We start from the raw sequence: 72089 nt of genomic DNA, 5'->3' as shown, positions 1-72089 counted from the left end.
ATATGGGTAATGTAAGGGAGGGATGGAAGGAAGAGGTCACATGTACAGCCCTAAGGGTTGGCCTTGATAGGCAAGGGGGGAGGGGTGGAAGGGGGGCGGGGAGGAGGGGGGGAGGGGGGGGGTAAATTAAATTATATCATAGCACAAGTATCACGTTATACTCATTTAGCACAAGGGAAGGAATTGCATTTGAATACACACTCAAATGCTTCTTTCTTTTTTCTCTCTTCCTGGGTAGTTTTAAAAATGGTATATAATTTTTTTTCTTTTTCTTACCTTTTGATGTTAAGGGCCGGCTTTAGATTGATATCTTTGGTTGGGTATGAGACCTAAAATGATAAATATAGGCTCCTGGAATGTCCGGGGGTGGGGGACCCAGTGAAAAAAGCTGCAGTTTTCACTACCCTGAAGTGGTATGGGGTAGAGGTGATCTGTATTCAAGAGACCCATTTGACTAAAGAAACAAAGTCAAGATTGGTTAACAAAAGAAAATATCAAAGCCAGTACCACTCTGTCTACACCTCCTACTCTAGAGGAGTGAGCATAGTGATAAAAACTGGCGTACCATTTGTATGCATGGAGGCAAAAATAGATGAATTGGGCCGCTATATTTTTTTGCACTGTTTGATAGAAAACGTACCATATGTACTGGCCAATATTTATATACCTCCTCCCTTTAAGATGGAGGTTTTATATAAATTGATGGAATTTGTGGTAAATAAAGTAAATATTCCGGTATTCGTGGTTGGAGACTTAAATAATGTGCTAAATAGAACGATGGATAGATTTCCACCAGGGGCACGGAGCCGAGGGGAAGGGGAGGGGCATCTAAATCAATTTCTGAAAGAGGTTGGGTGGTGGGACATTTGGAGGGTGAAACATCCAGATCTGCGGCAGTATTCCTGTTTTTCAAGTACATATTCCACATTATCAAGAATAGATATGGCCCTGGGAAATGGTGCATGTTTACAAGCAGTTAGTAAAATATCATACTACCCAAGAGGGGTTTCTGATCACTCCCCTCTGGTGCTGTCACTAAATACAGGGAAGAAATGTCCCCTAAGTAATTGGAAAATAAGTCCCTTCTGGTTAGAAGTGATGGGGAAGCCAGAAGAAATTAGTATTAGATTGAGGGAATTTCTGGACTTTAACATGGGGACAGCGCCAGAGGGAGTGGTGTGGGACGCCCTAAAGGCATTCCTCAGGGGTATATTGATCCAGCAGGTAGCTAAGATTAAGAGAAACTCAAGGGAATGGGAGGAGAAAATCAGGGAAGAGGTCCTAGAGGCTGAAAAGCAATATGTGGAAAATCCAACATTGTCTAAACAGCAACTATGGCTGGAGAAGCAACAGGAATATAAGTTAGTGGTTAATAAGAAAGTTGAAAACAAGCGTCTATTTCAGGAGCAGAGTGCTTTTTCGGAGGGGGAAAGTGTGGGCCATACTTTGGCCCTCCTAGCAAAAACTAATATGGCACCCTCTAATGTTCCAGCAGTTAGGATGGTAGGAGGTGGGATATCATCTGAAACATCTGTAATAGTGGATACGTTTGCAGCTTACTATAAAGATTTATATAGTTCAAAAAAGGGGGAAGCTAAAGGGCAGATGGAAGAATTTTTTAAAGGAATAGAAATCCCATCTCTTTCAGAGGAGGACAGAAATGTCATGGAATCCCCAATTACATTAATGGAACTACAACAGGCAGTCAAAGGACTCTCTAATCAAAAGTCCCCAGGGCCAGACGGCCTGCCAGCGGAGATTTATAAGCAATATGGTGAGGTGCTGCTCCCTGAACTATTAAAAACGCTGAATTGGGCGAAAGAAGGAGGAAGGCTACCCCCCTCAATGATGGAAGCAATTATTATAGTGCTCCAGAAGGAAGGGAAGGATCAATTAGATACATCATCCTATAGACCCATATCTTTGCTTTGTTCAGATGTAAAAATATTGTCTAAAGTATTGGCAACGAGAATAAACAAATATATACAGAAATTAATACATCCAGACCAATCTGGATTTATTCCAAATCGGTCTACGAGTATAAATATAAGAAGGCTGTACCTAAACCTACAGACTCCAGCGGAGAATATGGGAGATAGGTCTATTCTATCATTGGATGCCACCAAAGCCTTTGATAGTCTGGAGTGGGAATATCTCTGGCATGCTCTGGAGAAGTTTGGGTTTGGTCCATCCCTTATTAAATGGATAAAGCTACTGTATAATTCCCCAAGGGCCAAAATAAAAATAAATAATGAAGTTTCACAGTCGTTTGAACTGGAAAGGGGAACGCGACAGGGATGTCCATTGTCCCCCCTCCTCTTTGCCCTGGCAATTGAGCCTTTGGCGATTGCTATTAGAGCAACACAGGAAATACAGGGGTTTCAGAGAGGAGTAGAGGAGGAAAAAGTCGCACTGTATGCGGACGATATCCTTCTCTTTCTAGGCAACTCTACAACCTCCCTTAAAACTGCAGTTCAAACAGTAGAAGCGTTCGGACGATTCTCGGGTTTAGTGATAAACTGGGAAAAGTCAACACTCTTGTTAGTGGACCCGGCAAATAATATGGATGGAATAGGAATCCCTCAATTAAAAACTGGGGAGAAGATGGAGTACCTAGGCATAGTGGTAACACGTAACCCAGAACAGTTTGTGAATGATAACCTAGTGCCACTTCTGGGTAAATTCAAACGTAAAGCGGAGATATGGGGACATTTGCCACTGTCGGTTGCCGGCCGCAGTAATTTAATCAAAATGATATGGATGCCACAATTGCTCTATGTGCTCCACAACTCCCCAGTATGGATTGATAACCAATGGTTTAAAAAGATAGAGACCCTCTTTAGGACCCTAATCTGGAAATAGGGTAAAGCAAGGATCAGTCTCCGAACGTTGCAATTACCAACAAACAGAGGAGGGCTGGCGGTCCCACATCCTTATAGTTATTATTTGGCGGCACAGTTGCAGCATTTGGGGGGGTGTAGTATAGAGGGCGGAGGAAACGCGAGTGGGAAAATGATACTAAGTGGGTCTCCTCATAGATCTGTAATAGAGACCTTAGAAGCCAATTCCTTCTCGGTGAAGAATCCAACAGTAAAGATGGTGATGAGGATATGGCAAGCAGCAAAATTAGCTCTGGGCTATAAAGGATTAACAGAATATTCCCCACTATGGGATAACAATAATTTAAAAGAAATTTTGGCCATGGGGAAACTAAAAGAATGGGAGAAACGGGGGATAACCAGAGTGGCACAACTGTATACAGGTTGTACATTAAAACTATTCTCAGAGTTAAGCAGTGAATTTAGCATTCCAAACTCCATGTTTTTTACTTATTTACAGGTTAGACACGCACTACAAGCCCAATTTAAATCACAGCCGGTAAGCTGGCAAAAGCTCACGCATCTCCAAAGACTAATTAAGACGGGGGTTCTGAAAGGTCTTATCTCAGAATTATATGAACAGATTAGTGATCAGTTGATAGGAAAAGAGAAGTTGAGCAAGAATAAACAGAGGTGGGAGGAGGATATTGGACCTTTAACGAATGACCAATGGGATAGGATACTGGAACTGGGGATAAGGGTCTCATTAGCCCCATCACAACGGGTCTCCCATTTATTTCTCCTACACAGGGTCTACTATACTCCAAAGAAATTATATGGATTTGGATGGATGTTGGATGACAAATGTCCCAGATGCCAAGATACAGGGGACCTCATCCACATGATGTGGAAATGCCCAAAGTTGCATAGGTACTGGGTTGGAATCCTGGACACTATAAATGCAACTTTCGGCACCACTCTGGAACTTGAAGCTAGGGTCTGCCTATTAGGATGTATTGAGGAAGGAATGGGGCAGAGGGATACATTAGAAGCAGTTATAAGATGCCTGTTTCAGGCAAGGAAACTAATAGCACTAAAATGGCAAGCACAAAATCCACCCACAATAGAGGAATGGTTTAATGTAATTAATAGCACAATTGGGAAGGAAAGGGCAACTTGGATTAGAAGGGGCAACCTCAAAAAATTTAAAGCAATATGGGAACAGTGGTTAGGTAAAATAGGTCGCTCACTTTAAATTAAGGAAAAATGGGTAATAATCTAAGGGAAAGAATAGAACTAAAAACGTGTATGCACTTTAAAGTAAGATAGGAGGGAGGGAGGGGAGGGAGGGGGGAATGGAACGAATGGATGCTTTTAATGTTTGTAACTATCCGCTTGTATGCACATAAAATGCACTAAGAATGGAAAAAAAACGGATTTGTAAATTTTTCTTTGTATTTGTATGGAAACAATAAAAAAAAGTATTGAAGTTAAAAAAAAAAAAGCGGAAGTAAACCCATCGATTTAACAGTTTCAAAAAGCAGTTACATTTCCAGCATGCCGGGATTGCTAACTGTCACATTGGTTGTGCTCTCTACCAAACTGTCAAACCATCCAATGGCTGGTGTCATAACTGATCACATGTACAGCATCATGGCAGTTGAAGATTAAACATAGGCCAAGATGGCAACTTCCTTGCCTGAAAATGATAGGTGGGTTTACTTACACTTTAAACAGCAAAGCCCATGTGGAATGTGAACTGAATGTTCTGTAGGGATATATACAGAATTTCTAACAAGAAGACACAGGCAGAGCAGACAAAACCAGAGCACATACAGAGAATGCACAGACAAAGCACACGCAGTCAGAGCACAAAAGGAAACACAAAGTCAAAGCACAAACAGAACACGTAAGGTAAAAAAAAAACTTAATGCCGTGTACACACGACCATTTTTAATGGTCTAGAAAAAACAAAGTTTTTTTCAACCCAATTATTGTTAAGCCGGCCTTGCCTACACACGATCATGAAAAAAAATGCTCTAGCAAAGCGCGGTGACGTACAACACGTACAACTACACTATAAAGGGGAAGTACCATTCGGATGGCGCCACCCTTGGGGCTGCTTTTGCTGATTTCTTGTTGGTAAAACTTTGGTGAGAGACGATTCGCTCTTTTCAGTCTGTTACAGCGCGATGAATGTGCTATCTCCATTACGATCGGTAGTTTTACCAGAACAAGCGCTCCCGTCTCATAACTTGCTTCTGAGCATGCATTTTTTTTTTCACGTCGTTAAAGCCCACACACGACCATTTTTTACAACGTTAAAAACGACAACGTTAAAAACAACGTGAAAATTTAGAGCACATATGGATGGGTCACAGAGATAGGGTTGTTTGTGCAATCACAAATGCTTTAACCTAAGGCTAGTAAAAGCTTGCCGAACATCACAGGATTTTTCCCACATACAGTATATTTGGAAGTCTGTACTGTTCGTTAGTAAAAGCAGTATTCCATTTTTGTATCACAGAAAAGAGAACGATTCAGTTAAAATTTGGAGCAAGTTGGTGAGAAAGGAGTAATGGGCGCTGATGTTTGTAGGCGTGAACATCTGTGCAATAATTTGAGAATTGACTTTTAGATTTAAATAAAAAAACAGCAAAAAGTTGTTAATATAAACCTGTATCCAGTAAATTTAGCTGAGGTATATAAAATAACTATTCGTGAATTTGAAATATATTTTTCATTGATAAAAATTATTAAAATGAAATATCTGATGCTAACTGAAGGCAAAACTTTTCTAACATTTCTATTGCTGGCTCTCTGCCTGTTATGCCGCGTTCATTTTTTAGCATGAAAGAACACGTCGTTTTTTTAGCATGTCTAAAAAACAACGTTTTCCCAACTTCATTATTAAAAACGATGTTGCCCAAACACCATCGTTTTTAAAAATGATCTAGCAAAGCGCAGCGACGTACAACACGTACAATGGCACTATAAAGGGGGAAGTTCCATTCGCCTTTGGGCTGCTGTAGCTGATTCATTGTTAGTAAAAGACGATTCGCGCTTTTCTGTCTGTTACAGCATGATGAATGTGCTTACTCCATTCAGAACGGTAGTTTTACCAGAACGAGCGCTCCCGTCTCATAACTTGCTTTTGAGCATGCGCTGGTTTTTAACGTCGTTTTAGCCCACACACGATCATTTTTTACAACCCAAAAAACAACATAGTTTAAAACGACGTTAAAAAATGCAATGTTCGAAAAAAAAATGTTGTCGTTTTTCAGACCATGATCATTTTAAATGACGTTTTTTAAAAACGATGTTTTTTTTCATGCTGAAAAATGATCGTGTGTATGCAGCATGAGAGGGATTAAACCTCTCTATTTGTCCTGGTGGCTGAAAGAAAAAAATACATTTTGAGTGGCCAAAGGAACAGGAATAGGGGGAAATCTTCCAATAGGGACTATATCAGATTTACAGTTCCCCATTCTGCCTCTGTACACATCGATTGCGGGTCGCCGACGGACACCACATCTGTAGATTTGGATCCCAGAAAAGCATCTTAATAGGCATATTGCTGAGCAAGATTTATTTTTTATTTCTTTACTTTCCTTGCACCCGTTTTGGGTATTTTTTACAAAGTGAAGCTTTACCACATTTACTAACGAAAATGACTGTAAATTGCACAGTCTATTTGCCTTTAGAAAATCAACCAAATTTGTGTATAATATGAACATCAACACAATTGCATTACAAAAAAAGTTGTCAGCGCGCCGCAACTCAGATGTATTTAATGCATGTCAATATGAGTAAACGCAATGAATGTGGTACAAAAATTAAGCCTTATATTTTCAGGGATCTTTTGAATATACGCTACACCGACGCTGCGCAGAGCCGCAAGCACAGCATTCACAAAGGAAATGCTCCCAACGTTGCGCCGGCGTAATGTAAATTAGTCGGCGTAAGCCCGCCTAATTCAAAGTAGGTGGAAGTGGGCGTGATACATTTAAATGAACCGTGACCCCATGCAAATGATGGGCCGAACGAACAGCGCATGCGCCGTCCTGTGGACGCATCCCAGTGCACATGCTCAGAATCACGTTGAAAATACTCCATAAGATACGTCGAATCACTGCCTACGACGTGACGTAACCTACGCCCAGCCATATTCGCGTACTACTACGTAAACGACGTCTGTTCCCTGGTCCATACCTTAACATGTCTTACCCTGCTTCATGAGGCTTAACTATACGCCGGACGTTAGCCTTACGTAAACCGCGTATATGAATGCGCCGGGCGCAAGTACGTTTGTGAATCGGCGTATCTTCCTCATTTGCATATTCAATTTGTAAATCAATGGAAGCGCCCCTTGCGGGCAGCGTAAATATGCGCCCACGAAACGACGGCGTAGGAAACTTACGTCGGTCGTAGGAAGCCTATTTTCAGGCGTTTCTAGTTCTGTGGGCATGGGCGCACAGATACGACGGCGCACATTTACACTTACGCAGCGTATCTCGAGATACGTCGCGTAAGTGCTACGTGAATCTGGGCCATAGTATATAGTAAGTGCTGATAAATGTATATTGTACCTATTTAGTATTATGCAAAGGTTTTGTGCATTCACCTACCTTGTCATCATTATCCGTCTTATCACCCTGTGCAGATTCAAGACTTGATATCAGTGTATCGTCATCACTAGATACATTATTTTGCACTTCCCGTTGTCCACAAAGAGGGAGATCTCCTTCTATAGTGTGTTGTACCTGGTCTATTTTAGGGCTTTGCATAGAGTTAATTGCATTTACAAGCACAGAACCCAGTCCACTGCTGTCCTCATCAGTCTCCTCTATGAATGACAAGTAAGCCAGGTCACCTGTTTCTCTTGCCATTTCTACCAAGCTTCCAGATGCACTTAGTTGCCTCAGCAGGTCATCAACACTAGGATCTGAAGAAATACATTTTGACATATCTTTATATATCTGAGAATCTTTCCAATGCTTAAGTAAAGATTGTGTTTCCTCACTTACAATCTTTACTTCATAATTTTCACTTATCTTTTTTAGATTAGAAAGTTGCAACTTTCTCTCTTCTACATCTTCTATTAATTCCATGTCTGAATAGGAGCAACCTGTCAGTAGACTATTCTTAGGAGATTCCTTCTTGCTGCTATCTGCCTGTATCAAACATAAAACAGCAACATTATAATATATGTGCTAACATTTGAACCCAATGATTTACATTCAGTTATACATCACAACACATATGTCATTATGCCGCACCTCATCATACTGTATACATACCACCCAACTTTTTGAGATGGGAACGAGGGACACCAGTTAGCAAACATATGTAGAGATAGGGCATACCCCCTGCCACGCCCCCTTAAAGGAAACTTCTACAAAAAATTTAAAATAAAAACACACAAGTGCTTTTTTTTACGACTACTATTACTTTATACTGGCGTTAGAAATGTACAAATGCAGCAATTTAGAAACTGGATGAAAGGTTTAGCACTGGGAAACACTTTTTGAAAGATAAATAGTGCATGTTATATACCAGGGATAAGCAATTAGCGGACCAGCTGTTGCCAAACTACAAGTCCCATCATGCCTCTGCCTCTGGGTGTCATGCTTGATGCTGTCAGAGTCTCGCTATGCCTCATGGGACTTGTAGTTTGGCAACAGCTGGAGGTCCGCTAATTGCATATCCCTGTTATATACAATTATATAGATCAGACCAAAATGAGGGACAAATTAGGAGAAAAAAGAGGCACAGAGGGACTTTGTTCCAAATCAGGGACAGTCCCTCGAAATCAGAAACAGTTGGGAGATATGCTGTATATACGCAATAAATTGAAGGCACCAGAATAGAGAGAGACATACTCATCTAGTGCTGGACATAACTCAGGCCAGAGTGTTTCTTTCACAGGAGAAACTTCAGATTCTCACATTTCAAACTATTCAGATATACAATGATGAATTGGTTCCAGTATCTATTTCTAAAGGTTTAGGATCCACTCAAACCTCTGTAATTTCTACACAGTCAATGACAGGTTGTCTGACAAAAACCTTACTGACTATTCCCTCCACAGAAGGTTATCCAAGTATCTCACAATGGGGATACTACGAGAGTGAGGCAGGGCTAATTCTGGGGATAGCACCTTGATGAATACCAGAGGTGTAGAGGAGAGACCACTACCAACTGGCAGTACAGAGGCAACTTAGAAAAGTGTAGGAATCAATGTTGAATTTAAAAGATTGGCTTATATACTGTAGATAAGCATCTTTCTATGTTCACAAATGCCAGAAAGTTTCCCTGGTGAAGTGAGGTGATGTCAGATCTAGTGAATTCCATTTGGAATTTAGAAACCTGAATAAAAACCTTAATAGAAACTGGGTAATGACATCTGAGAGGGCTTGATGGTGATCTGCAAATTTGTGAAGTGACAGGTTGGCCGGGGGACCCGCGGACCCGATCGCCGCCAGAGTCCCGCGATCGGTCCCGGAGCTGAAGAACGGGGAGAGCTGTGTGTAAACACAGCTTCCAAGTTCTTCACTGTGGCACTGTCATTGATCGTCTGTTCCCTGATATAGGGAAAGGCGATCAAGGACGTCACACATCCAGCCCCGCCCCCCTACAGTTAGAAACACATATGAGGTCACACTTAACCCCTACAGCACCCAATAGTGGTTAATTCCCAAACTGCAATTGTCATTTTTACAGTAAACAATGCATTTTTATAGCATTTTTTGCTGTGAAAATGACAATGGTCCCAAAAATGTGTCAAAATTGTCCGATGTATCCGCCATAATGCCGCAGTCACGAAAATAAAATGCTGATCGCCGCCAAAAAAAATATTAATAAAAATGCAATAAAACTATCCCCTATTTTGTAAACGCTATAAATTTTGCGCAAACCAATCCATAAACGCTTATTGCGATTTTTTTTACCAAAAATATGTACAAGAATACGTATCGGCCTAAACTGAGAAAAAAAAATTATATATTTTTTGGGTGTATTTATTATAGCAAAAAGTAAAAAATAATGATTTTTTTTCAAAATTGTCGCTCTATTTTTGTTTATAGCGCAAAAAATAAAAACCGCAGAGGTGATCAAATACCACCAAAAGAAAGCTCTATTTGTGGGAAAAAAAAGGACGCCAATTTTGTTTGGGAGCCACATCGCATGACCGCGCAATTGTCAGTTAAAGCGACGCAGTGCCGAATCGCAAAAACTGGCCAGGTCCTTTACCTGCGTAATGGTCCGGGTCTTAAGTGGTTAATTTCTGTTTATTAGGCTTCTTCCACCGAGGATGTTGTGTGCTCTTGCCACCAGTAGCATCCTTGATGATATTGTCAAAACCAGGTCTGAAAAGACACTGTACCTCAAGGGCCATGCAGAGCTATTGTTTTACACACAACGCAATAACATGAGACACATGCGAGAGATGGTGCAAGGGGCTTTCCAGAAAACCATCACAGCTGAAATTTAACGCTACAGGCATCTATTGCACACACTCAATACAAAAGGGCTCAACTGCAGCAGTGGTTTAACCACTTCCATACCAGGTACTTACGCAGCTTCCCGCCCAAGCCAATTTTCAGCTTTCAGCACTGTCGCACTTTGAATGGCAATTGCGCGGTCATGCTACACTGTACCCAAACAAAATTGGCGTCCTTTTTTCCCCACAAATAGAGCTTTCTTTTGGTGGTATTTGATCACCTCTGCGATTTTTTTTTTTGCGCAACAACTAAAAAAAGCTGAAAATTTGGAAAAAAAATTACGTTTTTATTTTTTTCTGTTAATTTTTTTGTAAATAAGTTTTCTCTTTCAATTACGGGCACTGATATGGCGGCACTAATGGGCACCGATGAGATGGCACTGATGGACATCGATGAGGTAGTACTGACGGGCACAGATGAGGTGGCACTGATTGGCGGCGCTGGTATGCGACACTGATGGGCACACATAGGCGGCACTGATGGGCACACATAGGCGGCACTGATGGGCACACATAGGCGGCACTGATGGGCACACATAGGCGGCACTGATGGGCACACATAGGCGGCACTGATGGGCACTCATGGGCGGCACTGGGCACTCATAGGCGGCACAGATGGGCACTCATGGGCGGCACTGATGGATACTTATGGGTGGCACAGATGGGCACTGCTAGGTGGGCACTGGGCATGGATGGGCACTGTGGGGTGGCGCTGATGGACACTGGGGTGGCGCTGATGGACACTGGGGTGGCGCTGATGGACACTGGGGTGGCAGCACTGATTGTTGCCAGTCAGTGCCCATTTGTGGGCACTGACTGGCATCTTTTTTCTTTATGCTTTTTTTTTTATTTATTTATTAGACTTTTTTTTTTTTTGGGCTTTTTTTTTTTTTTTGCCCACCCTGGTGCTCCAGGGTGGGCATCCCTGGTGGTCCAGTGTGGCGATCCGAGGGGGGGCTGCGCTGATAAACAATCAGCGCGAACCCCCCCTGTCAGGAGAGCCGCCGATCGGCTATCCTCTACTCACGTCTTTCAGACGCGAGTGAGGAAGAGCCATCAACGGCTCTTCCTGTTTACATCGTGATCAGCCGGAGGCTCTTTACCGAGATCGGAGGTGCAGGGTGTCAGACTGACACCCCGCATCACCGATCGCCGCGATGCGCGCCCCCACGGGCGCGCGCGGCATGAAATCCTGCAGGACGTTCTAGAACGTCCTGTCAGGATTTCATAACCACTTCCCGGACGTAAATCGGCCATAGGCCGGGCGGGAAGTGGTTAATCTCATTTGAGGCATTTTGAACAGTCAAACAAGGTTTGACCTAAAAAGGTTCATAGTCAGAATCAGGTTAAAGTGTTAAAGTGATTGTAAAGGTTTCTTTTTTATTTTTTTTAAATAACAAACATGTCATACTGATCCTGATCCTCCTGTTCCCCCTTGGGGGTTAGCTTGCGGGCGCGCTCCCTATCATACACTCTGCATTCAATCAACGCCCGAGACTTCGTGGAGAAAAGGACGCCGGGAAACGCGCACAGCAGGTGAACGGGCTCAGAAAAGTAAAATGGGGGGGCTGGGGGGCCCGTGACAGTGAGGTGTTTTTTCACCTTAATGCATAGGCTGCATTAAGGTGAAAAAACATGAACCTCTACAACCCCTTTAACCCACTTATTGTTGTTACTACAATACCCTCTGTTATAATAAATGCTGTATGGGTTTTCTAAAAAATCAGCCGATAAGGAGCTTATTATATAGCGACGATCAGTGGTCATGTGCCTGGCCTTCTCTCTCCTCTCAAGATCTGACAGCAAAGTGGGCAGAGCCGAGAGGGGGGGGGGGACACAGGAGAGGACACAGGAGACAGAGGAGAGCAGAGAGCAGGGCTGCGTATAATGTAGGCACGTAAACTGACCAGGGCTCAGCAACCATGATAAACCGTGGTCAGTTTTACAAGGGGGAGGTTATAGCCAGGCAGAATCAGCCAGGTATTTCAGGTGTTACAGAGGGGCCAAATGACACAGCACAAGCACTCTGCTGTATAACATGCTTTAAGGGAACAGGATACAATTTCTTTATTTGTTTAGGTTAACAAACACTTTAAAGCGGAGGTCCACCCTAAAAAAAAAAGAAGAAAAAAAATGGTCAAAAAGTTTTCCAAAAATTTGGAAAAAAATAAAATAAAAATTTATACTTACCAGAAATGGCTGTTGTTAGGCAGATCGTCCTAATATGCCACTTCCTATTCCGCTGTGATCTTCCCTCCTCGCGCTCACTTCTGGGATATTCAGGCGCAATGTCTTCTGGGACCTGTATGTGTCCCATTCACAAAGCGTTGCGCGACTCGCGCATGCGCAGTAGAAAACGGGCAGTGAAGTCGCGTGGCTTCACTGCCTGTTTCCCCTCCTTAGGATGGCGGCGCCGGCACCCAATCCGAGAGACGGATCGGCATCAGGCGACCGACATCGCGGGCACCCTGGACAGGTAAGTGTGCTCATTAAAAGTCAGTGTTTGTAGCTGCTGAATTGTATTTATTTATTTTTTAAAGCCGGACCTCTGCTTTAAAAGCTGAACCTCAAGGCTGCCAAACACTTCCCAGCATAAAACAGGCCATTTATCATCACCTAACAGGAGTTTTCCAAAATTAAAGTAAGCTGCCTTCTCCACAGTCCCTGGTGTACCCCCTTCCTCATAACTCTCTGGAGCCAATTTATCAAAAGTGAACCAAAGTTTTTTTTAATTACTTTTTGTATACATTTTCTTATGTGTAAAAGTCATAAATATGTGTGTAGCGCCCCCTTGCTTTCAGCATGGGCACTACGCCTAAAGTTAGTGGGGAATGAGAGAGTTACCTTGCTCCCATTCGGTGTTTGCTTAAATTTGGGACTTCTGTCGTTCCAGAAAGTCCACTGGGTCAGTCTGTGGTCAGGAGGTGCTCTGGCGGAGCGATTCTTCCCCAGCAGCCAATTGGAGGAGTTTTCCCTCGCGGGGCATACTGGGGGAGGGTATATCTGGGACAGGGGTCATGTGTTAGGAAGTCTTCGCGGGGTCCCTGTTCCAGGTGCGGTACCCACCTTCAGGGTACGCGCATCCATGGACCCCGCCGGCGCGGCCCACCTGGCCAAAGCTAAACTATGCATCGAACCTCATCCTGATGAGAGAAGGGACCCCAGCATCTCACTGGTTTCCAAGGCCTGTTGACAGAATCCCAGTCTGGGATCGGGTGTCCGGACCACTGACAGGTATGCTTGCTGTCATCCGGGGACCCTTTATAGAAAAGTCTACTGGGAGGATTCTCTTTTCCTTATTCACCCAAGTCTTCTATTGAAATTTGCCCGTGGCAGGGGCCCTAGAGTCAGGTCTGTGAGAGAGGCCTGTTCCTCCCAGTATTAGTGACGCTCCGGCTGCCAGGCCTATCATAGGGGTCTGTCAGGGGGCACTTTAACCACTCCAAGCAGAGTGGCGACGTGTAGCAAAGTTGGTTCTATACAGAGCAGTGTTGATTGCTCCGTTCTATATCCAGGCCTGATACTGCATGGTTCTTTTTCTTCCTTCATCAACCTTGACCTTCCTAATTTGTGTTGATGTTGGCCGTTTTGGTCCTGGACAATAAAGCATTGAAAACTCTTTATTGGATGTCTGGACCTCCACTCACTGCTGCTATACTCACAGTTACACCCCTAGACACTGCCAGGTTAATTTGGTAGGCCGGTCTCAAATCAACTAGCGGCTCCTTCGGGGGTAGCGCTACATGTGCCCACTTTTTTTTTATTTGTTAATATTCAAATAAACAGTATGTAGAAAGTGTTGGTGCGGAGAAGCTTATATTTTACCTTTTTTGACTTTTGCAAATACTTTTTGTCTTCTTCCTTTGTCTTTTCATCATTATCGTCCTGTGGAGATGAAAAACTTGATATCATTGTGTCATCTTCACTAGACATATTGACCAGAGAAGGATCTTCTGCATGGTGTTGTACCTGGTCTAGTTCAAGGTAATGCATAAAATGAATTGGCTTTACCAACTCTGAACTCTGTCCACTGCTGCCATCTGCAGTCTCTTCTATGAATGACAGGTAAGCTGGGTCACCTATTTCACCTTTTTCTTCTCTTGTAATTTTTGTCAAGTTTCTTGATGCAGCTAGTGGCCTCGGCAGCTCATCAATAATAGGAACTGAGGAAATGCCTTTTGACAAATCTTTATGTAATTGAGAATCTTCACAATGCTTGAGTGCAGACTGCATTTCTTCACTTACAAGCTTTACTTCATTATTTTCACTTGTCTTTTTTTGATTAGAGAGTTGCAACTTTTCCTCTTCTACATCTTCTATTAATTCCATTTGTGGATAAGAGCCTTGTTCAAATATCACACCTGCCAGTAAACTATTCTTAGGAGATTCCTCCATGCTGCTATCTGCCTGTATCAAAACATAAACACATCAACAATATGCATGCTAACATTTGAAGCCAGCTGAGTTATATTTAGCTATAGACCATACCACAAATACAAATATGCCACACCTCATCATATATGCACACTAAAGCTGAAGTCAAGGCATCAGAATAGAAGGACCTATGATTCCTTGTAGTCACGGTATGACAGAATCTCATGCCTGAACAATATTTTAAAACAAACTTTTTTTCTTTTTGTTTCCCCCTTTTTCCCTTGTTGCTTTTCCTATATTACAAGACTGTCTGATCAGGCATATCCTTTCCTGTATCCAGTCTGACAGAGTTTAAGTTTTTGGCTGTCCCTGCAGGTGCTCACAATTTGTCACACATAGTAAGTGCAGATTCATTAAAAACTGTATAGCTGTTTTTAAGTGTTGGAACATGATACTCATTAGGTGCTATGTGTTCCCTACAGTTGGGTCTCCTTTTCTCCCCCTATGTTCGAGCTTCTGCCCCGGCGCAGCATCAGCACCTTGGTGTAGGGCTATATACCCCCTGTTGGTTTGAGCTGTTCTTGGTGTCCTGGTGCCTTTAGGATTGACGATAATATTCTCTCCCCATCTGGGTATCCAAGTTCTGACTTAATACAATTGTTTTTAATTTTTGTATCATGTGTTGTACTATCGTCGACCCTGATATTTTAATAAATTATTAAAATTATTTGTTATATTTTGAACCTATTCTATATAGCACCGTCATAATCCCACTCCTCTCTTTGTTTTCAAAGACCTACTTAACTCTTTGCACTCCTGCGGCCTCCTAGCAGCCCTTTAGACTACTTCACCTTTCCAAGGTTGTGTCCCTTGCCACAATTTCTTTCTTTTTTATTGCACTGCACCAGACATTCCACACACACATATATGCACACATAACAGTTTACAATGTCTATCAGTGAATAAAGGTGAGTTTTCCCCGTAATTACGAACATGCCACTGGGTCCCATGCTTTATCATTCATACTACACTCCTGTCAGTCAGTGATCCACACCTGTCGATTCTGTTTCCATTTCCTGTACCACCTAGAGAAGCGGGAAACACAGCGAATCCTGTACCCTTCCTGCACCGCATTGCAATTGCATGGCGTCCATGCAATCTGCTGTGGGTGTCAATAAATAAATATATATATATATATACATACACACACACACACTGAGGATTTTTTTTATGCAACCCAATTTGCAGCTTATGATTATAGTATGAGTTTATTCACAAAAAGGAAATTATGAACAAATTCAGGGATTTGCTTTAGGTCTAAACAGCCCACGCAGGAATAATAGATTTTTTTTTTTTTCACAAATGATCTATATTTTGCAAATACCATGACAATTGTCCATAAATGCTGGCTTTCAGTATGGGCACTACCCTAAGTTAGTGGGGAATGGGAGAGTTATTTTGCTCCCATTCACAATTTGCTAAATTGGGACTTCTGTCACTCCAGAAACGTCCACTGGGTCAGTCTGTGCTCCAGGGATGCAATACCATTCCTGGCCAGCAGTCAGCGCCGGAGGGGTTCTGGCAGAGCAACTTTCCCCAGCAGCCAATTAGAGAAGTTTCTCCCTCGCAAGGCATGCTGGTGAGGGGTATATCTGTGACAGGTGTCATGTGCTAGGCAAGTTTTGCGGGGTCCCGATTCCAGGTGCGGCATCCACCTTCAGGGTGCGCGCATCCATGGACCCCGCCAGCGCAGCCCACCAGGCCAGAATTGCAGGCTACACAAACCCTCTTCCGGAGGTAAAAAGGGACTCCAGTGACTTGCTGGGTCCCCAGTTCTATTAAGAGGATGCCAGGCTGGGTGCCGTTCGATTGGGGGGTCGGTTTGAGGGGAACCCGGAGGCAGGTTGTCCAACAGGGATTGAACGAACCAAACAGGGATCTGGTGACCGGAATGTTGACAGGTACGTTTTGCTGTCATCCGGTGACCTATGCTAAAACCTACTGGGAGGATTCGCTCCATTTATCCATCTAGCTCACCTAAAGTAATTGGCCTGTGGCAGAGGCCCTAGAGCCAGGTCTGTGAGAGAGATCTGTTCCTCCCAGCAAATCCTAAGTGACACTGCGGCTGCCAGGCTTGTGAGAGGGGTCTGTCCGGGGGCACTTTACCCACTCCAGCTAGAGTGGCGACGAATAATATATTGGTACTCTATTGAGCAAGGACTGCTCAATTAATATCCAGGCCTGATACTGCAAGGTTCTGCCTTTTCTTCATCAACCTGCTCTTCCCATTTAATGTTGATGTTGGCCGTGTTTGGCCTGGAAATAAAGCATTGGAAAACCTTTATTCACTGTCTGGACCTTCGCTCACTGCTTTGTTCTACAACTGCACCCCTAGACAACACCAAGGTAACTTAATATGCCGATCCCAACAACAAATCAGCGGCTCCTGCGGGGGTAGCGCTACACTGGTTTAGTGAATAAACTCCATTTGTGACAATCTAAAGACTAGGCAAGTAAAATAGGTCAGATTTTGCAGTGAAAATACATGCATTCCATCTGCATGAATATAAATGCAGGTTGGAACAACTTGGGAGGGAAAATGAGGGTGAAGGATCTAGGATTCACACCCCATCATCGATTTCTTGCCTCGCTTTGCTAAAAATCCCATGATACTGGCTTTCCAACTAATCAGGGAGCTTGGTGTATGGTCATCATGTGAGCTCCTATCAGGCATCCTGATATGTTGGAAAGCCAGTACCACTCTCCCTTGCGGCACTGTCCCAGATTCAGCCGCTCAGTGCCAACTCAGTGAAAGAGAAATGTGGAAGAACTTCTCTTAAGGAGGAGCCAGTCAAAGAAAAATCTTTCCCATCTCACCGCCATCAAACAGACTGATAATGCCAGGACTTTTTTCATCATAAAATAGATGCAGGAACTCACCCTCCCTGGCCAGCTCATTACCCCCAACTCCACTATTCCTCGTGGAGAGAAAAAAAGCGGAACCAAATAATTTGTTCATTGCAAAAAGATGCAAGGTTTAGTGTAGCACCCTCTTAGGTAGGTGCTAAAGAGAGAGCATAGTTTTGGGATTCCCTGCATACCAGGGAGGATATAAGGTAAATGTAGGTGTTCTCTGTCTACCAGGCAGCAGTGATTCATTGATCGGGTCTGCTTATTGTGCTCAGGTGCTGCTCATGTTGTCTGCCTGTTTCACACTGGTCCAGAAGGACGAGGCATATTGGACAGTGGAGCATAGGTGTAGTTACAGCCCTGGCCATTGGCAGAAGCAGGTGCCTCAAGGCATGTTGGGTGACTGTATATATGCCAAGGGGTCTTCGGCAAGAGAGTGGGGTCCCGGAGGGAGGGGGCTACTGTCCCTCCTCTGTACAGGCTGCCATGCGGCCTCAGGTAATCGACCTGAGGGCTGGAGCCACGGAAGCTGCAACCCAGATATCCTGCAGAGCTGACTAGAATGGAGACACACCTGGAAGGACTTGTTCCTGGCTACTGTGAGTACAGAATATAAAAGTCCAAAGTGCAGCACTTAAAAATATTAATAAATGTGTAATAGTCCAAATGACAACGAATTCCGATGAAAAGTGAAGATGAGAAAACTTCCACCAAGCTTCAGGGTGTACAAAAGCACATCAACACCCAGTGCAATCAATCTGCTTAACAGATAGATATGTAAAACAAGCATGTAATCATATGATGCAGAGGTTCAGTGGTAGATGGCAACACTTGATATGCAGGATTGGGTTGATCCAAAAACACAGACATCGGAAGAGCATCAGAACGCACATAAAACGAACGGATGGTGGTGCAGTCATCAACAGGGCATCAAACCAATATGAAGAGGAAAGCATACAATAGTGAAGCCCGTAAGGTAAAGACACAAGGTTTATTGGTAATCTACTTACAGGTAAAAAAAGGACATCATAGATCATAAAAACTCTGCGGCTCTCAGTGTGCTTGCATCAGCTAGCCTGACATGTTTCCTAAATGGATATCATCAGAGGCGTGGCCAATGATGCAAGCACGCCCACTTATATACAGCCCTGTGATAGGGCAGCATACCAAATGCCCAGTACGGCTGCGCCATCTGAAACCGGAACAATAAAAAGACATATATGTGCACGCAAGTGTGCACGCATATGCGCATAAACTCATAAATAGGAAAAAGAAGAAATATATGCGTCGCGAATTGCGCACACACATGCGCCATACACCACAAATATTATTACTGTGAGTACAGACCTGTGTCTAGGGGCCTATTCTGTGAGGGCCATCCCTTCAAGCTAGTAAAGTCAGTGGAGGGGTGTCAGCCAAAGGGTATGCTTGTGAGTGTCCTGAAGATTAATAGTTCATCAAGTCAGCTGCCAGAGCAAGCGAAGGACTTATTCTTTCATACAGATGTAGTTTGGTTCAGCAGAGAGTCTGCTATCCAGTTCAATTTAATGGGATCAAGTGAGAGTTGTCCTCATCTGTGCATAGTTCAAGTTGGAGTATCCCAATAATCCCTTTTCCTATCCAAGTTCTACCAATAAACCAAAAAAAAAACAAATACCCTAGACAGATCATTGGATAACAAGCAAATTAGAGTGTGGGTGTAAAATACTCCAGGATTTGGCTGCAGGATAATCAGCGGGAGGTCCATGAAAGTCTATACTCAGCATCCCTTCACGAGGGCAGTGCTACATTAGGAATGTGCAACTAGGGATGGGCCGAACAGACCCCTGTTCAGTTCGCATCATAACTTCCAAACACCGCAAACGTTCAGACCCAAATAATGAACCACATTTAAGTCAATGGAACCTGAACGTCAAAAATCTATTTTGAAGGCTTAAATGTAAATGTAATCATAAACTGAAAAAACCTCAATGAGAGTGGGATTTTCAAGGCAACAAACATAAAGCGCAAAAATTCATAAAAAAGTATAACTTTATTACAAAACATATATATAATAGAAAAACATGATCAACAATGAACAAAAAATGTCATTATAAGAACAATCCAAATGATACTGTCTGTCAAAACATGCCCGTCATCAGCAAGCTGTTGGCATGCAAGACAGATAGTCCGACGTGTTTCGAATGTGTGACATTCTTCTTCAGGGTAATTTACAGTATCGGATTCTAAAGTAGAAAAATACAAAAAATACAAAATAAATACATATTGAGCACTCAAAAAGCTGATCATCGCCATACCACATCCCCAAAAGTAGACGTGAATAATGACTCACTTTTTCCTTAAAAAGTATGTGTATCAATGTCTCAGGATGTACATCTCACAAATTCCCCGATGGCAATATTCACTCTCGGCGCCAAGCATTAAAAAGGCTCACCATCCCCCCAACCCATAGGGGGGCAAAATTAAAAGATTCAATCAGACGGCATTCAAAAATACTCTCATCATATCACTGTGGTGAAAATATGACAATATAAATATAGATCCACAAAAGGGGATTGATCATGTAAAAAAATATGAATAAAATAGCCCCCCCAAGGGGAGAGAAACAAATGTTCCTCATTGATTGAATAATATATGAAGGTGCTTACCATGTTTCAATGGAGAAAAAATTCCAAGGAATATTCATATGAGGATCCATATATCCCAAGAACAACTAAGCCAATGGAAAGGCAAAAAGTGCCGTTATTAATGGAGGCAAAAAACAGGCATTCAATGGCCTCTTAAAAAACCCTCCTGGTCATCCCACAGGTGCGAGGAGAGTGATGTCGAAGTGCCCCCCTTTGGCGTCCTTAAATACTCACCTTGTCCTCATTCCAGGTGGTGAGTTCCTCCCCTATTTGCGACTGTTCCATACATTAGATTACCTAATAAAAACAGGGTCGTCATGCGCGCCGCGTCATCAAGACGCAACATGCATGGAAAGCCGCCATTTGTCGGCTTCCGCGAACGTCATTTCCGGAACCGGAAACGACGTTGCGGCCATCTTGGTCATGGGTATCGGCTCTATCAGGGAAACTGGCAGCCGCTCACAAAGAGAGACCGCTTGGTCTCAAATCGGAAAGCAAAAACGGCACAATCCCCAATGAGGGGGACATTGAATATAGCAAAAAGGATCCCTTAAAAATGGGAAAAATAATGCCATATATATCGCGGCAATCAGGGCCGATCCTAGGCAGGGTGCACAGGGTGCTTTGCACCCAGGCGCATACAGAGGTGGGGATGCCGAAGTGGCAGAGTTCTCCCCTCCCTCCTTCTCTTCTTGTTTGTGTCCATTCAGAATTAGTGTTCTGAGCATAGGTGTGTGTCTGTCCAGAACTGATGTGTCTCTGACCATCTCCTGCACTATGTCTGTAGTCTTTGACCATCTCCTGTACTATGTCTGCAGTCTCTGACTATCTCCTGTACTATGTCTGCAGTCTCAGATCATCGCCTGTACTGTGTCTGCAGTTTCTGGCCATCTCCTGTATTATGTTTGCAGTCACTGACCATCTCCTGTACTAAGTCTGCAGTCTCTGACCATCTCCTGTACTAAGTCTGCAGTCTCTGACCGTCTCCTGTACTATGTCTGCAGGCTCTGACCGTCACTGTACTATGTCTGCTGCCTCTGACCGTCTCCTGTACTATGTCTGCAGTCTCTGACCATCTCCTGTATCATGTCTGTAGTCTCTGATCATCGCCTGTATCATGTCTGCAGTCTCTGATCATCGCCTGTATCATGTCTGTAGTCTCTGATCATCGCCTGTACTGTGTCTGTAAGGATCCCAGGGTAATGAAGACTTTGTGGTGGAGCATCTCTGTGGTTGAGTCATTGCCATAGAAACATTTGTAAAGGGGATAAGTTATTAAAATTGGAGGAGGCAAAGATAATTTCTTAACAGGGAGAGATCTAATTATGATATAAACACTCCCAAAGTCACCACAGAGGGAAAATACCCCAAAAGCCACGGAGATAGTCTCCGAAACCGGAAGTGTCGCCGCGGCCATTTTGCTTAGGGGCTTGACCACCTCTGAGGCCTTGCTGGTCCTAAAAAGATGGAAGAAAAGAAAAGGACCCGACCAAGGTTGAAAATTAATAAAAAAAAAACATGAATGTAAAAGGCGGGGAGGTATATCAGATGGCGCATATACCCTTTAGGAAAAACCACGGGGGATAGCCCCACTGATATGACTTGGAGGGATGTATATGGAGGGAATTGGATTCCCTCTAAAAAAAATCTGATGCTCAGTACAGGATGAAAAGACCTAAGCAACATGACATAAGGATCAAAAAAACACCACTGCCAGGGGGTAGCCCTAATGGATGTAGTTATACATCCCAGTGAGCGTAGAAAAAATAGGGTATACCTGTATCCCTCCACCTGGTAGTGGATGGGAGAGCCGGAGAGGGATTAGTGAACCCCAAGAAACCTGCCAGGCATCGAGGTAAAGGGGGAGGTAGAGAGTTGTAAAATCCAGAGACATTTACCACATACAATTAGTAAGTGCCAATACTGTATGTTAAACAACAAACTATATGCATATTTTGACAGCAATTTGTCTAGAAAATATAAAGCATAAACAAGACCAAACAAAAAATCCTATTCATATATCTCCAGGAGCTAATTTAAATCAAAAGAGAGGAGAAAAGTCTGCCATACGGTCTGTCAAATAGGGTGTACCAGGGAGGGTAAGAGGAAATCTAAAAGTAAATCCATCAAAGCTCTGTCAAAGAATGAGGGCAGGAAATTAATCCGTCTTCCCCGAGCTGAAGCCCTCCAAGAAGGGTCTATAGCTTTCCATTTCATTTAGTCCGGGGGGGGGGGGGGGGTGTGGCAGCCTTCAGGTACCATGATCCAGCACATTTAGCGCTAGAGCAGGACCTTGTTCCAATACCCCCCCCCCCGGAGTGGAATGTGAACCCTGTCCAAAACTGTGAAATTAACCATGGGCATGTGGTAATTGTGTTTTTTAGCCACATGTCTACCTAGAGGAAGATATAAATTACCTATCCTCATGGAATGTATATGTTTTTCCTGTTTGGTTTTTCCTATATAAAAAGAGCCACACTGGCACTGCATGAGATATACAACTCCCCGAGTCTTGCAGTTTGCAAAATGTCTCAGGGAGAAGGTCTCTCCATTGGGCAGTGCCAGTGTGGTTCTCCTACCTTTAACCCTGCACTGGGAACAGGCCCCGCAGGGGAAAGTGCCATGAGTTTTGCAAGTATCTTTTTAAGATTACCCTTAATTTCACTTTGGACCAGCATGGTACCAATCGAACCAGCTCGTCTAAAAGTTATTTGTGGTCTGTCCATTATGGGCCAATATTTCAAAATTATTTTTCTTATTCTTGAATGTTCATTTAAATACCCAATAATAATTCTTGTGTTATTTTCTTCCATCTTTTTCTTTGTTTTTGGTTTAAACTTCGTCTATCACTGGCTTTAACCCTGTTAAAAGCTCTTTTGAGGCAAGTTTTGGTATAGCCTCTAATGAGGAGACGTGTTGTTAGGGAGTCGCACTCGTCCTGGAAGTCTGCATCAGTGGAACAGTTCCTTCTCAATCTAAGGAACTGACTAAATGGAATCAACTTTTTTAGCGCCTCTGGATGAAAACTTTCTGCGTGTAGTAAGGTGTTTCCTGTTGTTTCCTTCCTAAATAAGGTAGTATTAATTTTCCCTTCGTGATCCTTTCTGATGCAGATATCCAGGAAGCTGACTTCCTTTTTATCAAAGGACATAATGAAGAACAAGTTGAAATTGTTAATGTTCATTAACCTTAACATTTCCAGTAGATCACTCTCAAAGCCATCCCACACAATGAAAATGTCGTCTATGTAGCGCTGTCACATGAGGATGTTGGCAGCGCACATAGACGCATTCTCCCCTAGAAGAAGTTCCCGCTCCCACTCCCCCAGGTACAGGTTGGAGTATGAGGGTGCACAGCACGTCCCCATAGCCACACCCTGCACCTGGAGGTAGTGGGAGCCTTGGAAAAGAAAAGTATTGTGCCGGAGAATGAAGTACAACATGGTTAATATAAATCCATTGAACTTCCAATCAGTGGTCGACCGTTGTTTTAATACACGGTCAATAGCGTCCAAACCCAGGGTATGTGGGATGCTGTTATACAAAGACTCCACATCAATCGTAACCAAAATTGCATCCGGGGGGATTGTTAGATCCTCCAACATCTGAAGGAGATGTATCGTATCATTGGTATAGGATGGCAGATCCTAAGATATTGATCTATAACTTGGCTTACTCCCTCAGAGATAGAGCCATTGCCCGAGATGATGGGTCTCCCGGGTGGGTCTGACACATTTTTATGCACCTTAGGTAGGGCGTACATGGTCGGTTGCCACGGGTGTTGGGTTCGAACAAAGTCCCACAGGTCCTTAATAAAAAATGCCCCTGCTGAATAAATCATCCCCTAGTCCAGGGATATGCAATTAGCGGACCTCCAGATGTTGCAAAACTACAATTCCCATCATGCCTCTGCCTCTGGGTGTCATGCTTGTGGCTGTTAGAGTCTTGCTATGCCTCACTGGACTTGTAGTTCTGCAACAGCTGGAGGTCCGCTAATTGCATATCCCTGCCCTAGTCGATAGAATTCACCATTGAACCCATCGACTGCGGCTGATGAAATCCTTCGGTAACACTGTTTGTTATGAAGAATTTTTAAACACATTTTTTCATAATCCTGATTATTCATAAGTACAACATTACCACCTCTGTCAGATGCTTTTATAGTTATTTCTGTAAATTTTTTTAAGGTTAAGGCATGTTGCTGTTCCACATTCAAATTATGGTGGATATTGCCTTTCTTAAGAGCCTCCAATTCTTTTGAGGTCTGCTTGACAAAGAGTGAAATTGCTGGATTTTGATTCAATATGGGAAATTTGTTCGATTTCCGTTTGAATTTTTTGTTTATTGTCTTATCTCTGATTTCCTCATCCTCTCCAACATCCGCCACTCCCAGCACATCCTCATCCCAAGCTCCATCTAGGGAGGCGTTTTCCTGTAAAAGGAGGTTCAAGTCTCTTAAAGCTTTAAAGTCCGCTGCCTTTAGATTCGGGGTCAAGTCGACTGTCTGATCGGTGTGTTTGGCATATAGACTCTTAAAAAAGAGTCTTCGAGCAAACAAATTAATATCTTTGACCGCTTCAAAGGTATCTATATTGCTGTTGGGACAAAACGAGAGGCCCAAAGAGAGGACCTCATGTTCAACCGGTGTCAAAATGTGAGAGGATACATTTAAAATGTTAAGTCCTCCTGTGTTGTCTTGATGTGAATTTCTATCATTGTTTGAGTTTGGGACACCCAGTTCCTGTTCAAAAAATCATCCAGGTGGGTACGTGGCACTTTGGGAATAGCTCTGGTCTCCTTCCGAGGAAAGAGCTTACCTCTATTAGATGGAGAACCTCTAGTGCCCCCATTGGATATACCTCTTGTGGATCCACTACCTCTCCCAACCTGCGAAAAAGATACCTGCGAGTCGGTGATAGATTTTTTGCTGATTTGTTTTACTTCCCCTTCCATGGTCTGTTTGGAAAAGGGTCCTTTCCTTTTTGTAGAGACTCGGCCTGCACTGGAAGAAACGGATGATGAAGAGTTAGAGGGTGTGTCTGACAAATAATCATTAGTTTTAGCATCTATACCTGATTTGGTTAACTTTTTGATATTTTTATTTTTATTTTTTTTGTGATTGTTCCACTTATACGCCCTACCTTCACAAAAAGCATTCTTGTCCCTCCAATATTTTTTCTCCTTCTTGATTAGAATTTGTCTACTAAAATTCTCCAAGTGTTCATTTAACTTTTTCTCTTGTCCGGTATATTTATCCAGAGACTTAATGGGTGTAAGTCTGGTATAGAATGATTCAATTTCTCTATCCAAGACTATTAGCTGTTGTTTGTACTCGTTTTGTAATAATTGCATCACATTTTTAGAACATTCATTAAGCTTGGTTTCCCAGCTGTTCTTTAATTCCTTGCTAATTGTATTTAATATAGGAAAGATTTGGATTCGCAATCCGATAGGATTAATGTGCTCACCAATGTGTCTTTCCATTGATTGGATATGCCAATGCAAGGCTGATTTTTTCTCCAAGGTTTTAGTTAGACTAAAAAATGGCAAAGCCAAATCAGATGCCAATTGCTCTTTCCCCTGATAACTTTTCTCAATCTGGGACATAAGTTCCTCCCACTGCCCTCCCTGTAAATCCCCCATTATGTGAGACAAGACAGAAGACCTGAAAAAAATCAGCCTTGCATTGGCATATCCAATCAATGGAAAGATACATCGGTGAGCACATTAATCCTATCGGATTGCGAATCCAAATCTTTCCTATATTGGATACAATTAGCAAGGAATTAAGGAACAGCTGGGAAACCAAGCTTAATGAATGTTCTAAAAATTTCATGCAATTATTACAAAACGAGTACAAACAAAACCTAATAGTCTTGGATAGAGAAATTGAATCACTCTATACCAGACTTACACCCCTTAAGGAGAAAAAGTTAAATGAACACTTGGAGAATTTTAGTAGACAAATTCTAATCAAGAAGGGGAAAACATTTTGGAGGGACAAGAATGCTTTTTGTGAGGGTAGGGCGTATAAGTGGAACAATGACAAAAAATTTAAAAACAAAAATATCAAAAAGTCAACCAAATCAGGTAAATATGCTAAAACTAATAATTATAGATACCTTTGAAGCGGTCAAAGATATTAATTTGTTCACTCGGAGACTCTTTTATAAGAGTCTATATGCCAAACACACCGATCAGACAGTCGACTTGGCCCCGAATCTAAAGGCAGCGGACTTTAAAGCTTTAAGAGACTTGAACCTCCTTTTACAGGAAAATGCCTCCCTAGATGGAGCTTGGGATGAGGATGTGCTGGGAGAGGCGGATGTTGGAGAGGATGACAAACAAGTGTTTGATATGCGTGGATTTGTTCCCCCACTTTGGAAAGTGGGAATGTACCCGCATGTAGAGGAAGGCTTATCTGGGGATTTGGAAGACTTTCAGTTCCATGCCTTGCAGATGGTGAGTGAGGCCGCGTACACACGACCGGTTCATCCGATGAGAATGGTCCGACGGACCGTTTTCATCGGTTCACCGCTGAAGCGGCCTGATGGTCTGATGTGTGTACACACCATCAGTGACGTAAAACACAACGACGTGCTGAAAAAAATGAAGTTCAATGCTTCCAAGCATGCATCGACTTGATTCTGAGCATGCGCGGGTTTTGGACCTATCGGTCAGCGGTCCATCGGTTCGATTTTAAAGCAAGTTCTCTAACTTTTGTTCGAAGGACAACAGACCAATGGGGCGTACACACGGACGGTTTGGACTGATGAAACTGAACTTTGGTCCGTTTTCATCGGTTTGAACTGATCGTGTGTACACGGCCTGAGAAGATCTTGCAGTCTGTTCCTTAGCCCTCCTCCATCGTGGAAGGTGGGTTTGCTTGTCAACAGTGTTATGCTTGATGGTATTGTGATCAAGGAGATGACATCCAAGAGAGACGCTGTACCTTGCAGTCCTTGTGGGCTTCAACGTACTACACTATGGTGAAATTACTACACTATGGAGTTCTTATTTGTCTTGTATGGCCTGTGAATAGAGGAGAGGAGTGGAGGAGGAGATCTAATACAGCATAGCAGATTTTCATCCTCGATCACTGAGCCATATACCACATTCCTGCGTTTATGCTATGAGAAGAAGAGAGTGGAATGTGATTGTCCATAAAGGATCCATATATTAAAGCCATGTCAGACCAGCTGTGGATTTCGATGCAGGGGAGGAGAGAAGAGTGGAACGTGAACTGGCATTAAGGATATGTATAGCAAAGTGCTACTAGACCGGTTGCGGTCTTTGTATAAGGTAAGCTGCTAAGGCACACTCCTGGTGGATACTTGGATGGTGGAAGCAACTGTGTTCACAACTTTCAAGAACTTTTTTTTGAGCACTTGATCTTCACATCTCATCTTTTTGATGCATATGCACTTTATTTTTTGGGAATTATCATTTTTTTATGTAAAATCAGATGAATATCTGCTTTTGATCTGAGTACTTTATCGCTGTTTCATATATTATCGCATATCATCGCATATTACTGCATTTTTTTTTTTTTCATTAGGGATAGAAATTCATACATATTTGTCTATTTTTTCTGCAGATCCTCATGAATTAGCGCACTTTGTCGCTATTTCACTTAATATGGCATATTACTGCATTTTTGTTCACGCATATTTGTTTTTTCTCTGCATAGCTTCTTGAATTAGCACACTTTATTATGGTTTTACAACATTATCGCACATTATCGTATATTACTGCATTTTTGTTCTTTTTTTGCTGCATAGCTCCTTTAATTAGCGCACCATTTCTTTCATTTTCATTATTTGTTTTAGAGTTTTGAGGTCACTTGCTAATAAATACAGCTTTTTCATGTGTATTTTTTATAATATATATTATTATTTGGTATTTATTTTGTATATTAGTTTCGGTTGGTTGTGAAGTCCATAGCAGCGCACAAGTACTTCATATTGAATTTTGCCTTTAGTTATGCTTTAATTCCTAATAATCCAGTGAGTGAGCACTGCTTTGGTTTGTTCCCAGGGATGTCCGAATACAGACATTTAAACTATTTACATGCATTATGCATGAGGCCCTAAACACAAAAAGGCATATGTGCAGTTTAAATTCCAGGAACAATAAATCTGTGTTTTGACAATATTTATCAAATATTTGATGTTCTCATTGATCAGGCTGGTTGACGCTGGAATAACATTCACTTTTTTTTTCCTGTAGGTGTGATTTACTGGAATTCAACATCAGAAGGTTGTTAGCATAATATGCAGACCAAAGTCTGTAACTGTGACAACCCTAAACAAACACACTACCTAAGAAAGTAAAGTACTGACAGAATTATACAAAGATTTACAATCATGTTTTATTCAGTAAAATTATTTACCACTTCCTTGAAAATAATAATGGGTTTAAAAATGAATACAAAATGGTATGTTTAAAGCAAAACTTTACTCTCTCAGTCAGCATTGACTACTTTTAATCCTTACGCTGATAGCATTAGTAAATGGATAGGAAAGTATAATAAATGTATTTGTTTTAAACTTTTTTTTTTACATTTTTTCAGTTACTTCCTGGTTTCCAGGCCTAGGCAAACATACACCCGAAGGGCCTGGTATGGACTGGGGGGGGGGACCCTACGCCATTTTTTTTAAAATATTTTTCTATTGTCAGCATTCTTTATTTGTATATTCATCTGTCAGTGGGGAAGCCCCTTCTGAAGTTTGCCAATGAACAACTAAATGATTCAAGGAAGAATAGGGAGAACGTGCTGTGATCAGATGAGACCAAAATTGAGCTCTTTGGCATTAACTCAACTCCCCGTGTTTGGAGGTAGAAAAATGCGGACTATGACCCTAAGAATACCATCCCTACAGTCAAGCACGGAGGTGGAAACATTATGCTTTGGGGCTGTTTCACTGCTAAAGGTAAAGGCCGACTTTGCCACATTAAGGGGCCAATGGACGGGGCCATGTATTGTAAAATCTTGGATGAGAACCTTCTTCCCATAGCAAGAACACTGAAGATGGGTCATGGATGGGTCTTCCAGCATGACAATGACCCAAAACATGCCGCCAAGGCAATAAAGTAGTGGTTTAAGAAGAAGCACATTACGGTCATAGAGTGGCCTAGCCAGTCTCCAGACCTTAATCCTTTAGATCTATTAAATTTATAGAGGGAGATGAAACTTCGAGTTTCCAAGCAATAGCCAAGAAACCTTAAAGTGATACTAAGGTCAATTTTTCTTTATTTTCTTTAAAAATAACAAACATGTCAAACTTACCTGCTCTGTGCAGTCGTTTTGCACAGAGCAGCCTGAATCCTCTTATTTTCGGGTCCCTCTTCTGTGCTCTTGGCCCCTCCCTCCTGTCGAGTGCACCCCACAGCACTCCAAAGACATGCTAGTAGGTAAATTGGATCTTGTCCAAATTTGCCCAGTATATATATGTATATCTGTGTTTATGACTGTGGGTCCCATGCGTGTCGAGATCCTACGGGGTAAAAATGATCGCACCAGCCAAGCAGACTCTGGCTGGAAAAAGCGCCTAGAGGCGATTCAGTTCGCATGTGTAGCGCTATACAAGTCATTCATTCATTCACAGCAATAGCCCATAGCGTAAGAGACATTTTATTTTATTTTTTCCAAACAACATTATTTTTTTTATATGAGATCTAAGGTCTTTTTGACCCCAGATCTCATATTTAGGGGACCTGTCATGCTTTTTTTCTATTACATTTTAAAAAAAAATTAAGAACAGTGTAAAAATAAAAGGTAAAAAAAAAAATGGGAGCACCCAAGCTGAGCAGCAGCTCTGTGTGTGCATTCAGACACAGAGCCATGGTTCAGCCCTGCCCCCTCTCACTCCTCATTGGAGCGGGAGCCATTGGCTACTGTGTCTCAGCCAATCAGGAGGAAGAGGCACTCATGCACATCGCTGGATAGAGATGGGGCTCAGGTAAGCATTAGGGAGGCTGAGGGGGGCTGCTGCACACAGAAGGTCTTTTATCTTAACCAATTACGGACCGCCTGTCGTCGTTATACGTTGGCCGTTTGAAGAGGGATATCGTTATGGCAGCATCTAGCTGCCATAACCCTGGTATCCTCTTCTTTAGCGGGCGGTCCGCATTCCGATAAAAGTGGTCTCAGCGGCAGATTCGCCACAAGATCAGTTTTATCAGTGGCGGGACCCCGCACCCACCGCGCTCCGATGCCCTCGACCGCTTACCGGAGCTGCCAGCAGTGATCGTGTCTGCTCCCGTCTGTGGTATGGAGCTGAGTGAGGGGAAGATGGTCTCCACCCGTCTCCATACCATTGCAGGGTGGAAGCGATGTCAAAACGTCACTTCTGCCCATAGCATAAGAGACATTTTTATTTTATTTTTTCCAAACAACATTATTTTTTTTATATGAGATCTTAGGGCCAGATTCACGTAGAATCGCGGTGGCGTAACGTATCATAGATACGTTACACCGCCGCAAGTTTTCATTGCAAGTGCCTGATTCACAAAGCACTTGCACGAAAACTTACGCCGGCGGCCTTCGGAGTAAGCCCGCGTAATTCAAAGGGGCGTGTGCCATTTAAATTAGGCGCGCTCTCGCGCCGGACCTACTGCGCATGCTCCGTTTTGAAATTCCTGCTGTGCTTTGCGCGAAGTGACGTCATTTTTTCGAACGGCGACGTGCAGAAGCGAACACATACGTGAGTAGCGGCCGCATATGAAAACGGTGTTTAAACCACACATGTGAGTTATCGCCACGATCGGTAGAGTGAGAGAAATAATTCTAGCCCTGGACCTCCTTTGTATCTCAAAACATGCAACCTGTAGAATTTTTTAAACGTTGCATATGGAGATTTTTAAGGGTAAAAGTTTGTTGCCATTCCATGAGTGACATGTTGGGTATCAATTTACTCGGCGTTACATCATCTTTCACAATATAAAAAAGAATTGGGCTAACTTTACTGTTGTCTTATTTTTTTATTAAAAAAAGTGCGCTTGTAAGACTGCTGCACAAGTACGGTATGACAAAAAGTATTGCAACAACTGCCATTTTATTCTCTAGGGTGTTAGAAAAACATTTATATAATGTTTGGGGGTTCTAAGTAATTTTCTAGCAATAACAACTGATTTTAACTTGTAAACAACAAGTTTGAAAAATAGGCCCAGTCTTAAAGGGGTTGTAAACGCTCGTGTTTTTTCACCCTAATGCAACCTATAAGGTAAACGAGCTGCACAGTGGAGGTAAGTATGACATGTTTGTTATTTTAAATTAAAAAAAAAACAGGTTTTACAATCCTTTTAAAGTGGTTAATGCATAAAGATTCAAAAAAAAAAACCTTCTGCCTTTACAACCACTTTTGGGATTTAGAGAAAATCTGTAAAGAAGAGTGGACCAAAATTTCTTCTGACATGTGTGAAAACCTGGTCACCAACTACAAGAAACATCTTATGCCTCGTACACACGAACAGTTTTCCTGTCAGGAAAACTGCCATGAGAGCTTTTGGCCGGGAATCCCGGGCATGTGCATGCTCCATCGCAGTTTTACCGACAGGAAAACTGCCGGGAAAAAAAGAGAACCAGTTCCCTTTTTCCTGCCGGGATTCCCAGTGGTTTTTAAGCCGGCAGTTTTCCTATGGGAAAAGTCTCCTGTGGAGCATATACACGGCCGGGTTTCCTGACCAAAGCTCTCATGTCAGTTTTCCTGTCGGGAAACCTGGTCGTGTGTAGGGAGAAAAAGTTACCGAGCAGGTTCTCGCTTTTCCCGGCTGACTTTTTACCGCCGGGAAAACCGATCGTGTGTACTAGGCATTACCAAATACAAAGTCATAGTTTGCTTGGAGTTTAAATACTTATTTTACTCACTGAACTAAAACTCAATTTATAACATTTGTATCATGTGTTTTTTTCTGGATTTTTGGCTGATATTCTGTCTCTATCATTTACTGTATTTATTGGCGTATAACACTCACTTTTTTAACCCTGAAAATAGAGTGTAAACTGTGCCTGCGTGTTATATGCAGGGGGCCGTGGAAGTTTTTTTTCCTGAAACTTACCTCTTAAAGTTAGGGTGCGTGTTATACGCCTGTGCGTGTTATACGCCGATAAATACGGTAATTTACATATATGCTAAAAATTATAGACCCTTCATCATCATTTCTTTGTAAGTGGGTAAACTTGCAAAATCTGCAGGGGATCAAATAATTATTTTTCCCACTGTATATATATATATATATATATATATATATATATATATATATACACAGGGCTTGACAAATTTGCTTGGAATCTAGGAGCCAGCTAAAAAAGTTAGGAGCCAGGAACGCACCCCGTTCCGCCGAGCTCACGCGCAGAAGCGAACGCATACGCGAATATTTGAAAGCGGTGTTCACACCACACATGTGAGGTATCGCCGCGATTGGTAGAGCAAGAGCAATAATTCTAGCCCTAGACCTTCTCTGTAACTCAAAAAATGCAACCTGTAGAATTTTTTAAACGTCGGCCTAAGGAGATTTTAAAGGGTAAAAGTTTGTCACCATTTCACAAGCGGACGCAATTTTGAAGCGTGACATGTTGGGTATCAATTTACTCGGCATAACATTATCTTTCACAATATAAAAAAAAATGGGCTAACTTTACTGGTGTCTTATTTTTTTTATTAAAAACATTATAATTTTTCCCAAAAAAGTGTGCTTGTAAGACCGCTGCGCAAATACGGTGTGACAGAAAGTATTGCAATGACCGCCATTTTATTCTCAAGGATGTTAGAATAAAAAATATATATAATGTTTGGGGGTTCTAATTAGAGGGAAGGAGATGGCAGTGAAAACAGACAGGGGAAGCACCATTAGAATTGCTGGTTGTCTTGTCATACCAACGGCCACCACAAGATCACAGAAAGAAAGCATAGGCCTGCAGAAGGCCGAAAAGCCGCAGCCTCAATTACCGGCCGGCACGGCCCGACACGATTGCACGGCAGGGGCGTACGGAGACACGGGATGCCCCAGGCACCAGGTCGCAAATTCTAGTCGCAATGGCAAATAGTCTGTAGAGTTCAATATTAAGTTGGCCCACCCTTTGCAGCTATAACAGCTTCAACTATTTTTTTGTCTAATTCTTTATTTATATATTTTTTTTCACAAAGATATTCAAAAATACAACTTTTCAGGTGCAATATCTTTTTTAACAGTTCTACGTAATTAACTCTTAAACATTTTTATTTTACCTTTACCTTAATTGCGTTTTACCAAAACAAAACAGAAGGAGAGAAAAAAAAATGTCTTTCCTTCCTTTTTTTCTCCCTTCCTTTAAATTCTCCTATCCCATAGTTCTCCTTTATCACATGTAAGCTCTATCCTGTTTTGGACTATTCGTATCCTTGTCACATTACTATCCACCTACAGCCCACCCTGGTTACCCCCATCCCCAAGAGATCAAACTAAACTTGGCTATACCGGTTTAATCTTAGAACAGTAGAAAAATAAGAAAAGCAAGAGAGAAATAGAGAGAAAAATAAATAAATAATAATAATATTAATTTCCCCTCTTCCCCTCCCTCCCCTCCTACCCCCCTCGCTCCCTAAATGCAACAAAGGGAGCCCAGATCTGTCTGTATTTGTCCTCCTGCTCTTTCATACTCATAGTGAGATTTTTCAATTGTTGGACTTCTGTTAATCTCGTCATCCACTGCGCTCTAGTTGATACAAAAGGTAAAAGCAAGCAGAGTAGGAGATAGTCAGACAGATGGGGTTAGGGAGTTCCAGAGGATGGATGAGGCTCTGGAAAAGTCCTGGAGCCGAGTATGGATGGAGGTGATGAGGGAACTAGAAAGCAGGAGGTCTTGGGAGGAACGTAGGAAACAAGTAGGTTGGTGTTTTGAGAATAGGTTAGTAATGTAGCTGGGGGCTGAGTTGTAAATGGCTTTATAAGTTGTTATTAGAATTTTGAATTTACTTCATTGGGAGGAAGCCAGTGGAGGGATTGACAGAGAAGGGTAGCAGACATTGAGCGGTTGGTAAGGTGAATGAGCTTGGCAGCAGCATTCAGCACTGTATAACAGCTTCAACTCTTCTGGGAAGGCTGTCCACAAGGTTTAGGAGTGTGTCTATGGGAATGTTTGACCATTCTTCCAAAAGCACATTTGTGAGGTCAGGCACTGATGTTGGATGAGGAGGCCTGGCTTGCAGTCTTCAATGACATTTTTTCCAAAGGTGTTCTATTGGGTTGAGGTCAGGACTCGGTGCAAGACAGTCAAGTTCCTCCACCCCAAACTCGCTCATCCATGTCTTTATGGGCCTTGCTTTGTGCACTGGTCCAAATCATTTGGTGGAGGGGGGATTATGGTGTGGGGTTGTTTTTCAGGGGTTGGGCTTGGCCCCTTAATTCCAGTGAAGGGAACTCTTAAAGCGTCAGCATACCTAGACATTTTGGACAATTTCATTCTCCCAACATTGTGGGAACAGTTTGGGGATGGTCCCTTCCTGTTCCAACATGACTGCGCACCAGTGCACAAAGCAAGGTCCATAAATACAAGGATGAGCGAGTTTGGGGAGGAGGAACTTGTATAATGTATAAATATGGAATAGATGGACTTGCCTCTGTTTTTCATCACCTTTACATTAGAGCATTTTACCTTGGGATTGCATAGAACATATTTGATGGATTCATTGATTTATATAAAGACCAAAATAAACCCACCCTAAATCAAAAATTATATATACAAAGCGGCTACTGTACAATTGTGATACCAATTGTGAAAAACTAAAACAACAAAAGGATAGAGACACAAACCAAAAAATATAATTAAAATTATATGTCTACAACAGTCCATATGTGAACAAAACTTCTCTTCTGTGAACTTAATCAGACATAAGTGTGCAGATGCAAACACCTTTATAACTGTAATTGCATATAAAGACCCAAATTCATCTGTAGGCAAATAGTGCATACACCTAGATTTAAAGAGTGTGTAGAAACCTGCGCTGGGATACCTGAGGTTGTAGGCTGCTGCCTCCCTAGAAACTATCCCCTAAAGGATAGGAATAAATGGTAAATGTAAGGGTAGGGGTATTGGCGCTGCCTGGGTAGACACCTGTCTAATAGACACCCTGTGGGTAATCTGCCCGCTCCTGGGGGCAGGGACAAGGTATCAGGTAACCCCAATGTGGGTAATGCAGTCCCTGGTAGACTGAATAGGGCCATATATAGATGTAGGCCCCAATATCCTGTGGGGATTGGTATGCACGGACACTGTGGCCTGGCAGCTATACTAGAGCTCTCTAGTGATGTGTAGCATGTATTAACATATGTTCAAGTGTGTGCACTCTATAGAGCGGTATAGTGCCAGTCAGTAGAATGTGTATAGTACCCTTAGGTAGCAGGATATATTCCTAAGTATCAAAGGGAGGCCTCTACCTCTATACAACAACCATATCAATCGCAGATAGAAGATAAAGCTGGTGCCTGGGCAACTGCCCTCTGTGGAAAAAAACGTATATACAAAACATGTGTCTAAATCCGGCACCTGCAAAAACAAATAATGCTAAATTGCAAATATCTATAATGGAAGATAAAGCATAAGTCCATGCAGTAATGGGTAAGTTCCAGATGCAGTACTAATATGTGGGCTACTGCCCCCTGTAGGAGAGAAACCAGCACTAATAGTGCAATATATGTTCTTGCGATCAGCAGGACACGGAAGTGTCGAGATGAAGTGAAAAAATATATAATAAAACAGTATAAATAATGTCTGTGGTTCTTAAATTAAGGAAAGAATGTTTGCATCTATAGTTCATCCGTAACCACTAGACCATATTTCATACGAGCAAAGACATATAAATATTGTTGGTGAAGCAATTGGAGTCCAGCAGGCAAGTTGGGTGTGAAAGAGGGGCTCCTTCCACACAGTACGGCGTGGTCCCGGTGCTCCCCTCAGGGTTCCCCACTCACCAGATAGAGGCCCCCTCTTGGGGTAACGTGCATGTATCAAGGACTCCTGCAGTCACTACTCCACTCTGCTGCTCACTCCTTCCTCCAGATGGAATTTATTGCTGTAAACGATCCAAATAATCCAGCTTCCTTGGTTCCTCAATGAAGAAAAAACGGGGGGCTCCGATAGTGTGATAAAGTATAACACCGTTGTAACTTATAAAAAATGTTGTTTATTCAAAAAAAGGCATGTGTGTCATAGCCTGCAGTGGGGTGAGCCACTAAATGCAGGAGGTACTAAGATGGTAGTGATGACCACACTAAGCTCCGTGAGGAGTATGCAGGCAATATAAAAGTATGGAAAAACCCCAACATGTCACGCTTCAAAATTGCGTCCGCTTGTGAAATGGTGACAAACTTTTACCCTTTAAAATCTCCTTAGGCCGACGTTTAAAAATTCTACAGGTTGCATTTTTTGAGTTACAGAGAAGGTCTAGGGCTAGAATTATTGCTCTTGCTCTACCAATCGCGGCGATACCTCACATGTGTGGTTTGAACACCGCTTTCATACTCGCGTATGCGTTCGCTTCTGCGCGTGAGCTCGGCGGAACGGGGTGCGTTCCTGGCTCCTAACTTTTTTAGCTGGCTCCTAGATTCCAAGCAAATTTGTCAAGCCCTGTGTATATATATCTATATATATATATATATATATATATATATATATATATATATATATATATACACACAGTGGGAAAAATTATTTGATCCCCTGCAGATTTTGCAAGATGGCCCCCATTGTAGATGTACTCATCCTCCCATACGTTCATCATGAGGTTGGCGACACTGGGGGCATACCGGGCCCCCATTGCCACCCCCTTAGTCTGTACGTAGTATTCCTTGGCGTACCAGAAGTAATTACACTCCATCGCCAGCTGTAATCCTTCTAATATGTACTGTATTTGTTCTTGTCTGTATGTGGTCTTCTCATACAGGGCTGTAGCCACCCCCATGATCCCATCCTCCTGCTCGATGCTCGTATACAGAGAACTGACGTCTATGGTAACTAGCACGAGGTTTTCAGCTCCCTCGACTTCTCTCAGTTCCTGTATCAATTGGAGGCTATCTCTTAGATACAATCTTCCCTGTTTGACTAGGGGCTGCAGGAAGGTGTCAAGGTACTCTCCAAGTCGTGAAAAGATGGAATTAATGCCACTAATTATTGGCCTTCCAGGGGGTTTTGACATCTTTTTGTGGATCTTCGGGGTGTAGTACATGACGGGCGTTTTTGTGGAGTTGGAAATTAGGTATTCTGCTTCCTTTCCGCTGAGTATTCCCATATCTTTTCCCTTTTTTACATACTTCTCAAGCTTTTTCTGATACTTCTGTTTGGGGTTGCCATTTAGTTTCAAGTAGGTGTTGGGTACTGTAAGGAGGTTATTCATTTCTTCCTCGTAGTCACTCAAGCTGAGAATGACTAGCTCCCCCCCCCTTATCCGCAGGACGGATGACAACTTCGTGTTTGTTCCCGATTTCTTTAATAGTTCTCCATGTGCTTTTACTCTTCCTGTCGATCTTTCCTTTCTAGTTTCCTAAGATCACTTTCCACCATTTTTTTAAACGCAATGACACATTGATTCCCTGGGTTGGTTGGATTAAATGTAGAATTATTTTTCAATCCTGTTTGTTTGTACCGAGAGTCATTTGCCACACTCTCCTCTGTGTTGGTGGCAAAATATTTCTTTAAATGAATTTTCCTTAAAAATTTCTGGAAGTCTATGTAGACCTCGAACTGGTCCAGAGGCTTGTCGGGGGCGTACTTAAGGCCTATGTCCAAGATTTTCATTTCTTCTGTTGTAAAGGCTACCCCACTGATGTTAAAGATGCCTTTACCTAATGTTGTCTTGGCCTTTTCCTTCTTCCCTCCCCTGTATCCTCTGGGCCGCTTTGTCTTTGTGGATACCTCTGTGGTAATTGAAAACAAAAGAAGGAGGGGGATGGGAAGGGAAGGAAAAACACAAAACTAGGGATGATCAGAAAGGAAAAGAAAAAGGAAAGAGGGAGAGGGAGGGAGGACAAGATACACAAGGAAAGCACTCACATTGGCCGCATCCGTAATAATAAGAATATAGAACAGTACCCCTTCAAGAAGAGTGGGCAAAATCGGACTTTGAGGCTCGTGGAAGTATAAAACATATATTTTATTACATAATTTTACAAAATGTACACTAACAATGGTATAATGGAATGCAACTGATAACAATCACAATACAACCATTCAGAACAAGAGAATAGTGAAAGAATCCTATTGAAGTCGCCTACGCGTTTCACCGTGGGGCTTCTTCAGGACGAAATGAACAGGATTATTGCTACTATGTCACAGCCTGTGCTGAGTACCTGGGGCATGTGACCCTGGGGCATACACGGACGCTACATGCACACAAGGTGTTTGCAAGACGATCTCTGTTATATGGGAGATGCTGTTCCTTTATTGATGGATGGCCTTATGTTTGCCTCTGTGAGCTGTCTTTTGCCCCAGCTTTAGGTCCCCTAGTGGATTTTTAAGGGATTCGGTTACCTGCATCTCTATCCCCGACACGTCTTCTTTTGCCTGGGGACTGTAATGTGTATTTGCTCATGTCATTATTGACATATTTGGCCTGGACCTGCGATCATCGATCTCTAAACATACTTTTTGTACTATCTACTACCATCGGTATATATATCATCTATCATTGGAATCTTCCTGGATGATTATATCCACCGCTGTGTATCAGATTGTGAAAATCATGGCTACATAGTAGCAATAATCCTGTTCATTTCGTCCTGAAGAAGCCCCACGGTGAAACGCGTAGGCGACTTCAATAGGATTCTTTCACTATTCTCTTGTTCCGGAGCGCACGTTGGAGCGCACGCTTTGGGATGCTATGGTTGCGGTGGGGGAGATGACGTCATCACCGGGGACAGCACTTGTGCGACGCGTTTCTGTGCATGTGCTGTGGTTTGATGGGAAAACAAACACACAGCGCGTACCTTTGTCAAGCTTGACGTCATCTCCCCCACCACAACCATAGCATCCCAAAGCGTGCGCTCCAACGTGCGCTCCGGCATCCTTGTTAGCACATCTGTGCACCTTCTTTCCACACCATTACAAGGACCAAGCAGGTTTGATCTGCTATACAGCACTACACCAGCGCTGTGTCAGAGACCGAAGGAACCTCCATTGGCTGCCCTCAAGACGAATCGCTAAGGACATCACACATATGCCTGAATCTTCAAAATGACAGGTGAGTGCTTTTATTACATATTTTAGTAAAAGTTTTGCAATTTACTAAGTGGCGCCTGCTTTCTCTTGTTTCTCTATTCTATGCACCTGGAGTATCGCTTCAGCTCCCTTGGCATGGCTGCCCGGTACAAAGAATTGTAACTCATGCAAAAAGCTCACCTAGCTTATAGGACTTTTACCAAGGACTTTGTCTTGATCCACACGGCACACCACATGCGCTTTATTGTACATTATAGTCAAAGCCGAAGTAACTGTCCTTTTATTACTGGATTCAACACCCAGTATAAGGAATTTGAAAGCATCCTTAAAAAACACTGGCCGATCCTGAAGGAGGACTGTACCTTATCCAAAATCCTTCCCAATAAGCCCTCATTCATCTATAGGAAGGCTCCATCTCTCAGGCACCATCTGGTACACAACATTATCAATCCTCCGAAACAAGTAGAGATATGTCCAGATCTAAAGGGGTTTTATAAATGCCAAAGGTGTTTAGCGTGCAGAGAAAGTAAGAAACAACCCCGCAGGAAAACCGAGTTTAGATCTAGGAACGACCAGAAAGTGTATAAGATTAGAAACCTGATTACGTGCAACACCACCCATGTCACGTATGCTATTGAGTGCCCTTGCCATCTGCAGTACATAGGGAGAACCACTAGGGAGCTGCGCGTTAGGATACGGGAGCACATAAATCACATAAATAAAGGGTCCTCCAAACACCACTTATATCGCCATTTCGAGCAGTTCCATCAGAAGGACCCCTCAGGCCTTATATTTTATGGCATAGATAGCATCAAAGACAACTGGAGGGGAGGGAATAAAGAAACCGCCATTTCGCAAAACGAAACGAGCTGGATCTATCGCTTGGGGACACTTGTGCCACACGGCCTCAATGTTGATATAGATCTCAACTGTTTCCTAGCCAATCCCTAACTCCAGTGATACACCGTAGCCTATGGGGATTAGTGACATATGCTACCCATTATCTATCCTCAGTTCTTTCTAATTTTCCTTATTTCTCCTCTACCTTGATTACTTTTTATTATCTGTACCCATAGTACGGTACCTATTATTGACCCTGAGAACTTTGCTCAGGGCCCCACGCCATATGAGGCTTCACATTTAGTACACATTTGTGCATCCACCATTGATCCTTTAGGTTATGTATAGGATCTCACTTATTTAGAGGTTTCACTCTATGAATTATTGTATAATTTATTAATTATTGTACATGTACCAATTAATGTTTTCACTATTGTTTCACAGGCCCCACACTTGGGCCCTATACCACATTAGGTTTTACACGGATGCTAGATATACAGTAATTTTTCACACTGTCAATATTTAGCACATCAGGGGGCATGTTCACTGATTCTATCAGTGACCATCCCTACACCTGAATCCGCAATTCACGGCATGCATCTGTTCTCTAGTTCACCATTTAATATATCCCTGAGTATATACAAACACACTTATTACGTGTATATGCTAGTATACATACCCACCTAAGGTACAGACTTTCATACTGATTAGCATCCTAGTGCACTGTTTGCGCCCACAGATAGCTCGTTACTCTAATTTATCTGTGGAACCAGCATCACCATGATCACTTACAACTCTATGAGTGGTATGAGGGATGCATATTTTGGGCATGCGCTAGTATTGCATAGGAGATATACTCTGTCCCAATATCATCCCAAACATAGATCATTTTGAAGACCCATTTAAAATCTTTTAAATTCATCAATGTAGTGCACCTATGGCGCTACTGGCCAGAGGTTTGTCATAAATTATCCCTATTGGCCCGTTTAGCGATTTCCATAGTCATTATATGCCCTCAGCATAGGTCCCAACGTTGTGTCTAGCTGGCCCACATAGACATATATGTATTATTCCATTTCATTATCCATTCACTATATAAGTACTTTTATGGATCAATATGGGTGATACGCCGTGCCGCGGTCTAGCATATCCCAGGGTTGTTTTCGGTTCCCCCCACTCAAATTCACCATTGGCAAATGTCTGCCTGTAGGGTATAACTATTGGATGTCTCCCTAGGGGGTGGGCGGACCGATGTGGCCCGGCGACTCCCATAAATAGTAGTAGTTGACGTTGCACTGACATGCCTCAGAAGACGAATATCATTTCGAAACGTACGTCAGGCCTGTACGTGTTACGTCACTTCCGGGTGAGCGTCAGGTGGTTTTGGCTGGAACGTACGCCACCACCGAGGAAACACACGCTTGTCACTTAGCCGAGGCAGGCAGTGTTGATACACGCTGGCTATTAGTGGTTACTAGTGCCATTTTTATTAGTATATTTTAGACTTTTTTGTTACCCCTTTTGTGTTATTACTTTTATATTGCCTGCATACTCCTCACGGAGCTTAGTGTGGTCATCACTACCATCTTAGTACCTCCTGCATTTAGTGGCTCACCCCACTGCAGGCTATGACACACATGCCTTTTTTTGAATAAACAACATTTTTTATAAGTTACAACGGTGTTATACTTTATCACACTATCGGAGCCCCCCGTTTTTTCTTCATTGAGGAACCAAGGAAGCTGGATTATTTGGATCGTTTACAGCAATAAATTCCATCTGGAGGAAGGAGTGAGCAGCAGAGTGGAGTAGTGACTGCAGGAGTCCTTGATACATGCACGTTACCCCAAGAGGGGGCCTCTATCTGGTGAGTGGGGAACCCTGAGGGGAGCACCGGGACCACGCCGTACTGTGTTGTAGGAGCACCCCTTTCACACCCAACTTGCCTGCTGGACTCCAATTGCTTCACCAACAATATTTATATGTCTTTGCTCGTATGAAATATGGTCTAGTGGTTACGGATGAACTATAGATGCAAACATTCTTTCCTTAATTTAAGAACCACAGACATTATTTATACTGTTATATTTTATTATATATTTTTTCACTTCATCTCGACACTTCCGTGTCCTGCTGATCGCAAGAACATATATTGCACTATTAGTGCTGGTTTCTCTCCTACAGGGGGCAGTAGCCCACATATTAGTACTGCATCTGGAACTTACCCATTACTGCATGGACTTATGCTTTATCTTCCATTATAGATATTTGCAATTTAGCATTATTTGTTTTTGCAGGTGCCGGATTTAGACACATGGGCCCATATTCTCTCTAAATATCCGCCTGCTGCGCTTAAGGCACTTACACTCCGCTGTCCCAACTTACTGGAGCAGGTGTTGTATTCCTCAAACACTTGCTCCATAAGTTGGGACAGCGGAGTGTAAGTGTCCCGGCGTAGCCTGGCGGATCTCCAAGGGGGCGGCTTCTATTCAAATGAAGCGCGCCCCCGATGCGAAAGAACTGGGCATGCGCCGGGCTTCAAAAAGCCCAGTGCGCATGCTCCAGTTCTCGGCGGAAAACGTCAATGACGCCGACGTGTGCGTCATTGACGTAAAGTCGTATTCAAGAACGACTTACGTAAACGACGTACCCGACGAAAAAACACGACGGGGACCCGACGCCATCCGTAACATGGCCTACGCGAGACTTGCGGAAACTTACCCCTCATATAGCAGGAGTAAGTTTCCTCTTACGCAAACGACGTTAGCGACGGTTACGCGACGCGAACTCGTTCGGGAATCGGCGTAGAAGGATCATTTGCATACGCAAATGACTCCTTCACGTAAATGCCATCTAGCGGCGGCCGGCGTCATTGCATTTAAGATCCGCCAGTGTAAGTGACTTACAGATGGCGGATCTTAAGTGTATCTATGCAAAAATGATTCTAAGAATCAGGAGCATAGATACACGGGCCAAAAAAGGGAGTTACGATGAAGTATCCTGAGTTACTCCATCGTAACTTCACTGAGAATATGGGCCATGTTTTGTATATAAGTTTTTTCCACAGAGGGCAGTTGCCCAGGCACCAGCTTTATCTTCTATCTGCGATTGATATGGTTGTTGTATAGAGGCAGAGGCCTCCCTTTGATACTTAGGAATATATCCTGCTACCTAAGGGTACTATACACATTCTACTGACTGGCACTATACCGCTCTAGTATAGCTGCCGGCCACAGTGTCCGTGCATACCAATCCCCACAATCCCCACAGGATATTGGGGCCTACATCTATATACGGCCCTATTCAGTCTACCAGGGACTGCATTACCCACATTGGGGTTACATGATACCTTGTCCCTGCCCCCAGGAGCGGGCAGATTACCCACAGGGTGTCTATTAGACAGGTGTCTACCCAGGCAGCGCCAATACCCCTAGATTTAAAGAGAATTCCTCCACCATGTAACATCATTAACAGAGGCCTCTTACCAGATGTGATGGACCATAAAATTATAAATGGTCAAACAGGCTTTGGTTGTAATTTCCCCCAATGACTACCAGCACAGGAACAAATGCTGATGTATATATAGTTTGACACAGAACAGCGCACTCGTATTGGATACTATCTTCAAATGGAGGTGAGCTGTATGCATACTATATTAGACAGCTAATATGAAGTGTATAATGCTGCGTACACACCATCACTTTATGCGATGAAAAAAAAATACGTTTTTAAAAACATCAAATTCAATGACCGTGTGTGGGGGAAAACATTGTTTTATGTCTTGTGAAGGACGACAAAAAAAAAATTGAAGCATGCTTCAATTTTATGTGTCGTTTTTCCCAAACGTCGTTTTTTGTGTCATAAACATTGACCGTGTGTAGGCTAAAACGACGTTTTAAGCCCGCGCATGCTCAGAAGCAAGTTAGGAGACGGCAGCGCTCGTTCTGGTAAAACTACTGTTCAGAATGGATTAAGCACATTCGTTAGGTAGTTTTCAACTTATATAGAAGAAAAGAATGCGCTGCATTACACCCTGCTTTTAAATGCTACACTAAAATGGTCGTTTGTTGCGGCTGATCTTGTTACATAGTTATGACAAGCTTTTTACTTGATTATTTCTTGTTATATAATGTTTTGTTTTGTGTTGTGTTTTTTGGCCAGAACTTTTTCTGAAATCTATATTTTGGGTTGATTTTGGAGTGTGTGAAGTGGCCGCAACAACATAATTATTTATTTGAAGTTACCCACAAGGGGGTTTTTGTACCTTGTTAATGTTAACAAAAATGTTTGGGAAATGGGTCTGCCCACTCACTAATGATCTCTCTATTTTAGAAAAAATACACATGGTCAAATTTGTATGATAAAACAAAAATGCATTTATTTTGCCAAAATTGGAAATAATAAAATGGTGGCAAACAAAAAACCCAACTTAATAAAAACAAAGATGCCAAGGAAGGCAGCACTTGTGAGCGTGCTTGAAATTATTAACACAAGGGTCCACCAAGCCACCAATCCAGGCTGTGAGGCAAAAAAAAATCCCATCAGGGGCACCATCTAATTTTTTGGTCTTTTTCTTCCCAGCAGCCTTCCCTGCAGTCTTCCCTGTAGACTTCCCTGTAGCCCGAGTCCTCGGGGGCTGGGTTCCTGGAGCCGATGTAGTGCCAGGAGCCAGAGCAGCCTCAGGAAGAGGAGGAGCAGGAGAAGGAGCAGGAGCAGGAGGAGTGGCAAGGACAGGAGGAGCAATCCGCACAATGTCGGTGTCGTCATCGAGCTGCCCCAGGGATGCCATGCTTATGGCTTTGAAGATGAGGAGTTCGCAGCGCACATGCTGGCCCTGCTCCAGATTTTGGAGCTTGGCTGCAATGAGCGCTGCAAACCCCTCTACTTCACTGGGTGGCTCTCGGATGGCCGCAGTTGCTTCGCGAAGCAGGGCCTGGGTCTCCTCCTCCATTTGGCGAAGCCTCCTGACCCTTTTCGCGGGAGTGCGGAGTGGGGGGATCCGGGAGATGGTATTACGTCGGCGTGCCTCCTGGCTCCCACTGGGGCCTGCCACCTCCTGGCTCCCAGTGGGTTCTGCCACCTCCTGCCTTGCAGTTGGCCCTGCCTCCTCCTGGCTCCCTGTGGGGCCTGCCTCCCCCTGGCTCCTTGTGCGGCCTGCCTCCCCCTGGCTCCCTGTGGGGCCTGCCTCCTCCTGGCTTTGCTCTGCCTGTGTATAAAAAAAAGGGACATAGTTTATTTGTTGTTTTCATTAATCACACACATTTTTTAAATCATGACAGATGCAAATTGTATGCTAATATATATTACACACAGAGTTGCCATCCATAATTATGTGGCCCCTTACAAAGCTTCAGACAAGGTCCCCCTGGAGTTGGGGGGGGGGGTTGTTGCAGGCTGAAATAGGGAAGTAGGGGGCCTTTACCCAAAAAAGAAAAGTAGTCTATTTTGTGACAAATTGATTTGGGGCAAAAAGGGTGTTTGACATTAGGGACCCCTTCCAGGTGTATTGTGTTACCCCCCCTAATGGCGTACCAGAAAATGACACACAATCATTCCGAGCCCTTCATTTTTTCTATCTTGTCCCTATCCTGTTTTGCCACTACTGTCTATTGATATGATCAACATTTTTTGTACATTCCCTTTGACATTATAACACTAGTAACATTAATTTGACATCATTATTATACTTTGATTATACAAAATTGCTAGCAAAATGCATCACCTGGCTCCATGGGTCACAATCGGGGTCCTCCAGGAACTCTGTCTCTTCCTCCGAGCTTGCCTGCTCTTGCCTGCAGGGAAGACTGGAGGATTGGCTGCTGGGAAGCTGGGAGCTACCTCTTGGGGGAAGGGTAGACAGGGATGCCCTGGTCCCAATGTGGTCATCCAGACCTCATTGAGGCCAGGACTTGGACCCGTTGGGCCCTGTAGGTGTCCCTGATGGAATTGATTTTTGCCTTCACAGTGTCTGTTGTGGCATTGGGGACCCTTTGTCTTAACAAATTCAAGCACGCTCTTCCTTGCTTTATTCCTGGCATCTTTGTTTTTATTAATTGGGTTTTTTGTTTGCCACAGAACAGGATGTTCCTTCCATTTTTGTATGAACTCGGTCATAAAGTCTACATCCTTGAAGGGATCCATTATTTCTGCAAATCAAAGATATAATCAAAAACCTAATGTCAGTCAAGCCACTACTACTAAAAAGCTGTATCACCATATCTAGCCCACAAACTCATCCCCTGTTCACTATAATAAAGTCAAAAATACAGTTACGTACCGTCGTTTGAAACGATCATGACTTCAGCCTTCTTCCACACTCTGAACGCCGCTTTCAAACACATCAGATCCCTTTTTACACTACGCACGCGTGACGCTCCGCACGATACCCCGCCCCTGACGTTCGGACTCATCCTTTCCCCGCCGCTTCTCTCGTTTTGTGAAGAAGAATTATGGATAACATGCAGGACATGCAGAGCAATGTGGCTTCTAGCTCAAGCCAGGAGGCAGGCCAGGCCCAACCAGCCAGAAGAACCAGGCAGAGGTACAAAGCCTCCAACATGGCCTTCCAGGAAATGGTGGAGATGGTCAGCATCTTAAGGAGGGAGGACTATGATGCCAACCATGGCCCGCACAGGCATCCTAATAAAGTGAAGGCCTGCAATAATGAAGAAGGTGATCAGGAGGCTCCATAAGAAATTTGGGGAACGCAGGAGCAGAGAGCAAGCAACTGCGAAAAAGGTGGTCAGACCTCAAGTTGAGAGAGCCCCAGCAACTTGAGAAAATAAAAAGAGTGATTAGAAGAAGAAGTAAGTAATTTTCATGTGTATTCATTATTTGGGTGTGTTCTTTGTGCCATGTGGTTTTTCATTCAGGTAGAAGTGAAATGTGTTGATTGGCGGGCACAATATTTGGTCGTCGGAGTCGTCGTTCATTCGATTACTTTAACTAATTAAATTTGATCTTTGTGAGAAATGGCATTGTGCTTATTTCGGATGGGCTAATGGGATTTAAAACAATGTATCACACAAAAAGTTCGTCTGTTCATTATTTTTGATGGAACGAACGACGGCTCATACGACCAATTATTGGACCCACAAACATGAAAGTAGCAACATATTTGTGGGTTGAGGTGACATAAATTGTGGAATTGATGTAGATGTGTTCCTAACTAGATTTTAAGATTAAATACTATCTTAATATACAGAAACAAGAGTGTCTGCACAGCAGTTGGTGGATGTGGACTCAGTAGCACACTTCTTTGTCACAAGAACAACCTATGTAGGGTGTCACAAAGAGGTGAGCTGATCCAGTTAGCTTTAATGTAGAAAAATACACCAAATCTCCCAAGAATTTAAAGTGCATTGGGAATGTCTAAAATTTATTTTTATGGATTTAGAAGGGTTTTTCGAACCAACTATCGTCCCATCATTTTATTAAAAAATAATTGTTAAATTTCTTTCAGGCCTCTATAATCTTTTAAGCTCATGTTTACCTTTTCTTCAATCTCGCAGGGCACAATGAAGCAGCAAGGCAGGAGGCCCAACAAACCCAAGGCACACCCCCGAGGGATGTTGATGAAGGGAAACCCGCCACAACATCCGGTAAAGTATCATATACCACAGCTTGAGGTAATGTAGATGTAGGCCTACATAATTTTAATGCATGTTTTGGTCCCACATTTCAGGAACAAATCGTGCTGGTGAGAGACTTAACACATATAGTGCCCAACTCTTGATCACAGAGGTATTGTCGTGCAGGGCACAGGTAGAAGACATCCGTCTTGCATCAAGAGAAATTCGGAACAAAGCAAAAACGCTGGAACGACAGCTAAAAAATGTAATAGATGTTTTGGGGAGGGTTTGAATTTTTGTTGGAAAAAGGATTTCTTTTTGTTTGATTTTGTTTAGTAAATACCGTGATTTTATGTGTCAAAATTTAAAAACAAAAAAAATTTGATTTTATATGTGTCAAAATTAAAAAAAAATATATATATATATAAAAATGTGATTTTATATGTGTCAAAATTAAAAAAATATATATATATATATATATATATATATATATATATATATATATATATATAAAAATGTGATTTTATATGTGTCAAAATTAAAAAAAATATATATATAAAAATTTGATTTTATATGTGTAAAAAAAAATGAAAAACCAAAAAAAATATAAAAAAAAACCTTGATTGTATTTTTGTATAAATGAAAAACCAAAACAAATATAAAAAAACCTTGATTGTATTTTTGTATAAATGAAAAACAAAAAAAATATAAAAAAAACCTTGATTGTATTTTTGTATAAATGAAAAACCAAAAAAAATATAAAAAAACCTTGATTGTATTTTTGTATAAATGAAAAAAAAAAAATAGAAATGAAAAAAACCCTGGATTTTAGCTCGGTTAAACAATAAACATATTTGTACGATCACAAATGTGTGGCTAGTTCTTTGTATCAACGCTGACTAATAAAAGAACTCAGGTATATTTGGGGTGGTAAGATTGACAATGATGGGTATTTAGTAAATCCCAAACACATGGCTCTATGAGAACCTAGGAAAAAGCTACAATACACAAAACTCCTAAAAAAAAAAAAAAATAGACTGTTTCTTTCAGAAAAACAAAGATTTTATTTAGCCAAGATCTGGCATTGCAATGGCCCCCCTCCCCATAAAATTATCCACATAGGATTGCCGCACTGCACGTGCACTTTGGGGGGCCAAGCCTGTATGGCTAGCCTCACAACCGCCTCAGGAGCAACATCAACTGCCTCATCAGGCAATACCATTAAATAGTTTGTGAAATGTCTTTTTAAGAAATTATGTAGAATGCAGCAGCGTAATATATGTGGTTCCACTTGTATCCTGCGAGGTTTATTGCAGTCAAAAACAATCAGAATCGGCTGGCCAGGATTCCAAAGGCATTCTCTACCACCCGTCTTGCCCTCGCCAGCCGATAATTAAAAACCCTCCTCTCAGGGGTGAGGGTGCGTTGGGGAAATGGCCTCATGAGGTGGGGACCCAATCCGAAAGCCTCATCTGCTAAAAACACTAAGGACAGACCCTCTTCGTTCTCCTCCGCAGGTGGCAATCCAAGGTCCTCCGACTGAAGCCGTTGGGCGAACTCCGTCTCCGCAAAGACACCGCCGTCCGACATCCGGCCATTTTTCCCAACATCCAGGTACAAAAACTCATAGTTGGCAGACACCACCGCCATCAGCACAACGCTGTGGAACCCCTTGTAAATAAAATAATGGGATCCGGAATGGGGTGGGGGCACGATGCAGACGTGCTTGCCATCAATGGCTCCTCCGCAGTTCGGAAAGTTCCAACGCTGGGAGAAGTCCGCTGCCACAGTCTGCCATTCCTGTGGCGTGGTGGGGAACTGTATAGAAAAATAAACAAAAAATTAATTCAAACAAACATTGTGAACACTAAGCAGATTAATCACCACCTCTGATGTGAAAAATAAAAGCTTAGGGGGAGGGGGGCCCCGAGATGAGTTTCTGACCTGAAAAACAACCCCCAAAAATCCAAAATAATAAAAAAAATCTCCAGTTATTAAAAAAAATAACACATGGGGGGGGGGGGGGCTTGGGCTTGGACTACAATGGTGGCCACAAATAGAGGGGGATATAGGGACACACAAAATGCAGCACTACAATGGAGGCCACAAATAAAGGGGGATATAGGGACACACAAAATGCAGCACTACAATGGAGGCCACAAATAAAGGGGGATATAGGGACACACAAAATGCAGCACTACAATTGAAGCTACAAATAAAGGGGGATATAGGGACTAGGCTAGGTGTGTTTGGCCACAAAATAGAATGCTGGACAGGTTGGCTAAATAAAAGATGCATGTAGGGCAAAAAATAATTAAAAAAACAGCATACATGGAGACAAAGGGAACATTCACAGCATATTACAAACAGGTTAATTAGAGAGTGTTTGGAAAAAATAAATAAAAGCAGACAATATATACATAGTTTGTGCATTGAAAGGACACCACTTACCTTAACATAGTCCTCCTGCAGAACCTGAATGATGGCAGAACAGGTCTCCAGGATTATGAGGCCCAGAGCCTGGGGGGAGATGCCCGTCGAGAACTTCAAGTCCTGCAGACTTCTCCCTGTTGCAAGGTAGCGCAACATAGCAACTAGCCTCTGCTCAGCAGTGATGGCTTCCCGCATAACGGTGTCCTGCCTGGTGATATAAGGCGACACCAAAGCCAAAAGCTGCTGAAATATGGGGTCAGACATCCTGAGAAAATTCCTGAAATCATCAGGGTTATTTTCTCGGATCCCCCGCAGCAGAGGCATATGAGAGAACTGGTCCCTGCGAAGCAACCAGTTCTTGGTCCACAACCTCCTCCTCACCCTGTTCATGGACCGTTGCCGGGATGCAGCACACATCCTAACAACAAGCACAGCAGGATCTCGGCAACGAGAACGTACCCGCAATCGTCTCTCACCAAACTTTTACTAACACGCAGCAACACGATATCAGCAAAAGAGGCCGTCTTCCGCATGGAAATTACCCTTTATAGTGCCGTCGTACGTGCTGGACGTAATCGCGCTTTGCTAGAGCTTTTTGCAAAAACGATGGTGTGTATGCTATGTTGTTTTTGAAAATGACGTTTCAAAAACGTTGTTTTTTTTCATCACAGAAAACTTTGTTTTTTTCCATTGCATAAAGTGATGGTGTGTACGCGGCATTATCTTTATATACATACCCTATCAGCTTAGTATCAGTAATCAATATGGTGATTGAATCAAATGTGCTGCTGTCAGCAGGGCTGCTGTGAGAAACCATGGGGCCCCATATAGTCAACCTGGCAGCCCCCTCCCCAAAAATAAACACAGTTTACTATGCTTTAGTTACGAATGACCACAGTGAATGAGATTGGTACCGATTACTCATTGTGTTCATTCAGGAAAGAAAGGGGCTGGTAAATACAACATATTTACTGGATCCTTCTCCCACTCTCCATCCTGAAGGATCCTATTGTGTGCTTGCAGCTCCCGACATGAAGGAGAGGAGGGAAGCCAGAAGCACTGCAGGGGTAGGGAACACAGAGGGGAGCCTGAGCAGTATGGTGCACAGCAATGGTGGCTGGTGCTTAAGACTTTGGGGGGAAGCAGCAAACAACCCTGCAACCCCCCCCCCTCTGCGGGAGACGGACGGCGGCGATCAGTGGCCTTACCTTAGGAGGTCGATGCCAATGCTGCTCCTTGCTCCAGGGAAGAAGTTGCTTCTCCTCGTGGCCAAACAGGAAGTGGGTCCTCTTGAGGCCAGATTGGCTTAGAGTCCTAATCGGGTCTCAGAGCCACTTTCTGATTGGCCGGGAGGAGAATCAGGAAGACAATAGCGAATATTCATTCGCTATTGTCACAGAACTGGGTGGGCTCAGGGCACTGTGTCCCCCGAGCCACCCTTTTTGTAGTCATGCTCTAATCATGTGCTTCAAAAAATAAAATTGAAATCCATGCGTCTGGCATCCTGCATGTAGATTAGGGGCCAGGTGCAGGGCCAATCCGCCCTACAGGCTCACTATGCAAGCCGCTTAGGGCCCTGCAAAGCTGCGGAGGGCCCCCTAAATTACTAGAGGCCCGCCTGGTGAGAAGTCATTTTCGGCCCCTCACCCCGCTTCTCAACTCGCTGCATGGGAGAAGAGGTAAGAAGTCAGCACCCCCGCAGGTCAGGATCGGCACTGGCCAGATGCATGTATTAGGGTAGCGGTGCCCCTGCGCCCCTAATGGACGGTCCGTCACTGGTGCACAGGGAGGGTAATGGGTGCAGCAGGGAGGCAACTACTGCAACGGATTCCCTTTATGGCTCTCTGCAGCAACTAAAAGCCAGCGGGGGGTAGAGGAGAGAGAAAATTACAGAATGAATAATTGACATTGGTGTCTATTAGGCTGCAGTCTTGTTTATGGAATGTACACATATTATCTGAAATAGATAAGTATAGGTGGGACTTCCTGAACAAGCAGGCAATATACCAAACATTATTTTTGAAAATATGTTTCCCCTTATATATAAGTTAGTAATAAAAAAAATAGGGGGTTGATTTATGCGATTCATGCGATATGAAGGTCACATGACCCACTTTTCGGAAATATCGCATGCGATAATAAAATAGTCAATTCATCAACGTAAAATATCCAATGTGAGGTAAATACTGCACATTTGATAAAAATGTGAGGTAAATACTGCAAAAAAAAAAAATGAAAATAAATTGTAACATTTTACCAGAGGGAGATGGTTCTATGAATGGAAGCATACTAGAATTTTTTCACAGTTTCATAATATTTCTGTGTGCATTTATTTACAGAACAAGCTTCCTCTGGTGCAGTGTTAGCATGTAAAAAAAAAAAAAAATTGAACAATTGCCACAAATAACGCAAAACGTAAGTTATAAATATTGCAAAACATAAATATGTAACAGATTCAGTAAATAACGCGTGTTTTTTTAGTCAATTGATCACTTTTGAGATAAATACTGAGTATTTTAATTAAAAAATTCATGCAGTACTTTTTTCCGGTGTGTTCTTCTCAATCATAACTGGGATTACTAGCTGCATTTGACTGATGATCACCTAGGCATTTATGTCCATTTCCTTTTGTCCGCTCATTCCAAACGTTATTATAATAATAATAATAATAATAATAATAATAATAATAATAATAATAAACATAGTAAGACTGATTTACTAAAGAAGTTGAATATTTTTCCAAAAAAAAAAAAATCGTGAATATGCACTTCAACTATCCAGTCAAGTGAAAAGCAAATTCCTGTACACTCTGAATACCCAGTCATGTACAGACCATTTTCATGTGACTTGATAACTGAAGTAAATATTCACCGATTTTTTGGTGTGAAGATTCTCACCTTCCTTAGTAAATTTGTTTCAGTGTCTGGTAAGACATTTAGCTATTGTATACCATTGTTCCCGCTCATTCCAAAAATCAACAAAATTATAGTAAAATAATACCTAGTAAACACTTACCTCACATTCAGGTAAATTAATTAAATACTGAGAATCTTCACACATATCTGTAGAAAACAGTTGCAGTAATTTTTAGTACACAGTACGAACATAAACAAATAAGACAGGACAGTGGCCATCAAAGTAAAAATTAAAAAAAATATAGGGGGCAGAGATGATAACTTTCCCCCTTAGCTATGATACATGACTATGGCATCTAACATGGTCTATGTTCCTTTTATTGTCACATGCTTGCTAGACAAAGTTCACCTGGTTACAGTGGGGATCGAAAGTTTGGGCACCCCAGGTAAAAATTTGTATTAATGTGCAAAACGAAGCCAAGGAAAGATGGAAAAATCTCCAAAAGGCATCAAATTACAGATAAGACATTCTTTTAATATGTCAAAAAAAGTTAGATTTTATTTCCATCATTTACACTTTTAAAATTACAGAAAACAAAAAAATGGCGTCTGCAAAATTTTGGGCACCCTGCAGAATTTATAGCATGCTGAGACCTGCCAGTGTCATGGATTGTTCTCAATCATCGTCTGGGAATCTCAAAGGTTTTAAATGCCCAGACTCATCTGACCTTGCCCCAACAATCAGCACCATGGGTTCTTCTAAGCAGTTGTCTAGAAAACTGAAACTGAAAATAGTTGACGCTCACAAAGCTGGAGAAGGCTATAAGAAGATAGCAAAGCGTTTTCAGATGTCAATATCCTCTGTTCGGAATGTAATTAAGAAATGGCAGTCATCAGGAACAGTGGAAGTTAAAGTAAGATCTGGAAGACCAAGTAAAATATCAGACAGAACAGTAAAGGATTGTGAGAAAAGCAATTCAAAACCCACGTTTGACTGCACGATCCCTCCAGAAAGATCTGGCAGACACTGGAGTTGTGGTACACTAATTCACTATTAAGAGATACTTGTACAAATATGGTCTTCATGGAAGAGTCATCAGAAGAAAACCTCTTCTACGTCCTCACCACAAAAATCAGCGTTTGAACTTTGCAAATAAACATATGGACAAGCCTGATGCATTTTGGAAACAAGTTCTGTGGACCAATGAGGTTAAAATAGAAAGTTTTGGCCGGAATGAGCAAAGGTACGTTTGGAGAAGAAAGGGCACAGAATTGAATGAAAAGAACCTCTGTCCAACTGTTAAGCATGGGGGTGGATCAATCATGCTTTGGGGTTGTATTGCAGCCAGTGGCACAGGGAACATTTTACGAGTAGAAGGAAAAATGGATTCAATCAAATTTCAGCAAACTTTGGATGGTAACTTGATGCCATCTGTGAAAAAGCTGAAGTTAAAGAGAGGATGGCTTCTACAAATGGATAATGATCCTAAACACACCTCAAAATCCACGGGGGATTACATCAAAAGGCGTAAACTGAAGGTTTTGCCATGGCCTTCACAATCTCCTGACCTCAACATAATTGAAAATCTATGGATAGACCTTAAAAGAGCAGTGTGTGACAGACAGCCCAAAAATCTCAAAGAACTGGAAGACTTTTGTAAGGAAGAATGGGCAAAGATACCTCAAACAAGAATTGAAAGACTCTTGGCTGGCTACAAAAAGCGTTTACAAGCTGTGATACTTGGGGTACAAGATATTAACTCTGCAGGATGCCCAAACTTTTGCAGATGCAATTTTTTTGTTTTCTGTAATTTTGAAAGTGTAAATGATGGAAATAAAATATAACTTTTTTTGACATATAAGAATGTCTAATTTGTAATTTGATGCCTTTTGGAGATTTTTCCATCTTTCCTTGGCTTCGTTATGCACATTAATACAAATTTTTACCTGGGGTGCCCAAACTTTCGATCCCCACTGTATGTTCATGAATGGACTGGGAATGAGGAAATCAACGATGGAGAAGGATCTGGGTGTTCTGGTAGATCATAGTCTTAAAGCGGAGTTCCACTAAAAAGTGGAACTTCCGCTTATCCGTGTCCCCCCCCCCCCCTCCGGTGCCACATTTGGCACCTTTCAGGGAGGAGGGGGGGAACGGGTACCAGTTTTTGACAGGTACCATTCCCCATATCCGGAGACGCCATCTCTGTGCAGTCTCTCGGAATTTCAACACCCCTCCTACAATTAGAAAGCGCAGCACGCTCCACTCATACAGAGTAGAAAACTGGCCACTGCTGGGTTTCCTTACCAACAATGGCGGTGGCTGCAACGGACAGCCAATCCGAATGACAGTGGCTGGACCTCTTCTTTAATAATAGCATGCAATGCCAAGCTGCGGTTTCCAAAGCGAGTAAAGTTCTTTCTTGTATTAAGAGAGGTATAAACTCCAGAGAGAGATAATTTTGCCCCTGTACAAATCATTAGTAAGACCTGATCTGGAATATGCAGTTCTCAAAAAGTATATCGGGAAACTGCAGAAAATGCAGAGAAGGGCAACCAAACTGATAAATGGAGGAGCTCAGCTATGAGGAAAGACTAGAGGAACTGAATTTATTCTCTCTTGAGAAGAGGTTAATGGGGGGTATGATAAACATATACAAATCAATAAGTGGTCTGTATAGTCAACTTGGTGTTGAGTTATTCACTTTAAGGTCATGACAGAGGACAAGGGGGCACACTTTACGTCTAGACTAGAGGAAAAGAGATTTAATCTCCAAATACATAAAGGTTTCTCCACAGTAAGCCCTGTGAAAATGTGGAATAGACTCCCTCAAAAGCTGGTTCTGGCCAAAACCTTGATTCTTTCCTAAATGTACATAATAAGGCCCCTTTCACACGGACGGATAGAATGGTGCTTTTAGCTGCGGATTTTACCGCAGCTAGAAGCACACAATGCTTTCCTATGACATCATTCACACACTACGGTTACCTGCGCTTTTGTTACCCGCGGTTTTGTGTGGATAGAAAAAATAGAACTGGATGCGTCCAGCTGCGAAATACCACAGCTATCGGCACATAACCGCAGGTAACCGCAGTGCACTGTGTCAGCTGCGTTTGGTATGAATCTTGAGGGAGAACTCCACGCCAAATTTCAAATAAAACACCGGCATGGGTTCCCCCTACAGGAGCATACCAGGCCCTTGGGTCTGCTATGGATTTTAAGGAGAACCCCCGTACGCCGAAAAAACGGCATGGGGTTCACCCCAAAATCCATACCAGACCCGTATCCGAATAGCAGCCCGGCCTGTCAGGAAAGGCCATTCACCTGGTGGAAAAAAAATGTAAAAAAAACACACTACACAGGGTTTTTAAAGTAATTTATTAGTCAGCTCCGGGCCCCCCCTCTCTTCTTTAGCTCTTTTACGAGGGGGGCCTGCTTCTTTGATGTCTTCTGCGGGGGGGGGTGGGGTCCCGGTCTTTATCACCATCTGGTTCTCTTCCACCGGGGGGGCGCTTTCTTCTTTAGCTCTTTTACAGCGGCCCCCTCCCGGGCTTCTTCAACGTCTTCGGCGAAGGGGGGGAGGGGGGATGTGCCAGTCTTCACCGCCGTCTGGTTCTCTTCCGCCGGGGGGGGGCGCTTTCTTTAGCTCTTTTACAGCGGCCCCTCCCGGGCTTCTTCGACGTCTTCTGCCGGGGGTTGCCCGGGCTTCTGTCGCCTTCTGCCTTCTTCTTCTTCTCTTCTCTTCTCCTTCGATGTTGACACGTCGCTTCCTCCCGCTGTAATGCAGTGTGCGCAGCTCGCACCGATTTAAAAAGGCCTCTTATAAGGTCACAGTCCCATCATGCTCCGTGCACCCATGCGAGCCGTGCACACGGCATTACAGCGGGAGGAAGCGACGTGTCAACATCGAAGAAGAGAAGAAGGCAGAAGGCGACAGAAGCCCGGGCTTCCCCATGTAGAAGACGTCGAAGAAGCCCGGGAGGGGGGCCGCAGTAAAAGAGCTAAAGAAGAAGGCGCTCCCCCCCCGGCGGAAGAGAACCAGACTGCGGTGAAGACTGGCACATCCCCCCGCCGAAGACGTCGAAGAAGCCCGGGAGGGGGGCGCTGTAAAAGAGCTAAAGAAGAAAGCGCCTCATTCACCTAGGGTGGGGGGCCGGCATCTGGGGGCCCCCTTATTAAAGGAGGCTCCCTGATTCTGATAAGCTTCCCTCCCGCAAGACCCCGTCAACCAACGGCCAGGGTTGTCGGGAAAAGGCCCTGTCCTCATCAACATGGGGACAGGTGCTTTGGGGTGGGGGGCCCACAGCGCGCCCCCTTGCCCCAAAGCACCTACCCCCCATGTTTAGGGCATGCGGCCTGGCACGGTTAAGGAGGGGGGGCGCTCGCTCGTCCCCACCCCTTTCCTGACCGGCCGAGCTGCTGCTCGGATACGGGTCTGGTATGGGTTTTGGGGTGAACCCCACGCCAATTTTTCGGCATATGGGGGTTCTCCTAAAAATCCATAGCAGACCCAAGGGCCTGGTATGCTCCTGTAGGGGGAACCCATGCCATTTTTTATTTGAAATTTGGCGTGGAGTTCCCCTTTAAGATTCATACCAAACACGGTGCTTGGTATTGGCAGGGATCCAAGTCGGATCCCTGTTCAATATCGTGCCTTGGCTAAACGCAACCGCAGCTAAAAGCACTGTACAAATGCAGCTAATCGCTGTTCCTGGAGTCTTGAATTCCAGCAAAACATAAACATGCTTTTAGCTGCGGCAAAACAGCCGTCCGTGTGAAAGGGGCCTTATACCTGGTACTGACATTTATAGGTAAAGTTGATCCAGAAACATAGACACCAAAAGAAAATCTGTTCCAGGTGTCTGAGTCTAGATATCTCCTCCCTTCTTCAGGTGTGGGTGCTGGCTCAGTATGCAAACCGCATGCAAGGAAAGAACAAAGATCTGGACGGCCGCACTCCAATGAAATATAAAGTTTAATGGTATCAGTCCATACAGCAAAGGATAAAAAGATCATTGACGCGTTTCACACCGTGGTTACAGGTGCTTACTCATAGCTATTTCTAACTATGAGTAAGCACCTGTAACCACGGTGTGAAACGCTTCAGCAATCTTTTTATCCTTTGCTGTATGGACTAATAGCCTTAAACGTTCTATTTCACTGCAGTGCTGCCATCCAGATCTTTGTTCTTTCCTTTATAGTTGATCCAGGGAATATCCAGACGAAGTCACACGACGAAACCGGTAGAACACGCTATGAACGTCACATCGTTTCCAGGTATCAGACTTTTGTCAACATTATATGCCATACTGTTTTTGTCTACATGTGAGTACCCATTTTTCGTTTATTTAAATAAAGTATAAAACAATACTACACTATCTGGGGCTCCTTTCTCTCCTATGTATGAGCTACTACTGTACTAACATCATCAGCGGAGGGGGACGAGTAGCGGCCAGAGGGCTACACAGTGGCCTATACTGTGAAGGCACCAGACCCTAGGAAGGGGTGAAAAAGTTGGTGAGTGCAGGCTAGGGTTGCCACCTTTTCTTCAAGCCAACCCCGAACACTTTAGCGGCCTGGGACACCTTTGGGTGCCCCGAGGAGAGTAGTATTGCGATGCGCAGCGAGTGGTGGGTGTGGCCAGATTACTCTTCCTGACATCATCACCCTGCCCTCCAGTGATGCCAAACCTTCCACCAGATGGCCACTGCAGCTCTCGGACGGCAACAGATTTGTGTGTGACTACCTTAGTTACTTGGGGAGCCACAGCCTAGTCTGAATTCAATAATGTGTCCAGGTTTCAGTCTAATTGATTCTACGCCCAAACTGTTCGGGTGAATTCCGTACAGGTGGCAACCCTAGTGCAGGCTGTATAAGAGCACAGATTGCAGTGATCACGGCATACAACAAGAGCACAAAGCACTTTTAGAATCACTCAGCACTTGGCAATTGGATTTGTTTACTTCCTATAAGGACATTATATTGCACTGTTAAAAAAAAGTTTTGTTTATCAGCACATCTTTTAAAGGGTTAACATAGGTACCCTGATGGGACAGGAATTTTACGTTTTGCACATTTTCTTTACCTAGAAGTGTTTACACAGGCACTTTAGTTTGCATAGCACTGTGATATATATTTTATTTAATTATTAAATGTTCTATTTATTTTTAAAGCTGTATTTATGATACATACTGTGGAATCATTCTAGTAGTTTACACAGGCACTTGGCACTTTGGATCATTTAGCATCTTCAGTATATTTTGCACACTGTATTTTTATTGTACTTACATTAAATTAGAAAATGAAAATATAGGACGAGTAAACTTAAAGTGTAAGTTCACCTTTACAGAAAAATCTGTAAGGTGAGCTTACACCCCCCCCCCCCCAGTCCTGCAGCATGGCGATCTCTTGTTCTGAGCCCTGCTATAGCTGCCTCATGCCTCCAGGGCTTAGAAATCCCCTCGGCATTTACGCGCCTTCGTCCCTGCTGAAAGGACAGGCTACGTGGGTTCTGATTGGTCGCGCCACCCCTGTGATGGTGCCGACCAATTAGAATGCTCCTAAACATCCCTAGTATCAAAGTACGTTTGGGAGATTAAGCTTTGGGGATTTGTAAGCCCTGGAGCTGTGAGGTGGCTATAGCAGGGATCAGAACAGAAGATCGCTGCGCTGCAGGTCAGTGGGACTGGGGGAGGTGAGGAGGGGGTCCTGTGTAAGTTCACCTTACAGATTTTTATGTAAAGGTGAACTTACCCTATAATCAGAACCCATCACTATAAGGCATACACAGGATCCAAAATGCTCAGTGTTAACTAAAAAAACTGATAAGCAAGCTTATCTATAAAAGATTTACATTTCTCCCTTGTTTAGCTTTGCTTACTTTTTCCAAGCCGGTGACTTGTCCTCAATGTTCCCCTATGGGGGAAGTTCCTCCACTCACTGCGCAGGCGCAAACTTCCCGACGGAAATCCCCGAACCTCGCCCGGCATCCAGGCTCATTCTTTAACATCCCCGTGGATTGGAGGATGTTAAAAAAAGAGCCAGGAGGCCGAGCGAGCGAAGCGAGCCGTCCGAGCGCAGCGAGGACGTGAGGCCGACTGGCCACTTTCCTCTAAGTCCACGTCGCCCTGGATGCTGGCCGCCGTTCGGGGATTTCCGTCAGCAAGTTTGCACCTGCGCAGTGCTTGACGGAACTTTCCCGATGGCTGGAACCAGCTCAGCGCATCAGTTCGCGCATGTGCTGGAACTTCCATGATACATGGAACCAGCACGTCAGATCACCGGTGCATTGCCATGAAATGCGATTTGCCATGAAATGTGATGGTCCGCCTCCATCACATCCCATTGGCTCACTCATGTCATGTGACATATAGACACGTCATCAGTCTCAGCTAGGCTATTGGCTATCATAGGGAGAGGATCTCCTCCCCCTGTAATAGCTGAAGCTGCACGGAGCCGTAGGCCCGTAGTAGTAAATGTAGCTTACTCGCACACCCAGGGAGGTCAACCCCCGTGCAGCTCTTCAAAGGGCTAAGAGAGAGGAGAGGGGGGCAGGCAGATGGGAGGCTGCTCCATTATACAGGCTGCCCATGGTGTGTGTGTGTGCTGCTGGCCACACAGCCTGAGAGCAGGAGGAGGGGAGAGGCAGCCTATAGATGTGTGTGCGATCATTGTTTCTATACATTGTTACACCAGCAATGCACTCACTGCAACACAGGCTGCTCCTCACAGAGCTGTGCATATCACACTGGCTTCTCCTTCCTAACAGTATATACCAGCTCCGTGCAGCTTCAGCTATCACAGGGAGAGGAGATCCTCTCCCTATGATAGCCTAGCTGAGACTGATGACGTTTCAATATGTCACGTGACAGGAGTGAGCCAATAGGATGTGATGGAGGCGGACCATCACATTTCATGGCAAATCACATTTCATGGCAATGCCGGTCACTTTGGATAGAGGTCATGGACAAACAATTCAACTACATCACATACTTCAACTACCAGACTTCTGAAGCTGGCCATACATGAATTGAAATTTGACCAGTTCAGCAGAGACTGGTCAAATTGTGATCCATGCATGGGTAGGGTGGTTGTACAGAAGTCGATCTCCTGACTGATTGCTTTACAACTGCCCTGTACAGAAAATTGATATGCATTGCAGTAACATACATTAACCACTTCCTGCCCGAAATATATAGCAGAATGATAGCTGGAAAGTGGTTGTATTATCCTGACTGGACATCTTATGACGTCCAGCAGGATAAGCTGCTAGGGCGTGCAGTGTGGCGATCGATGGTGTTGTGTGTCAGTCTGACTCACCACATCTCCGATCCTGGTGAAGAGCCTCTGACGTAGGCTCTTTACCATGTGATCAACTGTGTCCAATCACAACTGATCACAGTGTAAACAGAAAGAGACGTTTATCGGCTTTTCCTCTACTCGCACTGACAGATGCGAATAGAGGAGAGACAATTAGTTGCTCTCCTGACAGCCCATAGATTATCAGTGCAGACCCATCAAGGATGCCCACTGGAGACCACCAGGGATGCCCACTGGAGACCACCAGGTGAGCCCACTGGAGACCACCAGGTGAGCCCACCAGTAATGCCAATCAGTGAAAATCAGTGCCCATTAGGATTAGTGATTGCCTGTCAGTGCCTCCTGATCAGTGCTGTCTATCAGTGCCATCTATCAGTGCCACCATTAATGCCACTCATGAGTGCTGCCTATAAGTGCCCACCAATGCCACCCATCAGTGACCATCAGTGCTGCCTATCAGTGCCATGTATGAATGCCCATCAGTGCTGCTTATCAGTGCCATCTATCAATGCCCATCAGTGCTGCTTATCAGTGCCTCATCATCAGTGCCCGTTAGTGCAGCCTCATCGGTAAGGGAGAAAACTTACTTATTTACAAAGATTGTAACAGAAACAAAGAAAAACATATATTTTTTTTTTCAAAATTTTAGGGGCCTTTTTTTATTTGGAGTGCAAAAAATAAAAATCCAAGTGGTGATCAAATACCACCAAAAGAAAGCTATATTTGTGAGATAAAAAATAATAAAAATTATGTTTGGTTACAGTGTTGCATGACCGTGCAATTCAAAATGCGACATCGATGAAAGCTGAAAACTGGACTGGGCAGGAAGGGGATGAGAGTGCCCTGTATTAAAGTTGTTAAAATGCATGTTTTTGCACTTGTTACCACAGTGCATACATCTAAATATAGCATTATGGGCTAATGTAAAAAAATGTGCGTTGACAAGAAACTTTTGCGTTGCCCATAGCAGCTTCCAACTGTAATTTCTGTTGCCACACAGTTTAAATGAAAAAATGAAAAAAAATCTGGTTAATTGCTATTGACAAATAAAAAGGTCCTTATTAACACACTTTGGGCTAGATTCGGGTAGGGGCGCGCAATGTTACGGCGGCGTAGCGTATCGTATTTACGCTACGCCGCCGTAAATCAGAGAGGCAAGTGCTGTATTCACAAAGCACTTGCCTCCTAAGTTACGGCGGCGTAGCGTAAATTGGGCCGGCATAAGCGCGCCTAATTCAAATGAGTATGAGGGGGGCGTGTTTTATGTAAATGGATGGTGACCCGACGTGATTGACGTTTTTTACGAACAGCGCATGCGCCGTCCGTGTACATTGCTCCAAAGTACGCCGCAAGGACGTATTGGTTTCGACATGAACGTAAATTACGTCCAGCCCTATTTGCGAACGACTTACGCAAACGACGTAAAAAATTAAAAATTAGACGCGGGAACAGCGTCCATACTTAACATTGCGTACACCTCATAGAAGCAGGAGCAACGTTACGCCGGAAAAGCCTTACGCAAACGACGTAAAATAATTCCACCGGGCGCACGTACGTTTGTGAATCGGCGTATCTAGGTCATTTGCAAATTCTACGCTGAAATCTACGGAAGCGCCCCTAGCGGCCAGCGTAAAATTGCACACAATTATACGCCGGCGTATTCAAGTTACGTCGGCGGAGGAAGCCTATTTTTTAAACGTATCTGCCTTTGAGAATCGGCGTAAAGATACGACGGCGCAGATTTGAAATTATCTTGTTGCTGAATCTAGTCCTTTGTATACAAAAACACCTGTTTTGGTGGTTCATGTGCTCTATCAGTCCTTGAGATGAACAAAAAACATAACATGTTTATGTGGATTCACCTACTGTGCATGTCCCCATAGGCAGCTCCGTAATGCAAAATAAAAAAACAAATTAAATCCTTGTCTGATTTTGTTCCTTACAGACATGAATTTCTGTCCTTTATCACTAGATGGTCAGGTATATATGTAAAACGGTGTTTGTCAACTCATAAGGTAAAGGGGGCACCAAATGTGGCCCCTGCCATCACCAAAGGGCCAACGCTGTATCCTGGCCTAGGCCAACAAGGCCCAGGCCTAGGGCATCACTTGCAGGGGGGCAGCACGGAAAGAGTCCCTGCTGGCTTGTGCTACACTGTTAGGCCCCGTACACACGACAGAGTTTCTCGGCAGAATTCAGCGAGAAACTCGGTCAGAGACGGATTCTGCCGAGAAACTCTGTCGTCTGTACACTTTCGGCCCGATGGAGCCGCCGAGGAACTCGTCGAGAAAATAGAGAACATGTTCTCTATTTTCTCATTGTTCTATGGGAGAACTCGGCCCGTGTGTACGGGGCCTGAGTGTAACGCAAGATGCTTCTAATTTTGACTGTCATATCAGCCTGGACCACAAACCTTCTTCACTGTGCTATATGTTTCTGCTGCACCATTGGCATGGTTATATCTTCTTAGTCCTCTCCATAAAATTATCAGAAATTTGTGCTTAAAGTAGAACTATGGGCAACACTTTTTTTTTTTTCATTTTGGATTGAGTAAGGAAGGGTTATAGCCCCTGTCAGTTTATTTTTTACCATCCCTGTTCCATTGCAGAAATGGAATTCATAACCTTCCCTCATCTCCAAAGAGAGAAGCCATGACACACATGCCAACAGCTACTTATTTTGACTGCCCTGTTTGCTAGGAGTATTAATTTGCAGAACTGACTATATACATATAGATTTTTCTAACAGATTCCTCCAGTCACGTTACGCAGCACAGATGAACAAATCTCCAACTGTGGCTATTGTATTTTAACAGCCGGTCTCATCTCTGCAGCAGCAAATATAAAAGCCGGTTTTCTCTGCAAAAAACAGCAAGAAAACTGCTTCTTGCCGAGATTACCGTTCGTGTGTACGAGGCATTCAGGTTTCTCGTCAGGAAATATGGCCAGAATCTCGACGAAAAAAAAAGAGAACCCGCTCTCTTTTTTCTTGTTGAGATTCTTGTCGGCCTGTTTCCTGACAAGAAACCCGAGAGTGTGTATACTTACCTGTCGCCATGGAAACCTGCACATGCTCAAAATGACTTTGACGCATGCGCGGTAGCTTCCGTGGCATAGGTAGGGTGAAACAAGATGGCGACAACGGCATTGAATGTGATGAGCGAATGCTCGTCGTACGCAATGACTTCACCGCGTTTTTTCCTTTCAAGAGAACCGCGGTTCTTTTGAAACAAGAGTCTGTACACTTGGGCGGCAAGAGTTTTTTGCCAAGAATCTCGTCAGGGAAAACAACGTATTTTTCCTGACGAGATTCTTGTCCGTGTGTACAGGGCCTCAGCCTTCTTCCTTGGTAGACAGTGCTGTACTGTGAGCCTAACTGTGGAAATCTCACGACTGGATGAACAGAAATACCAAATCCTTTGGCAGGTAAAACAGTTCCCATGTATGATTTTATGAAGTTATTCAGTCATTTACCCAGAGTTCAACTTTATTTAAATCGAAATGTACAAGGAACATACCAGCAAGGTATTTATGGGGCCCACAAAAAGAACCATCTCTGCTTGATGCCATTTGCATCCCACGGTGGCTTGAATCTTTGGTCCAGTTCCTAAAACAGTTAAATATATTATAATTTCACTGAGCAGGAGAAACACAGTGACTATAATAAGTGACACGTTATCCTCATTTGCTTTTTAAAATCCAGGATTATCACATGGTAGGTGTGCTTTCCATGTGTTCTACATACATTACCATTGAATCCTATGTAACTCCCGTTTTGATAAAAGCACATCAAAGGTGCGACAACCAGGATTTTTTTTTTAATACACCATACCAAAAACACATCTAAAATGCACAGGCATCAATGAAACCTTAGGGACTGTTTTACTTGAAAGTGAAGTGTACCTGTGTTGTGGTTAAACATCCAATAAAACTAAGATGTTCTTTCTTTTTCAAATGTCCCTGCATATGATTATATATTTTCATTTCACTTTCACAAATCTGCCACAAAGTGTCACAATGTACACATCAATGTTCCCATTGTTTATTGCTACTATCAATTTGTGTTATTTTTACATTAGTAGGTTTGATACTAGCAATTTATGTGCAATGTACATTTAGGTTTATAATATTTTACATTCAGTTACAGTAAAACTGCCATGAAAGAAATAAGATACTGCAAACCTTACCTCTGAAAATGCTAGATGCCTGGATGCCATTTTAACCCTCTTGCTTAGTGCTTTGAATCACTGATAAATAAGGATAAATCAGGATAAATATACAGACCCGGACTTCTGAATTTACTCTGACTTTCCTGATCTGTACACTTGTCACAGCTCGGTAGTTCAGAAGGTATTGAGAGTAAAGTCAAATTACCTGGCAGTTTCAGAAGGAGGTCAGTCATGGAATCCCACACATTTCTCTTGACAACTTTATGGCTAATGCCGCGTACACACGACCGTTTTTCATGAAGAGAAAAATGCAATTTTTTAAATTGGTCATTAAAAACGATCGTGTGTAGGCTCCAGAGCATTTTTCTTGACTAGAAAAATGGGCATTAAAAATTTAGAACCTGCTCTATTTTTCCTCGTCGTTTTTCACGTCATTGTTTTTCTCATTGTGAAAAATGGTCATGTGTAGGCTTTAACGTCAGGGGAAAAAAACGTGCATGCTCAGAAGCAAGTTATGAGAAGGAAAATTTGCATAATCAGCCCAAAGGGTGGCGCCATTCGAATGGAACTTCCCCTTTATAGTGCCGTTGTACGTGTTGTACGTCACCGCGCTTTGTTCAAGCATTTTTTTTTCACGATCGTGTGTATGCAAGGCAGGCTTGACAAGAATCACATCGAGAAAAACATAGTTTTTTTCCATGACATTAAACACGGTTGTGTGTACGCGGCATAATAATCCCTTTGTAGGGAAAAAAACGTTGTAAGCAGCATTTCTGAAGGAAATGTATAGTAGTTATGTATAAACTGCATTTCCTTTATGCATCATGGCCATGGCTAAAAATTTTATTTTAAAAAATGTATATGAATGTAGCGAGGTGTTGTGCTACAGCAATGTGTGCTGTGTGAGATTTGCAGGTGTGCCGTGGGAGTTTTGAAAAATATTTTAAAATTGCTAGCATTTTGAAACCATGAACATATCGAAAAATTTAATGGTAAATCAACGTTACAAAAGTAAAAAAAAATGTAACATATATAAAAAAGCAATCTCTGTCAGTCTGTCATTCATTGATTCCTTTTGTAACGCGAGACTTGTGCGAGATCTCAGGAGAACTTGATCACAAAAATTATATTATTATAATAGAGACCATTCCATTCTAACTTTGATGCTTATAAATAAAGTTTGTTTATTGTTTAGCGATGGAGAAATACTTAACCACTTACCCCCCGGACCATATTGCTGCCCAAAGACCAGAGTACTTTTTGCGATTCGGGACTGCGTCGCTTTAACAGACAATTGCGCAGTCGTGCGACGTGGCTCCCAAACAAAATTGGCGTCCTTTTTTTCCCACAAATAGAGCTTTCTTTTGGTGGTATTTGATCACCTCTGCGTTTTTTATTTTTTGCGCTATAAACAAAAATAGAGCGACAATTTTGAAAAAAATGAATATTTTTTACTTTTTGCTGTAATAAATATCCCCCAAAAATATATAAAAAAACATTTTTTTTCCTCAGTTTAGGCCGATACGTATTCTTCTACATATTTTTCGTAAAAAAAATCGCAATAAGCATTTATTGATTGGTTTGCGCAAAAGTTATAGCGTTTACAAAATAGGGGGTATTTTTATGGCATTTTTATTAATATTTTTTTTACTAGTAATGGCGGCGATCAGTGATTTTTTTTTCGGTATTGCGACATTATGGCGGACACTTCGGACATTTTTGACACATTTTTGGGACCATTGGCATTTTTATAGCGATCAGTGCTATAAAAATGCATTAGATTACTATAAAAATGCCACTGGCAGTGAAGGGGTTAACACTAGGGGGCGGGGAAGGGGTTAAGTATGCCTGGGTGTGTTCTTACTGTGGGGGGGGGGGTGGCCTCACTAGGGGAAACACTGATTTTCTGTTCATACATTGTATGAACAGAAAATCAGCATTTCCCCTGCTGACAGGAACGAGAGCTGTGTGTTTACACACACAGCTCCCGGTCCCCGCTCTGTACCGAGCGATCGCGTGTGCCCGGCGGCGATCGCGCCCGCCGGGCACACGCACGGGAGTCGGGGGCGAGCGGGGAGCGCGCGCGCGCCTCCGGCGGCGCGCACGCGCACCCTAGTGGCGGCTATACGATAGGACGTATAGCTACGGGCTCTCGCCCAGGAGAGCCGACCTGCCGCCGTATAATGACGGTGCGCGGTCGGCTAGTGGTTAATCAAGTCTGGAACTTTGAAAAATAAACTGTTAAATGGAAATCAAGAAAGCAAGCGAAAGTACTTTGCTTCAATCTGATTTGCTCTCGAAAGCAGGTACATCCTTCACATTAAATGAAATTTTTAAGGTCTTTTTGGTGCGCCGCAAGAAAAAAAGTTTGAAAAACACTGGAGTAGAAGGAAACATTGTTCTACTTTTGGTTTTCTCCCTTTACTACTGTGATAGTAATGTTGTGCCACACCATCCTCCTCCGGCCAGCAGGGGGAGAGCTAAAGTCAAGCAAGCCCATAAACTTCATTACAGAGAGCTGGAAACGTAGAAAATTTACTCTTACCTGAAATTTTCTTTTCCTGTAGTCCGTAGGCGGCACACCATGGGTTAAGCCTTCCTTCTAACCCTAAAGGGAAGAAAACTAAAACTAGCAGTGAGACAAGTTAATTAAACAATTAAACATAATGAGTTCACCTGTCCGAAACCCATAAACCTCCCCCAAGAACACAGACACATGTATCTTATGCAGCAATAAAGTTATTTAATGGGAGGGTATACTTGTTCCGCCTACGGACTACAGGAAAAGAAAATTTCAGGTAAGAGTACATTTTCTACTTCCTGGGCGTCCTAAGGCGGCACACCATGGGACTTGCAAAGCAGTGCAAGAAAGAAAGGGAGGGACATCAATGGTTTATGGCACCTTGAAACACTCCTGAGCCAAAGGCCGATCCCTCAGACGATACTACATCGATTCTGTAGTGTCTTATGAACGTGTTCGGTGAAGCCCACGTAGCCGCCTTACAGATCTGGTCCATTGGAACATGATACCTCTCAGCCCAGGACACAGCTGTAGACCTTGTGGAGTGAGCTCTTAAGAGAAGAGGGGATTCTTTGTCTTCTAGAAAATAACAGTGCTTGATGGTGTCCCTTATCCATCTTGCTAGCGATGACTTACTCGCTTTTTTTCCCTTGTTTGGCCCTTGGAACTGTAGGAACAGGGCTTTGGACTGTCTAAACTCTGAGGTTCTTTGTAAATAAGTAGAGATGGTTCTTTTTACATCCAAGAGGTGTAGGTCGTCTTCAGACTCATCATCAAACACAGGCAATATGATTTCCTGATTGATATTAGTGGTCGTGGAGACTTTGGGAAGGAAACCCGGCATAGTGTTTAGTACAACTGCATCCGATAGTAACCTGAGATAGGGTTCTTTGGATGAGAGGGCTTGAAGCTCACTGATTCTTCTGGCGGATGTAATTGCCACTAGGAAGATACACTTGAAAGTCAGGAACTTCAAGGATGAATTTTCCAGAGGCTCGAAAGGAGGTGATGTTAGCCTCTTTAGTACTAAGGGTAAGCTCCAAGCTGGTAATGGCTTATGGAAGGACGGTCGCAATTTGTTAATCGCTCTGAAAAACCTGCTGACGAGAGGTGTTCTTGCAAAAATTCTGTTCAGGCAGGAGTTAATGGCGGTCAACTGCACTTTGAGTGTGTTTGGCTTCAAACCCTTTTGGAAGCCCTCTTGTATAAACTGCAAAAGGGATGCCACTTGCTCTGGAGAAGATGAACTCCTGGCGCACCAGGCCGAGTAGAGAGACCACACTCTACTGTAGACTTTCAGGGTAGCAGGTTTCCTAGATGCTAGAAGGGTAGCAATAACCTCCTGAGATAGGCCTTGAGCCGTCAAGGCTCTGAGTTCAAATTCCATGCCGCAAGCTGGAGTCTCTCGAGGTCTGGATGGAGCATCCCCGATTGAAGAAGAAGGTCCTTCTGGATGGGTATCTTCCAGACCTGATTCTTTGCCATATTCAAGGCTAGCGGGAACCATGCCCTCTTTGGCCAAAATGGCAGGATTGCTACTGCTCTCACCTTCTCGTCCCAAACTTTCTGCAGCACTTTCGGGATCAATGGAATCGGGGGAAAGATATAGATGAAAAACTTCTTCCAGCTTATTGACAGAGCGTCTATTGCTAGCAGGTTCCCCACTCTGGATAGGGAGCAGAACTGGGGAAGCTTCTTGTTCTGAGAGTTGGCCATAGCATCCAATTCTGGCAGACCCCACATAGACGTGATCTTCCTGAAGACCAGAGGGTTCAGCTCCCACTCTCCCGGGCCGATCGAATTTCTGCTGAGCCAATCCGCTCTCACATTGTCCACTCCTCTGATGTGGATGGCCGTTAGGGAAAGGAGGTTCTGCATGGAGGGGCTTTGTGTTCCCCCCTGTTTGTTCAGGTAGAATACTGCAGCTAAGTTGTCTGATTGTACCTGAACAGCCTTGTGGAGAACCTTGGACTTGAAATGGATGAGCGCTTTCCTGATCGCCGTGAGCTCTTTCAAGTTTGATGACATTTGAAGCTCCTTCTGTGACCAGGCTTCTTGTACCCAATGATCCTCTACATGGGCACCCCAGGCTAAGCCTGAGGCATCCGAGGTGAGGACCGTCTGAATCGGAGTCTTGAGAGATCTGCCCTGCAGGAAGCGTTGAGGGTGCATCCACCAAAGGAGATCCTTCTTCACTGCAAGAGAAATGTTGATAGTCCTCTCCAAAGAGTCCCGGCTCTTGTCCCACTGGGTCAAAATGCAGTTCTGTAGCATCCTGAAATGAGCCCTGGCCCATGGAACAGCTTCTAGGGATGATGTCATCATTCCTAGTACACTCATCGCCTTCCTCACTGAGCAGTGATCGGTTTGCAGGAGATCTTGCACCGCCTGTTGAAGATTGGTAGCCCTCTGATCTGAAAGGAACAACTTCATTTGAAGGGTGTCTATTGTGAACCCGAGGTAGGGAATGACTGGAGTAGGGTTCAGAGAAGACTTTTTCACGTTCACTATGAAACCGTGGGTGTCCAGCATTTGAAGAGTCTTGTGAAGATGTTGCTTCAACATGACTTCTGAGGGGGCTCTGACTAGCCAGTCGTCTAGATAGGGTGTCACACATACCCCCTGTAGCCGCAGAGCTGCAGTCAGGACCACCACCACTTTTGTAAAAACTCGAGGTGCCGAGGTAATGCCAAATGGTAGGCATGTGAACTGAAGATGGAGAATCTGGTGATTGAAGAGGAGAGCGATCCGTAGATATTTCCTGTGTGCTTTGAGAATAGGGACGTGCAGGTATGCGTCCTGAAGGTCGACTGACGCTAGGAAGTCTCTTTTTTCTACGTTCGCTATGGCAGACCAGATTGACTCCATCCTGAATTTGCGTTTGACAAAAAACTGATTTAAATAAGACAGGTCTATTACTAGCCTCCATCCTCCTGAGGCTTTGGGTACTGGAAATATCGGGGAGTAGAGACCTTGGAATTTCTCTTGATCTGGAACTTTTTCTAGAGAGTACCCTCTTGTGACGATGTCTGTCACCCAGGAGTCCAACGACGTCTTTTGCCAGACCTGTGAAAAAAACCTCAGCCTGCCACCCACTGGAGGAGAGGCGCTGATGGTGTCAGGATTCTTTGGGCTTATTGAAGGGCTGCTTCTTGGCTGCCGCTGAATCTTGCCTTTTCTTATAGTAGGACCTTCTGCCCCGAAAAGAATAGTTCCTCTTTGGGGAGTATTTGGATCTCCCATAAAACGGCTTACTAGACTTTTTCTTCTCTAAGGGAAAGGCAGCGTCTTTTTCCTCATTGTAAGATTTGAATATATCTTTCAGATGAGGGCCAAACATGGATGAAGGATGAAAAGGCATGTTAACAAAACTAAACTTTGATGACATGTCACCCATCCATTGCCTTATCCAAAGCGCCCTCCTGGGTGCATTGGATAAAGCGAGGGATCTGGATGAAAACTTTAGAACATCCACAGGAGCATCACATAAAAACTCTGCGGCAGACTTCATCATGTCAATCCCTTTCAATAAAGAGTCTCTGGACACCCCCTCTTCTATATCCTGAGATAAATGACTCAGCCAGATCCTTAGAGCTCTAGCTACCGGAACTGAGGATGCCGCAATTTTGGAGGTGGAAGCTGCAGCTAGGTAATTCTTTTTAGCCAAGCTATCTGCCTTGCGCTCTAATGGGTTGGACAATCTGGAGGATTCGTCTGAGGGGAATAGAGACTTTTTGACCATCCGGGCAGCCGCCAGATCAAGCTTAGGTGGATTTTCCCACTCAGATGAATTTTTGGGGTCCAACCTATGAATGAATGAATGAAAAACTTATATAGCGCGGTACATGCGAACTGAATCGCCTCTGGGCGCTAGTTGTTCGTGTCTCAATGACATCAAAAGAGCAGAGTTTTAATCTGTCTTCTGAAAGTCAGGTGGTTTTCCTCCAACCGAATGCTGGTTG

This window comes from Rana temporaria, chromosome 1 (genome assembly GCF_905171775.1).
Source record: "Rana temporaria chromosome 1, aRanTem1.1, whole genome shotgun sequence".
Lineage (NCBI taxonomy): Eukaryota > Metazoa > Chordata > Amphibia > Anura > Ranidae > Rana > Rana temporaria.
Note: the sequence above shows the minus strand (reverse complement) of the source record.